Source organism: Gymnoscopelus microlampas (assembly GCF_963454915.1).
Source record: "Gymnoscopelus microlampas genome assembly, chromosome: 11".
NCBI lineage: Eukaryota > Metazoa > Chordata > Actinopteri > Myctophiformes > Myctophidae > Gymnoscopelus > Gymnoscopelus microlampas.
Genome location: NC_139948.1, coordinates 44950855 through 45017571, shown reverse-complemented (window position 1 = coordinate 45017571; position 66717 = coordinate 44950855). Strand labels below are relative to the sequence as shown.

Genomic DNA, 66717 nt, shown 5'->3' with positions numbered 1-66717 from the left:
GGTCTGCTCTTATTTGAAACCTCTGAAAAAGGAGATATCAACTCACAGAGGTGGTACCTCTGTGTGTTGGTATATCTGTGAGTTGGTATATCTGTGAGGTGGTATCTCTGTGTGTTGGGATCTGTATGAGTTGTACCTCTGTGAGTTTGAGTGGTTTGATAAAGTAACAAGAGGACATATTACAGTAGTATGTGTTACCTCGTCGCGACTAAAACAAGTACTCCCTTCTCGATCATACTGGTTTGGTTTACATCTCATCTTTTCAGGTAGTTGTGCTCTCAACTGTTGTCTTTCTCCATAGTTCAGGATTCTTTGAAAGACTTCTTCTTCAAGACAGTGTTTATTCGCTTTCAGTCCAGCTAACAGAAACACACGTCATTCTCCCTTTTTGTTGAAATGTCTTGTTCATTTTATGGACACAGCCTTACAGGCAGAGGAAGAGAGCAATGACATCACGTTGTAATGTTGTTGGCTGAAGGCACAGCCTCACTGGTTTCACCCTTTAGCCACTTTCAACCTCCTGGCATCCCTATATTTTGGGCATGTCATTATATCGTTGCTGTCGGGCAGAAACCTCTTATCTCCATTTTCTACTTTTTGTGTTTTTTCATAAACTAATGCCCTACTTGGTCATACTGCACACAAAGCATCTAAAGTAGCAGATCCACAAGCCCGAAACGCGACGCAAAGCGACGCGTTTAGAGCTTGTTGATCTGCTACTTTTGCTATTTTTGAATTTGAATCCTGAAAAGTTACATTTTTGGACATATTGTATGTGGTTTCCACCCGACAACGACGATAGGGAAATTTCTCCCAGAATAAAAATAACTCACAACGCCTCCTGATATAATGGGGCTACTTTCACTATTTTGTATTGTATGATGAATATAGGCCTAGGGCTTAAAGTGGTTACCGTGAGCTGTTTCACTCGCTTGCTTTGATGTTGAAAAGCACTTCAACTGTACATGTGTGGCTGTGTGGTTTCTGTCCCAAGTAATGGGATATTAAATGTGTACTTACAAATTGTTAAGCGTGCACTAACAAATTGTATTGAGTTAATATTGATTTCCGGAAGCCACTGGTCGAGGTTAATGACCAGGATGGTTTAAAAAGTAACAAAATTAAGGCGCCACAGAGACTGAAGGCCACACCAGAAAGAGAGAGAAATGGAATTCATTGACTGATTAAATGGAATACAAGAACACTCGCCCGGGTCAAATCCGGCAACCTCGGAGCGGTCGCCACCAGGTATTCCTAAACGTAACCTCAGTAAACTATGCCTAAACCTAACCGTATTGCTAAACTAAACCTCAGTAAAACTATGCCTAAATCTAACCTTATTCCTAAACTTAACCTCTGTGAAAGTATGCCTCAACCTAAGCTTATTCCTAACCTTAACCTCAGTAAAACGAATACAAGAATACAAGAACCACTGGGGGTGAACGGTTCACAGGGAAAGTGGGGGAGTGTGTTTTGTTGAATGGACCTGTAGTTAGCACTTTGACTGAATTGTATAGCCTAGATGTTTGTGTGTTTGTGTGCCACAGAATGAGATTACAATTGTCAAGTATCCTTACAAATTACAAATTATTTCTTTCTTGTTGCTTTTGTTTCAAGGACAAGGGGTGGTGTTTGAAGGTGATGTGATGTGATGTGATGTGTTTAAAAGGTTTTGAGGTGATGTGTTTGAACCATCTTTGAACCCTCTACCACAGTGGTTCCCCAAACGTTTTGGCTCAAGACCCAAAAGACACATTTTATCTCTCCCCAGCACCCACTCGTGAAAATAGCCGATCTGCAAGCTCACAACACGTCACATTGTGACGAGTTGTGAGCTTGAGATCTGCTATTTTCAATTCTTCTTTAAGGTTTTATTTCATTTTGTCACAATCACCTTAACAAATCACCAACAATAGTTGTACAGTATATATATATATATATATATATATATATATATATATATATATATATATATATATATATATATATATATATATATATATATATATATTTTTTTTTTTTTTTTTTTTTATTTTTTTTTTAATTATTAATATTGACTATTAGATTTTTTTTTAAATTTGTATTTTCATAGTCAGATTTTGGGGGTATTTTGTCTTTCTGAAAGACAATTTAATTTCAATTTGACATTAAGATTTACTTGGACATCATTGTACTGTGATTTCAACGTGAACACTAGCCGCAGGTTCAAAGTTCATTCACTAGCGCAGAGAAGGCAGGTTTTCCGAAGCCAGTGTTAAATATTCTTTTGAGCGCATTTTCAGACGCACAACTGGTAGAGGTTAGAACAATGAATTAAAGCTCATTTGGGCGGGAAAAAAGGTCTTTGTGTATAAACTAAAACACAGTGTCACACTGTGGGACGGAGTTGGTCATGTTCACTAATACATTCCAGGCTGTTTTGGGCCACAGCGATTTATACTCTAGACGGTGTTGTTGTGGGACAGAAACCCCTTTTCTGCTACATATGCAAACGTTTTGTGTTTTTTTTGCAAATGAATGTCGAACTTGATCATACTACAGCGTCACACAAAAGTATCAAAAGTAGCTGATCTGCAAAGCTACGCGTTTTGAGCTTGTAGATCTGCTACTTTTGATACTTTTGGAATTTGAATCCTGAAAGAGACGATATACTGTAGTCCAAGTCATTCCATTTTTGTAGACATGTGTACGTTTTTTTTATTAGGAAAATACAGCAGAGAGACGCATGGAGCTGAGAGGGAATTAACCGAGCAGATCATTTGTGATAAGCCTGATTCCACGCCAGGGACCAGGGTTCAGCCGCCAGGGACAAAGGACAGCCCATAAATGTATGGTCTTTTTCCTTTGCCAAGTGTCAGCAGCATCCAGGGAACACAAGGCTGGCTCTGTGCCCGGTATCATTTCAGTATAAAATTAAGTCAAGTTGAACTGAATGCCAGTATAGAGAAAGAGAGACAGTGTTATCAAAACCCATTAAGACCTGGAACGCATCTGTGTCACTTTAGATTTCTTTAGCTATTCAAAAATAGCAGATATACAAGCTCATAGCGCGGCACCGAGTGCCGCACTACGAGCTTGTAGATCTGCTATTTTTGAAAGATCTTGAAAACTTTTTTTTTTTTTTTTTTTTTTCAAAAAACTGTTAGGATTTAGAAAACATTTTTAAGAATCGCCCCAGGACTTAATGGGTTAAAGCGACGCTCCCTAAACAGCGTGACATTCAGTGGATAGGTAGTTCTGAACAACACAGACCATTGCTGCACTTTGAAGACAGTTTGTCTGTTGTTTTGTTTGTTGTGTGGTACAGCGATGCTTTGCTTTGGGTTGCAGGTTAGAGTGTTACTATATGAGACTAAATAAATGGTTATTGTTCACATGGAGGAGTCTTGTATTTTGTCTATATATCAACAGGTATTGTGTTAAGTGGGGTGGGGTCAAAGCAGGTCTCTCCACTCCCATTTCGTCACCTTCTTAAAATAATGGCCTGTGCCATTTCTTTTTTTACCTTTTTCAGAAAACAGAAAAAACTGAACCAGAACAAACTATATGATATTTCTTAATCATTTCACCTAAAACGTTATTAACAATATATGACTATTGACATACAAATAAAATAACACTGTCTGTCAGTTATGTAACATAAGAGGATTAAATGACTAAAGACAATTTCTGTTTTGACTAAAATGTAAACCTGACTTATGCCAAATTATTTGTGGAGTTACTGATTTACTCCAGACTAGGCCATTTTTTTTTTGCAAAATTGGCCCAAGTCACATTGTCTTTGACTTAAACAAAATAAAAGGGCCTAGGTCACACTCCTGACATAGGCCATTATACTACTGGGGCGAGAACAGCACGATCTTTTCAATAATGATATAGACGATTTTACCAGAGGTGGCCAGTGTCATGAGGAGCTGATTTAGGCAAAAATATAATTTGCCTCTAAAAATGACATAGGCCATTGACGATTTATATGACGATTTATATATATTTTTGTATAGATTTTGTTAATAATGGACTAAATCGATTAGTCTGACTAACCACTTAAACCCTATTTTATTCTATGAAGTCATCATCCATAACATTGGACTGTCATAAGCTGTGTGTGTGTGTGTGTGTGTGTGTGTGTGTGTGTGTGTGTGTGTGTGTGTGTGTGTGTGTGTGTGTGTGTGTGTGTGTGTGTGTGTGTGTGTGTGTGTGTGTGTGTGTGTGTGTGTGTGTGTGTGTGTGTGTGTGTGTGTGTGTGTGTGTGTGTGTGTGTGTGTGTGTGTGTGTGTGTGTGTGTGTGTGTGGGCAACAGTCACCTATGCTGGCTAACAGCTAGAGGTGTCAGTCCTCATGGATTTACACCAAAATCTAAAAGCGACAAAACACTGAACTGGACTGAAACTTCCGGGGAAAATGGCTTGTCTTCCCTTTACTGATCACTCTGTCTCACACTCATTCCTTAAGAACACTGCGCTCAATGAGGATCATCATCAAGCCAGACAAGTCTTTCCCACCAGACTCAACCTTTCCATCTGGTTCCACTCCACTCAGGAATTCTAACCTACATCTTCTGCTGGTTCAGCCAGTGAGCACTGTTACAAACCACATCTTGTGTGAAAACAAAAACTAAAAAGTAGCATCCTAGAAATCCAATTATAGATCACATTATGAAACCGCATGCACCTTTGGCACCAAAACGTTATTGACACACGTGTCTCTTTATGGTGTTTGTTTTTATTCTATTATTTAAACTTACAGATCGAATTCAGTTTGTACACGTTCATGATAAATCTATCTACCCCGCTATACACCAGAAATAGCAAATCACTAGCTGGACACTCACCACCTGCATACACTGGATGAGATGAGTTCACGGAAGAGTTCTGGGTGTCACATGGCACATTTATATCTACAAGATATGGGAAAAGGGGGTTATAGGCTAAAGGCTATTACGTAACCTGGGAGTTGTACTTTAACTTCCACATACAATACATTTAAAAAATGGGCCTTCTTTCACCTGCGTAATATAACAAAAGTTATGCACTTTCTGTTTGGGAAAAGAAACACACATTTGGATGAGGCTACCATAATCAGTCTCGATTTACTCTTCAGCTGGTCCAGAAGGCTGGAGGAATTAGAAAAATAGACCATATATCTGTCCTATATATATTGGCCTCTCTGCACTGGCTCCAGGTAAAATACTGAATAGAATTTAAAATGCTCCTCCTCACCTACAAAGCCCTCAATGGTCATGCAGGCACCAATGCACCATCAGAGTTGATTGTGCCCTTATGGGCCTGTTAGCTTAGCTAGAACACCAGTGCGCTCCCAGTATGTTGTAAATGTGCTTGTGGTTCCATGAATATCTAAGAGTAGAGCAGGAGGCAGAACATTTAAGTATCAAGCTCCTCAATTGTGGAAACTTCTCCCATTTTCTGTAATTTTGTATTTTATTTTATCCTGCGATTTTTGTAACCCATTTTTTTCACCCGGTGCCAATTTCCTAAGTGATCCTGGGTGCTACACCAGCCCTACACCAGCGCTACACCAGTCCCCCACAGCCTAGGGAGGCCAGGGCCGAGCTCATGCTTCCTTCAATGCATGAGCGCCAACTGACCTTATCACCTGACAGGGGGGAGTTTCCCCGGTAGGACGTAGCGCGTGGAAGGAACACGTTATTCCAACCAGTTCCCTTCCCCTCCATCAGGCGCCCCGGCTGTCATGGGGGAGGCGGTATAGCGACCAGGATTACTACATGTTTTTGTGAGGGTATTAACTACCCTAGGAGACACGGGGAGAACATGCAAACTCCACACAGTGGGCCCCAACTTCTCCCAGCCCCAACTTCTCCCAGTTTTGGTCCATGAGGCATACAAACACCCTCTCTATGTTTAACCCATTAACTTTTTCGTGCCAAGGACCCCCAAATTGATGTACGCTTTTGGAAACACCGACGCATTTGTGTATCCCAAAGGTCAAATTAGCCTTCGTGATTGTGGGGGATAAACAATTACCTCAAGAACAGATGTACAATTAGTGTAATATCACGTATATGCCGATATCTCATTTGGCTGACCATTTTTCAGTGATTTTTTTTTTCGTAGTTACTGCACTTTGGCTTGCCAGGGCAGTACAGGTCACACAATGAACAATTGATATGCATCTTGGCTGATTCCTATGTTAATTCATGCTGGTGTGACAACCGGCGGTCGGGAGCCTTTGTTAACTTTGTTCTCTGGCTCTTGGTGTTGTTCATGAGAGCATTCTCACAATGGTCATGTTTTGTGTCTACTGTGATGGATGTGATGGATGCTGCATGCAGGAAGCTGAGTGCTATGTCCAGTTGTAGGACCGTAATTGTACTGCAATGCCTTGTCTCTCAGCACCATCTAGTGGATAAAACCTGTCATTGCGGTTCTATGCGTTTCATTTTTGGACCATGGATGATATAGCCTGAAATGTGTGTAATGTCTGAGAACCACTGGATGCAAGAAAAGAGCAATGGGCCTCATTCAGCAATACATTCGTAAGTTGTCTTCTTAAATTTCTTCCTAAGTGAATTCCTAAGAGAAGTCGAGTCAGATTCATGAAATGTTCTTAGGCTCTGCCTGCAGTCACACCTGTGTGTGAATGTCGGGATATGGGGGTGGGGGTATGGGGGGGCGATGAGGGTGGGTTGGGTGGGGGGTTATGGGGTGGGTATGGGGCTTGGGCTTCAACTCAACCGGGTCTGTTTGGGTTAGATGCATTTGGCTGCAGACCCCCACCTGAAAATATTTTCTGCTAGGGAAATGTTTTCAAGATTTATCAAAATGTTTTGAAAATAGCCGATCTACAAGTTCAAAATTGCCAGTAATGGGACGCGTTGTGAGCTTGTAGATCAGCTATTTTCAAACAAAGTATAAAATAGGGTTAAAGTGATTAAACTGTTCCTCGTTTGCTGTGGACCCCCTGGAACAGCTTCAAGGACCCCTGGGGGTCCCCAGACCACACCTTTGAGAACCTTTTTTGCTCTAAAGATATGATAAAAAATATTATTGTAATTTAAATCCTATATTATACAACTGTAGAATTGAAGAAACTTCGAGAATTAATTATTTTTGCACAAACATATCACACTTAAGAACTCAAAGGCCACCCTAAGAGTGCTCTCTAGTATGCGTAGATTTCTTCTTAACTTAAGAACAAATCACAGCTAAGAAAACATTTGTGAATGCCAAAATCTCTTAAAAAACTTCTTAAGTGGGTCTAAGAACAAATGTGTTCGTAAGTACGGTTCATGAATCGGGCCCAATGCTCTCATCAACCTAATTCATACAGTCATGCTCATTTCAGCAAGCGCTGAAATGAGCATGGAATGGCTTATCTGATGGAATGGCTTTTTTGTTTATCTATATCTTTACGTTGTTGATCAACAATCCCATGTTTATTTACAGGCAGTTCTGGGGCATAAATATATATATTTGGGGGAAATGCGTCACGGCAATACATGGAATATTTAATTAAAATGTTTTAGGTATTCCACAGTGACGCAACAGGGCAACAATCTTATTTCTTATCTTATTTCTAATAAGACGTAATGGACAGCACAACAGCACAACTATTAACAGTAGGTTTGATAGAGACTTCCGGGTCACAGAATGGAGTAGTCGCACTTTTGCCTCGCCGGCACTCCCGCAATTTATCATTATACTTTTAAAGCCTCTTTTGCTACGTTCAGTTGAGATAAACAGTAGGTTAACTTAATATATATTAACATAGCACATAAATATGAAACACCCAACTGTGTTTATTTATAATTTATTTACACAAAATACACAAATACAGTGGCATTACAAATGAAGTCTTTACGGTAAAATGTGGGGTGGAGGAGGGAGACAACATTTAATCCAAGAGTCCACAGTGAAGAAGAGATGCATTGTGGGAGTCGTGACCGTCTCCACTGCACGGATAAAATGCAAAAAAATGAAATAAAATAAAAATAATCACTTAAACCCCAGCATCCGTATTGTGGGGAAAGCTTTGGCCGAAAATAGCAGACGATCGGCTATTTTCAGCGAAAGCTTTTCCCCACAAGTAACAGAAAACAGAAGAGACACTATTATAGAGCCCTGAGGTACCCCGGAGGCCAACCATATGGGGGTTTAAGTGGTTAAAGAACAGTGTGACGCAGACGTGTGAGTCACTGAACCCAGCAGACTTCATCATGAGAGAAAGATAAAGAGAAATAAGTTAAGCTTTTTTTTTTTTTTCCTTTTCTATACATACAAGGGGGGGAAAAAAAGGGAAGAACTACAATGAAGTAAAGCATTCACGACCCTCTCCGTACATGATCGTCATGAAATCATCAGGAGGATAACATGATCATTATGAAATCGTACTACACACACAGCCAAGAAGATAAAATGCAACATTTTGGCCAAAAGGAGGCACCTCGTATGTACACAAGAAGTGAAAAGTAAAAATAAAAAAAGAGAAATCACCACTACAACCCTTTGTTCCCCACACCCCCCCCCCCCCCCCCTTTCTACAGAACCAGGCCTACAGTACATGTACAGTATAAAACAAACCGTTCTACCACACTGAGTGACACGCCTAAGCAAATATTTACGTCCTGAAATCTCCGCTCGGGAGGAAGCGCGATGCCTCTGTAAAAGTCCTTTTTTTTCCCTTCTCTCTCTTCTTTTTCTTTTTGGTGACAGGTGGTACAGACAGTGCTGTCCCAGTTCCAATGACTGGCGGACAAAGTGTCTGGTGGTGATATATAAAAAAAGGAGGACAGGGGGGGGGGGGCTGTGCTGCGTCCTGTGCGTTGCTGCCCCGTAGCACCAGTTATTAAATCCGTCAGGTTCTGTTGTGTGTGAACCACCCAACCCCAACTCTGCCCTCATCGATGACTCCTTTTCAATGTTTAAACACCTTTAAGACCTGGAACGCACATCTGTGTCACTTCAAGATTTCTTTGGCTATTCAAAAATAGCAGATATACAAGCTCATAGCGCGGCACCGAGTGCCGCGCTATGAGCTTGTAGATCTGCTATTTTTGAAAAATCATGAAAAAAATATTTTTCGATTTTTTTTTTCAAAAACTGTTTTTTTTTTTTTAAAGAATCACCTCAGGTCTTAATGGGTGAAACACCTACGTTATGTGTCCGTGCATATACAAAAGAAACGGACAAAAGACAATCCAAAATGCCATCTAGACTCCAAACAGGCTGCAGGATGGCCTTTTATAGTGGTTAGAGACAGTCCTGTACCCGGGGAGGCCGCAGGTTTCAAACCTCCAAAAAGAGAGGTTCCTGTCGAAAAGCATCAATTCACTGTTGGCTACCAATGTTAACCGGATGCGGGGGAAAAATCGTTCTGAACAGCCGTGCAGAGAGAGAGTCCGACGGGGTTTAAAGTGTGGTCAGGGGAGGCAGGAGAGGGAGTTTCTCAACAACTGATAATAAAATTCAAAAGGTCCTCTGCTTCATGAGCTCCGTCTTTGTTTGTTTTTTCCTTCTTCTATACACTAAGGCAGACCTACAATGCCATTTTACACAGAAGACACACACACACACACACACACACACACACACACACACACAAAAATAATACTAAAAAACAGGCTAAACACCCCAAGTCCTATAATTCGTACAATGTGACAAATCTACGCTCCAGGATTTTAAACCCATTAAGACCTGGAACGCATCTGTGTCACTTTAGATTTCCTTGGCTATTCAAAAATAGCAGATATACAAGCTCATAGCGCGGCACCTTGTAGATCTGCTATTTTGGGGAAAATCGTGAAAATAAATTTGTAATATTTTTTTCCGAAAAACTGTTAGGATTTAGAAAATGTTTAGAAGTTAAAATATGGAGATAAGAGGTTTCCACCCGACGGCAACGATATTTTTCAGAAAACGGTTATGATGTTTTTTTTTTTTTAACCTGCCTCAAGTCTTAAGGGGTTAATTCACAGATCGCCCCTGTCGGCACACGGTGACCTGAAGAGAGAGAGACGACGCAACTACGGCTACTGTGTTTCCATTCAACGGTCGAAGACTAAAAATAACTAAAAAAAGGAAATTTTGCGTGCTAGACAAACATTTAAAATAAGATGCTCCTACGGGTGTGTCCAGTCCACCAATACACATTGACACACACCGTGGCAATCGTTTATGTGTAGGCGGGCTATCGGAGGTCTCCAGAGCCACACAACACATTGGTATGTGTCATGTCAGATTCTCATTATCTCCTTAAAAATACGACGATAGGATTCAGGTTAAAAAACAAAATCAGCAAAATTGCCTTTTAATTACAAAAAAAAGTAGAGCAAATTAAAATGAAAAGAAATATCAAAGCGTTTAGCAGAGATTTGCTGTTCTCATCTTGTCCCTCTTCTTCTGACTCAGTACTTTACAAATTCACATAAAACATAGGGAAACATAGTTAATGCAGTGGGGAAAAAGCACAGTCCAAGCCTTGCTCACGGGCCAGACACCCGAGGCAAAGCCCTCTACCTGACAAATGTTTTAAAAACACACAATATCCCACTTAAAAAACACCAGGAACCGTCCTCCTTGTAAACACAAAGCATAAACGCACCTTTTCTCAAAGAAAAAAGGAAAACTCAAACCCATCTTTTTTTTCTTCAAAACAGCCAATAGGCTCTATGCACAGCAGCCATATTGGAAAGAAATTGGGCCTCTTCTTACTTCCTTCACAGGTTTTGCCAATGATACTAATGAAGGCTTTTACGGTGGTTCTCAAACTTTTAATTTCAAGGACCCCCATAACTCTGAGAGTGTACACACCTTTTAAAATGCACAATATCAGCACCCTGACTCTGTTTGACCAGAATGGAACAGAGCCTTCATTAGTATCATTGGTAACACCTGTGAAGGAAGTAAGAAGAGGCCCAATTTCTCTCCAAAATGGCTGCTGTGCATAGAGCCTATTGGGCAATTGGTGGAGTGTAGGTTTTCTCCAGTTGCACCGTCTTGGCTCTTAAGTCTGCGCATCTCCTCGTAGTTCTCTTTAAAAAACGATTATGACAAAATCAATCCCACTCGTGCTTACTAGCTTTCAAAGACAATAGAAGTGACATTCTCCATTTAGAAAGAAAAAGTCAACAAACATCAAGTAAAGTCAAGAGAATGCGGGGAGGAGGTTCAGACGGGGTGTTAAGTTGTCGAAATCACAAAAATATAACAAGACCGAAACAACCCCCCCCCCCCCCCCCCAGAAAAACTAAACAAATTAAGACATGAGAGAGAAGGAGAACAGGAATTAATGGCTTTTTTTTTGCCGACCGACGCCGTTCAACGTTTATCTTTCTGGTTTACTGTCGGGCAGGCGGCGGGGTGGGGGTGGGGGGGGGGGGGGAGGGGTGGGGGTGGGGGGGGGGGGGGAATAGGGGATGGGGGGGCAGTGTGTGCTGGTGGTGGTTGAGTCAACCGAACTCGAACCCCCCCTTCCGCCTCTTTCCTTCCCCATCACGAGACCCGCTCTTCCTCTATCAAAGGGAACAAGGGGGCGTGGACAAACTCTTGTGCAGGAGTGAGTGTGTGTGTGTGTGTGTGTGCATGCATGCGTGTGTGCATGCGCGCGCGTGTGTGTGTGTGTGTGTGTGTGTGCCCACCGTTACGACGTCGAGCCTTTTGGCTCAAGCTGACGGCAGCGGGGTTTGCGCCAACGCTTTCCAATTAAAATGATTAGCCGGGCACCAGTGTGGATGCTTGTGCAGTTGGTGGTGCTTTCAGAGGTCCTGTGTGTATGTGTGTGTGTGTGTGTGTGTGTGTGTGTGTGTGTGTGTGTGTGTGTGTGTGTGTGTGTGTGTGTGTGTGTGGTGTGGTGCGGGCTGTGGTGTGTGGAGCCCCTCTGTTGTTGTTGTTGTTGGGAGAGGAGCCGCTCATCGTGGGGCTGCAGACTGGAGGCCGCTGGGCGTGACGCGAGACAACCCCTGAAAGACAAGACGGTGACAAACGGATAAGAAGAATTAAATGGATTGGTTCTAAAAAAAAAAAGGGGGGGGGGGGGAGAAGCCATGCTACATGAATACACTCACACATGTTTCTGTCATCTCTTGGGGGAGTCGTTCCTAATTTAACTCCCATTAAGACCTGGAACGCATCTTGTGTGACTTTAGTAGTTCTTTGGCTATTCAAAAATAGCAGATATACAAGCTCTGCTATTTTTGAAAAATATTGAAAAAAATATTTTTTGATTTTTTTTTTCAAAAAAATGCTTTTTAGAAAACATTTTTAAGGATGGCCTCAGGTCTTAATGGGTTAACAGCCAACGAATAGTGAAAAGCTCTAAATGGGGGACGCCAGCGTGAAAGTGGTTAAGGACGCTGTACAAAATACAAGAGGGACTGGGGTGGGAGGGGTCGACGACGCTCAATGCTCAACAATATACCAAATCAACTCCCTTCCTGGAATTCATTCATTCACGGGTTATAGCCACAGCTACAACGCACAGACAGATGGAGACCCACCCCCGTCATAATAACATTCACCACAGGGGGGTTCAATTCCACATTTGCAGCTCATTTTCCCCTGGTCTGTCTGTCTGTAGTGGCATGGCTGGGTTATGCAAAGCAGATCTTAATTATTCAAACATTATTCATGAGCCGAGCCCTCGTCAGGCCGCAGACAAAGACCTCGAATCGTTTGTGTGTGGAGTCAATCAGAGCCTCAGGTGAGATCAGGATGCAATGGCACCACAAGAGAGAAAATATCACCCCCCTCTATTAATCACACGAACACTACCATTACTGTTCTTGGGCGTGTCGTTAAAGGTGAACATTCGTCCCAAAATTGCAGATCTACAAGCTCAGAGTGCGTCGCATTGTGAGCTTGTAGAGGCGGCGAAGAGATTTGGTGTAGAGGGAAGGAGGAGGGGATGGAGTATAGGCCCTTGGGGGGGACCCTGGTCAACGAAGTATATAGGGTACACATTAATATGTTTGTGTATTTCTACCACTTCATCTAAAAGCTTCCAGTTGCGTTCTTTCTATGTATCATGTTTAGATATTGATTTGTCACTTCCAGCATACCTGATACAGTATACTGTATATAGATATAAACGTGGGGCGTATTTTGTACACTCGCTACAAAACATTCAAATAGTCTTTCTGGCAGCCTGGGGGCTTTACTCCAGATATTAAAATGTGCTCTGCTTTCCAAATAATGGGACATTAACAACCCATTAAGACCTGGAACTGTGTCATTTTTAGATTTGAGCTAAAAAGCATTATTTTACACTTTGGGCTATTCAAAAATAGCATATATACAAGCACCGAGTGCCGCGCTTGTAGATCTGCTATTTTTGAAAAATCGTGAAAATGTGTGAAAATCTTTGAATATATATATATTTTAAAGCGAACATTTTTAACTCAGATCTTCGCTTCTGGGGGTCCCTGGAACAACATATTTTGATGGGGGTCCGCAGCCAAAAACATATAATTTTGGGGGTCCTTGACATGAAAAAGATTGAGCACCACTGATATAGAAACATACATTTTTCAGAAAACTGTTGAGATTTAGGAGACATGTAGAATCGGCTTCAGGTCTCAATGGGTTAATGTATTTTTTTCTTTCTTCTTTTTTTGTCATTTAATGCCCTCAGAGAGAGGCGAGGTGAAATAGGTGAAAATAGCCAATAGACAATCGCAACGCATCGTGAGCTTGTAGATCTGCTATTTTCACCATTTCAGAAAAAACGTCCTTCCATCCTGACAAATGGACACCCAAGGTTTCCACCTTGACGGCGATGTGTGTTCAGTAGGGCCTTGTGGCCGTCGGTGGCTACACCAAAACGCAAGCTGCGTGCAGTGACGTCAACTCTAGCCTGGTCACCTTCCAAATCTGTTGAATAGAGAATTCTGTACATGCTCTACAGCATTGGTTCTCAAAGTGGGGACCCCCAGGGGTACTTGAGGGAGTTCCAGGGGGTCCCCAGCTAAATGATAGATTAGGCACCAAATGGACCCTTATGGGTCTGTAACTCTGAGAGTGTACAAATGGAACCAAATGGGAGTTAAATTGACATAGATTTTACAATATAAATTGCGGTCCAAGTGATAGAAATGCCATTAAATGGGGGTCTGTAGCCCTAATGCATGTCAAACTGGGGGTGCTTGAAATTAAAATGGTCGAGAATCACTGCTAGAGCCGTAAAAAAAATCTTCTCTTATGGGGGTCCCTGGCATATCTTTTGAAATGGGGGTCCGCAGGCTAATAAGTGTCAATTTGGGGGTCCTTGGCACGAAAAAGTTTGAGAACCACTGCTCTACAGTTCAGGCTACGGGTGTAGCATGGGGCAATTGACCAATCGAGTACCACCGAATCAACAAAATGAGTAAAATACCACTTAGCAATTTGCTATTTGATTTGGCTTCGTCCGAGATGGGGAAGGGACAAAAAGAGCAGGTACAACACCAGTCCATGAGGTGGCACTGTTTCCATATTGTATGCTAGTACCTTCCCTGGGCTCTGTCTGTAGCACAATGGCCATATCTGCCTATTTTAAACACAAGTAAGACGCGCAAACGCTGGAAGCGAACGCAGCTCGAAATTATTGTGTATTTACGGACTGTGTGTGTGTGTGTGTGTGTTTTGACTGTAGCTGCACTCTGGCGCACTCTGTTGGCCGCACCCAGGCAGTGCACTGCACACAGACAGACAGACAGACAGACACACAAGCCGAGCAGACTTTCATAGTAAGCTCCACTTGCTTCCGCGTTCGCAACAATGAAAAAGAAGATCATGTCGTGTCCAAACGTTCTGTCAGACAAAGATGATTTACAGTTGAAAATATGTCACTTTTGATCAAGGATCAAGTTTAAGGACCGCGCAATCAGGTTTTATGGGCCCGATATACTGATCAATCGGTGGGCGATCAATTATCGGAGCATCCATAATGACGTTTGGACAGACGCCATGTCATCATCCACTGATACACATGATGACACAAGCAGCAGTAGAGTCTACTACTTAACTACTTCAGCCATTAAGATATTTTGGAAAAAAAACGAATCCTCAATTTCTAAAATATCATCCCTGTCGGGCGGGACACCTCTGACCGACTGTTACTTTTCAGGATTCAAATTCAAAAACCTTAAGAAGTAGCAGATCTACATGCTCAAAGCGCGTCGCGAGAGCTGGTGCTTTTGATTCTTTTGTGCGACCCTGCAGTATGATTGAGTATTAACCCATTGAGACCTGAAGCCGGTTCTACATGTCTCCTAAATCTCAACAGTATTCTGAAAAAAACGTATGTTTCTATATCAGTGGTTCTCAATCTTTTTCATGTCAAGGACCCCCAAAAAATGTATTTGGCCGCCGACCCCCATCAAAATATTTTGTTCCAGGGACCCCCCAGAGGCAACGATTTGAGTTAAAAATGTTCGCTTTGAAAATATATATATATATATTCAAAGATTTGCACACATTTTCACGATTTTTCAAAAATAGCAGATCTACAAGCTCGTAGCGCGGCACTCGGTGCCGCGCTACAAGCTTGTAGATCTGCTATTTTTGAATAGCCCAAAGTGTAAAATAATGCTTTTTTAGCTCAAATCTGAAAATGACAGTTCCAGGTCTTAATGGGTTAAATAACGAAAAAACACAAATAGCGGTTTCTGCCCCGACAGAAAGGCTATATAATGCTACTTTCGTACAACAGCCAGATTCAATCTCCTGCTACTGGCATACAAAAAGAGGTTTCTAACCGCCCCACAGCACAGGCTTTCACTCTGCCTGGAATAGACCTGGGTTCTAAGAATAGAACATACGTGAATGAGAAATCATATATGGGCAAGTTCTCATAGCTCTGCAGCTACTACCACCGCATTTCATGACACAGCTCAAGGGCCAGAGGTTCTCAGAAGTGGGGTCCGACCACGGACCCCCCTGGGGGTCCTCCTTGAAGGGGGGTTTCCAGGGGATCCCCCAGCAAAATGTGTTAATACTAGTCCATACCCGGGCGGGAATGTACGCACTTAAAAGTTATTTGCAGACTTTGGGTTATGCGCTGTATTAGCCTTGATACAAGACTGTCATATTTGATATATCATTACTATGACAGATGACCGTCTTGATTCAAGGCTAGTGCTGTATAACAGTGGTTTTCAACCTTTTTCATGCCAGGGACCCCTAAATTGATATACATTTTGGCCTGCGGACCACCATCTGAAAATGTTTTGTGCCAGGGACTCCCAGAAGCAAAGATTTGAGTTAAAAATGTTCTTTGAAAAAATTAACCCTAACCCTAACCCTAACCCAGTTCTCGTTTTTGCAACTATACCTAACCTTAACCCTAACCTCAGTAAAACTATGCCTAAACCTAACCCTAACCCTGACCTCAGTAAGACTATGCCTGCCAGGGAGCCAATCAGACAGGTAAGGCGGGTCTATATCCTGGAGCGTTGGTGGGATCCATAATCAGGCATCAATGTCGGGTAAACAACACGCTAACGCTGTTAGCACCAAGAGCTGACAGCCCGTAGCCCCGTAGCTAAGTCTAACCCGGGGACTGCCCCACTGGTTGGGACCGTGACAACAACATAGTACATCCCATAACCCTGGGGGAGCGTAACCGTGACAACAGACCCCGTGTTGGCCGTGCATGCTCAGTAAACCTCCAAACTCCGCAGAATTCACAAAAAAAACGTCTTTTAAACTGCTTACATTTGGGTGAAAAATGGCGTTCGTGAGTGTCTTCACATGGTAATGATCATATTCCCGTGTGTTCAGATCAATTGCTGAACCCACTGAGGAGAAAAACGTATAGCATCAAAATCTGTTTTAAGCACTTTAACCCCAATATACATATCGGCTATTAGAAATAAATGAATATTGCCATACGGTGGGCTCCCTAGCCCAAAATATTTTCAGATGGGTATCCACGGCCAAATACATAATATGAATTTTAGGATCCTTGACATGAAGCGTTTTTAGAACCGCTGCTTAAGGCCGCAGCATGTCGGGAAGTATCTGTGACAAAAAAAAAAAGAATCTCACTTCCTGTTTAGGGGAACAATGGGGAGAAGTGAGATTGACTGAGCACACAGGAACCATCGTTTAGCTGTTAAAACACAACATCTGTCGATTTGTAATAAGATAGAAAATGATAAATGAAGTAAACTTTGAGCATGAGGCTTTCGGTGCTAGGTACTGACTGTACGGCATTGTTCTCAAACCTTTTCATGTCAAGGACCCCCAAATTTGATATGCATTTGGCTGCGGACCTCCCATCTCAATAATATTTTGTGCCAGGGACCCCCAGAAGCAAAAAAATTGTGTTGAAAATGTTTGAATATATATATACATATTTTAAGCAAAGATTTGCAAAAAGTTCAAGATTCTTCAAAAAACAGCAGATCTACAAGCTCATAGCTATGACACGAAGTGACCCGCTATGAGCTTGTATATCTGCCATTTTTGAATAGCCAAAGTATAAAATATGGTTAAAGTGGTTAAAATGGTTGTGATGCTATATTAACTAATTATACTGGGGACCCCCCTCCTTTGTACATAATAGTGTTTTGCATTTGTTGATGACATGTATTATTGTGTTGATTTTTTTGTTGCTATGTTGATGAATTGAATACATAAAAGACCACAATGGAAAACAAGTCCCCAGGACCTTATTACGTCCTCCTTTTAGCCTTAATGTCTGACTGTGCCACATGCCGTTTACATTTCTGACTAATAAAGTATTCAATCAATGCATTGTTCAAGTATTCAATCAATCCCCCCTATAAAGACGGTGCCGTTGCGTTACCTGGGACGTGGACATGCGCGAGTCCTGCCGTCCCGTCAGGTCTGACGAGGAGATGTTGACGGGAGCGCCGCGATGCAGACGCATGGCCACCTTCCTCTGCTCTCTCTCCAGACCTGGTGGATGGAAATAAAGACGGTGCACAAGTTGGTGCACAAGGAAAAGAAGAAGAGAAAGATGTTAAAAGATGTACACCTATCCACCTGTTTCCTAAGGTTGTGTGTTTTCCACTTCCTGTCGATTTGAGCCAATGAAATCCAATGAAACTGGTCAGATGACCAATGATATCCAATGAAATCGACAGGAAGTGGACAACACACAGCCTAGGAAACAGGTGAATATATATCTATGTCTAATGGTTTTTGGGTGGACATTATCAGCCACTTTATCATGAACATTTTACAGTCCATCTACACATTATGTCGGATAAGACGGAACAGAATAGAATAGGATTTTTAATTGTTTTACCATCAGGACACAGTACATGAATCCATTAAAACCGGGAAAGCATCCTTGTAATTTTAGATTTTTGCGTTGACTATTAAAAAATAGCAGATAGACAAGCTCAGAGCGCATCACAAAGCAAGCTTGTATATCTGCAATTTTGAACTACTGATTTAGAGGGCATTTGTAGATTCGGCCTCATGTGAAGGGCCGTTCACACTGAGCACTATAACTGTAAGAATATAGTTTTAAAAATCGTCAAGTGGATGGCAGAGTTCTCACCAACTATAAAAAAAATAAAAATACAATGGTGAACTTTATAGTTATAGTGCGCTGGTGGACAAACACAATGTTGTATTGTATTAAGTTGTTACTGTCCGTTTTGTGATGCGTGTGTGTGTGTGTATGCATACTGTATGTGTGTGTACGTGTGTTCTCTGTACCGGTGTGTGAGGCGGGGTTGAGCGGCGACGGGGCCGCTGCATCCTGAGCCGCTCTGGGTCGTCCCGAGGCTGCGGGCGCGGCGAGGCCCCTGCTGGCCCCCGCCGCGGGGGTCCTACCGTGCCTCAGCCTCTCCTCTCGCTCCCTCCTCTCTGCATCCTCGACCGCCCGGGTGGCGCCCTGTGCACCCTGCGCGCGCGCGCACACACACACACACACACACACACACACACACACACACACACAGTAGATCCACGTTTTAGCTTTTGATGCCAAAGATATTTTTGCCACCACATTCTGATTATATATCATAATCTAGATTTTTGGTTGTTTCAGCATTTCATCTAATTCCATAAAAAAATATCCAGATTTATATGATTTTCCAAAAATAGATCCACAAGCTCACTTTCGCTATTTGTCGTACAACAAAGTATATATATATATATAAAAGTATATATATATATATATATATATTCAAAAATAGCAGATATACAAGCTCATAGCGCGGCACTCAGTGCCACGCTATGAGCTTGTATATCTGCTATTTTTGAATAGCCAAAGCTAAGCGGTTAAAATGATTGTGACGCTCTGTTAACTTAATTTCGCTGGGGACCCCCTGGTACTCCCTCAAGGACCACCGGTTGAAAACCACTGCTGTAAATGCAAGGTAACGCAAGGTAAACCAAGGTTTTGAAACTGAAAATCGTATCTCAAAACCAACAGCAAAAAAAAACCACGACAGAGCTGCAAAAACAAAACAATAAGTCCCCTTTTCGGGACTTTTAACTCACAAACTTGAGCATGTTCCAGTCAAAGACGTAGTCGTACGAGAAGCCCTGTCTGTGGAACAGATTCCTGAACAGCTGTCGCAGGTACGAGTAGTCTGGCTTGTCGTCGAACCGCAGAGAGCGGCAGAAGTTCAGGTACGTGGCGAACTCCGCTGTAGTGGGGAGAGAGAGAGAGAGAGAGAGAGACGGAGAGAGAGAGAGAGAGGTTGCCGTGTCATGTGGGTGTGGTGTTAACGCACTGGTTCTCAACCTATTGCATGTCAAGGGCCCCCAAAAATTGGCACATATCAAGCCCACAGACCCCCCATTTGAAAAGATATGCCAAGGACCCCCATAAGAGAAGATTTCTTTACGGCTAGAGCAGTGATTCTTACAACTAAAGCAGTGATTCTCCTCTACCATTTTAATTTCAAGGACCCCCGGTTTCATAGGCATTAGGCCAGGGACCCCCATTTGATACCATTTTGATCTCTGGGGAACACCCCCAAACATTGTAGCTATACACCATCATCAGCGTTAATTTAACTCTTGAGAGCGTACAAATGCTAGCGTTCCATTTGTATGCTCTCTGAGTTACAGACGCATAAGGGTCCATTTGGTTCCTATAACTATGAATCATTTGACTAGGGACCCCCGGGAACCCCCGAGGCTCCTCGGACCCCACTTTGAGAACCCCTGTGTTAACCCATTAAGACCTGAGGCCGATTCAAAAACAATTCTAAATCCTAACAGTTTTTTGAAAATAATGTGAAAAATATTTTTTCACAGTTTTTCAAAAATAGCAGATCTACAAGCTCACAAGCTTGTAGATCTGCTATTTTTGAATAGCTAAAGAATTCTAAAATTACACAGATGCGTTCCAGGTCTCAATGGGTTAACCTGTGTATAGAATTACACTGAATCCAACGGCAACAGCGACAACATTTGAATGTTTTGTTGAATTGTTGAGCAAGCAGCAACATACATGGGTATCCCTTGCAGAGCACTTCGATGGGCGTGGACATTTTCTTCTCGCTGATGCGCTCGTACTTCTGCCTCTTGGTGGCGGCCTTGAGGCCCTGCCAGGGCAGAGAGCCCAGGTTGAAGTACATGAGGACGTAGCCCAGGGACTCCAGGTCGTCTCGTCTGGACTGCTCTGTGGACACACACAAGACACGGACACGTATTTAAGTGGAAGAATGATGAGGGTCGACTCCTTTGTTTGTGTTCTCTGCATTTAGATGCGTTTAGAACAGTGGTTTTCAACCAGTGGTCCTTGGGGGACCACCAGTGGTCCTTGGCGGGCTACCAGGGGGTCCCCAGCTAAATTAGTTAACATAGCCTCAGAATCGTTTTAACCACTTGGCTTTGGCTATTCAAAAATAGCAGATCTACAAGCTCATAGCGCGGCACCGAGTGCCGCGCTATGAGCTCGTAGATCTGCTATTTTGGAAAAATCTTGAAAAATGTGTGCAAATCTTGCACAATACATTTTCAGATGGTGGTCCGTGGCCAAATGTATATCAATATAGGGGTCCCCTGGCATGAAAAAGGTTGAAAACCACTGGTTTAGAATAGTGATTTCCAACATTCATTTGAAGACATTGCAAGGCATAGTTACACGGCACGCTAGCTAGCTAGCTAGCTGGATACATCCATAAACAGACTATTCTATTTCATATCACACAGTTCTATGAGGAATGGGAGACGCACTGGATTTCCACTCCATCCGAATGTGACTCCCCCAAGCCACCCCCGGAGGTGCATCTGAGATGCATTTACACCTCCATCTATAACACCCTTTAGCTTTTAGCTTCCCGATCCCATGAGGTAGACAGACGCATGTTAACACCAGGTGGAAAAGAGGCTCGCGGTCAGGGTTGCCATGTCCGCTTATTATAAGCGACTTTGGGCTTGTTTTTCCTGCAGAGTTGCTTGTAAATATTGGTAGTTGTGAGTTGCGTCTTTTTGGGCTGGTTTCTAAAGTGTAGTTGCTTATTTGGGCTTACCTTCCTAAATGTTGTTTAAACCAGTGGTCCAAGGACCCTCAAATTAACATGTATTTGTCTGCGGACCCCCTATTTTCAAATAGCCGATGTATGTATACGCTTAAAGTGCTCATGTGGCCTATTGTCGCTTCTTTTGGGCTCGTTTTCAAAGACCTGGTTGCTTATTTATCTTGCAAAAATCTGGCAACACTGGTCACGGTGTGCGCGTGTGCAGTGTTGCCAGATTCTGTGAGAGAAACAAGCAACCGGGTCTAGGAAAACCAGCCCAAAAAGAAGCGACTATGGGCCAACATGAGCACTTTAAACATATACATCAGCCATTTGAAAATAGCAGATCTACAAGCTCACAACGCGTCGCATCGCGACGCGTTGTGAGCTTGTAGATCGGCTATTTTCAAAATAAAATCTTGCGGGGGAAAATTATAATAAGCAGATCTGGCAACCCTGTGAGTGAGTGAGTGTGAGTGTGAGTGTGAGTGTGTGTGTGTGTGTGTGTGTGTGTGTGTGTGTGTGTGTGTGTGTGTGTGTGTGTGTGTGAGTGAGTGAGTGAGCGTGTGTGTGTGTGTGTGTGTGTGTGTGTTACCTATGCCCAGGTGTGTGTTGATGGAGGCGTAGCGGGCGGTTCCCGTGAGGTTCTTGTTCTCGCGGTAGGGGATGTGCTGGTGCGTGCGCGCGTCGCGGTACTTCTTGGCCAGGCCGAAGTCGATGATGTAGACCAGGTTGCCCTTCTTGCCCAGGCCCATCAGGAAGTTGTCCGGCTTCACGTCTCGATGGATGAAGTTCTTGGAGTGGATGTACTCGATGCGGCTGATCTGGAGGACGGGGTGGAGGAAACGGTGGAGAGGAGCACGACTGAGATCAATGCCATTTAAATCTATTAAATCAGTGGTTGGGGACCACCAGTGGTCCTTGGGGAGCTACCAGGGGGTCCCCAACTAAATTAGTTAACATAGCCTCCGAATCGTTTTAACCACTTAGCTTTGGCTATTCAAAAATAGCAGATATACAAGCTCATAGCGCGGCACCAAGTGCAGTGCTATGAGCTTGTAGATCTGCTATTTTTGAAAAATCTTGAAAATGTCTGCATATCTTTGAATATATTAATTTTTCAAAGAGAACATTTTTAACTAAAATCTTTGCTTCTGGGGGTCCCTGGCACAATACATTTTCAGATGGTGGTCCGCGGCCAAATGTATATCAATTAAGGGGTCCCTGGTATGAAAAAGGTTGTAAACCACTGTATTAAATGTTTCATAGGCCTAAGAATACCAACTCCACAGGTGATCCTTCATTATTTTATTTTTTTTCTTGGAAACTGAAAATAATAACGATAATAAATTAAAATGAAATAAATGGAAAACATTATTGAGAAAACATGGCCCCAACACGTACAAGGTTCAGTCACCAGCACCAAGGACGGGTGTTTTCGATGAATCAATCATGGTTCAAATTAGAGTTTGAAGTTACATTGGGTTTGTATAAGAAGGGGGCGTGTCTGGAAAAAATGAATATCAAATCTCTAAATACTGAATCAAGCAAATTAAAAACTGTCTGGGATGCCCACAAAAGCCTGATTAGGTGTTAAAATGACCCCACACATGTTCGAAAGTGAAATATCCCTTTAAACCCGATGATAGAATTTGACCATTTTCATTTTGAAGAAAAAAAACTAAAATGGGTGGGAAGGACATTAAAAAAAAAAACGTGTCCTAGTCCACTGTGATGAAAGAGGTGATAGTTTAGACCAGCACAAAGCCCTCGAGTTAGGAAGTCCAAAGGCAGTTGGCCCGCCCCCACGCTAGACCCCGTTTTGTTGCCACCATCGCAAGAATGCTTGCTCAGGGGGTGGGACAATGTGGGGTCTGTGTTCTGTATGTAAAGTGTGTTGAGACAACTTGGTTGTGATTTGGCACTATTAATAAAAAACTGAGTTGAATTGCTTTACAACTAGAGTTGCTCCGATACCGATACCAGTATCGGAAAAGCTGGTTATCTGTATCGGTGAGTATGCCAGTCTATGCCAATCCGATACCACATCATTTTGTCACATGATGATATCTCATTTACGGTGAATGCTTCTGTTTACGTTGCACTGCCGTTTTATACTCTATATCTATTTTATACTTTATACTCTTACTGTACTATTTACATTATCATTTTACTAACTTGTAGCTGCACTTTAACCCATTAAGACTTGAGGTGATTCTTAAAAAAAATCGAAATCCTAACAGTTTTTGGAAAAAAACACAAAACTTTTTTTTCAAGATTTTTCAAAAATAGCAGATCTACAAGCTCATCATCATATTGTATATCTGCTATTTTTGAATAGCCAAAGAAATCTAAAGTGACACAAACGTTCCAGGTCTTAATGGGTTAACAATTGTTAATGGCATTTTTATTTATTCCTAAATCAGTGGTTCAGAAAACATTTTACATTTCAAAGACCCCCATAACTCTGAGAGTAACTCTCAGAGTTACAGACTCTCTGTAAGGGTCCATTTTGAACCCCCTCAAGGAACCCTGAGGGTCCCTGGACCCCACTTTTGTGTGTTTAAATTACACACTGGTATCGGATCGGTACTTGGTATCGACCGATAACGCAAGTTATGGGTATCGGAATCGGGAAGGAAAAAAATGGTATCGTTACATCTCTATTTACAACAGAGTTAAGTCTTGAAGGAGAACCCCCCCCCCCCCCCCCCCCCCCACCGCCCACCAGCGTTTCTCCCTGTGGGTTTTTTTACCATCTGGTCGGCCAGCAGCAGGACCGTCTTGAGGCTGAACTTGCGGGAGCAGAAGTTGAACAGGTCCTCCAGACTGGGCCCCAGCAGCTCCATCACCATGACGTTGTAGTCGCCTTCGGCTCCACACCACTTGATGGTCGGAATGCCCACTGTGGAAGAGAAGGAGCATTGTGGGAAGAGGAGTGATTCACTGTCAACTTTGTGGACGTTTTAGTCAATAAAAATGTGAGTCACCAACACACAAAGTGCGTTGACCGACGATGGAGGAACACCGTACGGACAGACAATCTGGGGGGTGCTTTCCATCTCCTGCTACAGGGATGTATAGAGAACTTGGATGGACTTTATCTCCATGTACTGATCATTACTCCAACTGATAGGAACTGAGATAAGTGTCCCTTTAACCACTTGAGTCCTATATACTTCAACATACGCCGACTATAGAATATGTAGTAGAGTTCTCAACGGGCCTGAAAATTAAGGCCTGGCCCTAACTGGGCCCGACTGGGCCGGCCCGAGGCTCGGCCCGAACCCGAGTATTACCGTCATGTTAGGCCCGAAAGCCCGAAAAACCCCGAGGGGAGAAAAAAAAGGAAAAAATAAAATAAAATGTATTTTTTATTTTTTTAATATTTTTTTAAAATTATTATTCTGTTCTGAATGTGTATTTATCTATTATGATGGCGCTGAAGGCGCTGACATTAACTTACACTGTGCTTATTTAAATTAAGTTAAATACTTGTATTTACGCTGGAGTGTCTCTGCGGGTTGTGAACGCTCCGCCAACCCCAACTGATACGTTCAAGATCTGACGACGTAAACATTGACACATGTGTAGTGTACTGCGTGTATGCACGTTCTCGCGCGTGGCTATATGGATTATGGAAAGCTCGCTCCTGCGTTCTTCAATTGATTTCTGAACAAACCTGACCACTGAATGTACCGCTATTGTTGAAGGCTGGTGTAGACCGACTTTATTTGCCGTGGGTTTTTGTACTGGAGTAGTCGAAGAAATCACTTTCACTTTCTGTTTCTTTTTCCTCGGTAGGTTTCACTGTTTTAAAATACTTGTGCACACTTTGCAGCTGTTGCACAGATATCTCTTGTATCCTCTCATTATGTTTGTGAGCTCCTAATTATTTTGTTTCCCCAAATTCGACTTGTAAACAAGCGGTGAATGAAATCACAAAACGCTCGTCCCAAAACACACTCGCCCCAGGTCTAATCCGGCGGCCTCTGTCCGCGAAATGAATGGGGGCAAGTGTGCTTTGGGGCGAGCGTTCCGGTTACCATCGGAACACTCGCCCAGAATCGTTTTTTTTTACTCTCTCTCGCTCTGCTGCCTGAGCCCTCCCTGAGCAGCACAGTGCAAGTTAACGCCAGCCAGTCAGCGCCATCTTCATAATAGATAAATACACATTCAGACAGAACAGAATTAAAACATATATTATTAAAAAAAAGAAAAAAAAAACATTTTTTTTTTTTTTCATTGAGCCCGACCGAGGCTCGGCCCGGCCCGACCAATTAGCATACTTTTGAGGCCCGGCTCGGCCCGAAAACGTCGGGTCGGGCCGGTTCGGGTTCGGGTAGCATTTGAGAACTCTAATATGTAGCCAAACTACAAACTCACAATGTGTCGCCTCGCCATGCGTTGTGAGCTTATAGATTGGCCGTTGTTGAACAATTTGAAAACACATTTTGAAAGCTTTAGATAATCTGCCCAAAATAAGAGACGCCAGCGTTAATGTGGTTAAATCCACCAACGTCTGTTGAATGCTATTCCCTGGTACTGCGTTTCTCTCTACGTCACCAAATTAGAATAGAGCATCATGAAACAAACTTTTTTCTTGTGTGCTTTTTCTTTTACCAAATGTAGTCGTTTTTGCCAATGAATTCCTCCCCACACACATTTCTGTGTCGTCACTGCTGTTGTATCCTTGTATCCCACTGACTCAACTGCCAGTGAGGACTTAGGAATACATGCAGTGATATCACCCCCCCCCCACCCCCGGCTTTCCTCCCCCAATTGCGTTCGCGTAGACCAGGGGTATTCAACTAGATTAGGCAGGGGGCCACAACTGTAAAATAATTTGGAGTTGGGGGCCACGTGCGAAATTTTTCGGGTCTAATTCGGGTCTAATTCAGTCTAATTCGGGTCTAATTCGGTTCTATTTGACCAATATAAATCAACCTTTTTTCGGGTCTAATTCGGTTCTATTTAAGGTTCTAAGTTAAGTTCCAATGAAAGATGGCCTTTCAAGAACTAATGAAGGATAAATAATTTGTACTGTTTTAACTTTGATAACATAAAAACGAACATATATTTACATAAATAATAATTATGAAAATTAAAAAAAAAAAAAAAATATATATTTTTATTTTTTTTTGAATATGGCCAGGGGCCACAAGGAAGCTCCTGGCGGGCCGCACGTGGCCCGCGGGCCGCGGGCCGCCAGTTGAATATCTATGGCGTAGACGCTCGACAAAGGCGGATGCACCTTGGTGGACTCAAACCCACAACCTCCGCGGTGGTGTGGAGGTGGGCAGGCACTTTACCACCGCGGCCACCCCGAGCGCCATCATCATGACACAAACCTGAATGAAAACGCTTCAATCATACAGATGGGACGCTGCACACAGAAGGCCAGCCAGCAGACAGACAGTTGTTTCAGTAACACCTGTGGTAGTGCTGTGCTGCTGATTATTACACGGACGGAGGCACATCTGGCGTTTCCTTCTCTACGGGCAACACACACCATTGTGTGTGCTGCTGTGCACTCACTGCTGTGTGTGTGTGTGTGTGTGTGTGTGTGTGTGTGTGTGTGTGTGTGTGTGTGTGTGTGTGTGTGTGTGTGTGTGTGTGTGTGTGTGTGTGTGTGTGTGTGTGTGTGTGTGTGAACGAACGGAAAACGCACAGCCAAATATATCTCCCAATTAGCATGGTTCAGTCTGCACGCTCCGGCTAATCCTGCCCTGTTGCCACACACACACACACACAAATAACCCATTAAGACCTGAGGCCATTCTTAAAAATGTTTTCTAAATCCTAACAGTTTTTTGGAGAAAAAAAATCGAAAACTATTTTTTTCAAGATTTTTCAAAAATAGCAGATCTACAAGCTCATAGCGCGGAGTGCCGCGCTATGAGCTTGTATATCTGCTATTTTTGAATAGCCAAAAGAAATCTAAAAGTGACACAGATGGGTTCCAGGTCTTAATGGGATAATACACACGGTTTGTGCACGGGTAATTATGCCCACACGCACATGCATTCACACTATCGCTGCTGGCTCTTGCACAAATACTCCGAAATAGACAAATTGTCCGCTCGGCGTATCGAGATGAGAAATTGTATTTATTTTTAGGGTCTGTGGGTCCGTGTGGAGTCTGTCTGTGGGCCAAATACGGCTGCTGCAACTAAATGTGATCACAAGCGGGCAAGGTGGCAGCTGCTCTGTGCTATTTAAAGGCTGCAAAAAAAACATATTTTTATTTGTATTCTTTTTTTTTGCACGATCACTCTCTGTTGTGCATGACCAGAGTTTCCCCATACATACATCAACTGTACTCGGAGAGTCGCTGACCTCGTATTACTGTATTTAACCACGGAAGACCTATTTTATACTTCAGCTAATGGAATGTAGCCAAATTAATCTCCTATTTTTGAAGGTTTTTGAAAAAAGAATAGGGAAAAAATTAAGTTTTAGGAAATGTAAAAAATATGTTTCCTATAATGCTCAAAATATGGATGCCAGGTTGTGGCTGATTGAACTACTTGCGTTGAGAGGAATTCAAGAGAACGTGGGACCTGTTTGGTGGGAAACACTGAAGACCACAGGGAATGGCCGGAATTTGGCAACATGTGTCATCACAGTTTTTACGGACAGCAAATTAACAGCAAATGTCTCCATATTGCCACGTTTTCGCTAAACTTTTAGTATCATACTTTTCTTTATCTTTATTATTGTGAACACAGGATAATAAAGTAAAATAATAATATTTTCAATATCATCAATGACATTGAATTCTTCATATTCCTCACATTTAAAAGACATCTATCCTAATAGAGAGGTTTTCATAAAACTTTGTTTAGAAAGCTACCTAGTACCTATCCATTTACCAAACCCAACATACGACAATTTAGAATGACAAAAATGACATTACCAGTAATCATTACTGCGATTCTGACAATTGTGCGATTCATCGCGCGGCCCCAAAGCTATGCTAACACGGTAGAAAACAGCTGCGGGCCCTGCGACTGTTAAGGCCATGATATCAAGCTAAACCGCGTATGCACAAAGTGTACACAGTACACACACACACACACACACACACACACACACACACACACACACGTCTAATCTATGAATAAACACTGAATATTCATAGTGTGGTGAGAGAGAGGAAAGATGGATGGATGGATGAGCCCCTGAAGCCCCCCTCCCCATAACCTTAGTCACTCAACACACACCGGGGGGGGGGGGGGGGGGTGAGAGAGAGAGAGAGAGGGAGAGGGAGAGAGAGAGAGAGAGAGGAGATGGAGGTAGGGCTGTCGCAACCGTGACATTTTATTTGAAGATTAATTGTCATACAAATAATTAATCATTAATTAATTAATTAATTATGTTTTTGCCATCGAGCATTGGAACATATCAATTAATGTTCCACTTCCAAGTCCTTCAGCGGGTGCTGTAATCCGGACAGGCCAGGGTCCACTAGGTTAACTCTGCAGTGGATGGACATTGGACACGTTGCCAAGGATTTGAACCTGTGACCTTTTAGTTACATGGTGGAATCACCGAGCGGCCGCCTTTGTGGTGGCCCCGCCCCCGTTGACACGCTTTATTTTATGTGTGTGCGTTTTATTGATCCACTCACACAGCAAAGAGGCCATTCTTTAATTAGCTGAGTAATAGGACACACACACACACACACACACACACACACACACACACACACACACACACACACACACACACACACACACACACACACACACACACCCCTGAGGCAATTATTAAAAATGTTTTCTAAATCCTAACAGTTTTTTGAAAGAAAATCGAAACATATTTTTTTCAAGATTTCTCAAAAATAGCAGATATACAAGCTCATAGCGCGGCACTCTGTGCCGCGCTATGAGCTTGTATATCTGCTATTTTTGAATAGCCAAAGAGATTTAAAGTGACACAGATGCGTTCCAGGTCTTGATGGGGTAACCGTAACCCTAAAAGCCTGAGTTATACTTAGTTGTAGTTATACCTAAAGTAGCCAATCTACAAGCTCACAAGGCGCCGCGCAACTCACGCTGTGAGCTTGGAAATCTGCTATTTTCGTATTAATCAGGCATAATAACTCCCAAACCAAAACGCCTAAACCTGACCTCAAAAGGCATCCTAGCCCAAACCCCTACCTCAATCCTTTCTTTACTCTATAGCAGTGGTTTTCAACCTTTTTTTTTCATCAAGGACCCCCAAATTGACGCATATTGGCCCACGGACCCCCATTTGAAAAGATATGCCAGGGGACTCAACCATTTTGATTTCTTGGGGGGTCTTAATCTACACTGTATTATCATCATTAGTGTTCGTTTAACTCTGAGAGTGTACAAATGTTTGTACATTTGTACACTCTCAGAGTTACAGACACATAAGGGTCAAATTGGTTTCTATAACTATTCATTTGGCTGGGGACCCCCTGGAACCCCTTCAAGGACCACTGGTGGTCCCCGGACCACTGGTTGAGAACCACTGCTCTATAGGGCTTGTAATCTGGCTCACGAGTGTCGCCGCTTCCTCTGAACTTTTCTCACCTGCAATGTCTAATGAAAAGTATTACATACCGGTAAGATAAAGTGCGGAGAAATTGAGACTACAGTGGAAACGAGGCAAAGTTATGAGTGAGTGAGAGTATGCAATGTATAAAAATAATTGATTTGAGCCTGAGGTGTTATAACCATTTTTCACGCAGTTATCAATTTGTCTTCTTCTGTCATTTGTTCTCTTTATTTTCACGTTAAAATTTGCAAAAACAATTCATGGTATTGTGTGGTGTGGTGGGGGATTTGAATAAATCAAATGTTAATCTTTCAAAGATTTGGCCCTACACGAAGAAAGATTTTTCCATCAGTTCACCATATTGAGTGTTCCACTTTTGATAGTTTTTTTTTTTGTCAGCCAGCGGCTGCGCAGTGCACTTATACAGTAGTACCACACGCCTAAACACAGGCAACACGATAACTAGAAAGGCACTCACATGGGGGTTAAAAATATGACCCATATATAAGAACAGTGCTAAATGTTGACCTGGCACTGTGACCTTGACCCTTTCCATCGATTTGAAATGAAACGCTGCACCACGATTGGACACAATGTGGCGTCAGTAAAAGAGAAGTAAATGCTGGAACGGCGACCACTTGCAATAAGGGAGGGAGTGACCTACATATCACACTTCCCAGACCCATCTCAAACAATGGCTGAAGACAAAGCAGAACTGTGGTCATTTATTACCTGACAAAAAATGCCTTTTGTTTACCACTTGAACCCCCAAGCATCCCTATTCTGGGGGGGAAGGTTTGCCAAAAAATAGCCGATCTACAAGCTCACAATGCGTTGCGTTGCAACGCGTTGTGAGCTTGTAGATCGGCTATTTTCGGCGAATCGATTTGTGTAGAGTGAAATAAGAGCGTACCAAATCGCTCTTTACAGGTGCGTTTTATCAAGTATAGAGGGTTTAAGACAAGCGGTACTGAATTTGCAGCTCAACAAAAGCCAATTCATCCTAGTGTATGACGGAGGACAATTTCACGATAAATTAAAATCTCCATAACGATTATTATAGTGGGTTTTTTTCCACGATAAACGATAATAAAGATGACCGTCCCATTCCTAAAAAGGGGCTGTGTCACCTGACCTCAGAAATCACATTAGATTTCCAGTCTTGGAAAAAAAAAGGCAGATTTTCAAATCAAATTTGATTATCATTATATTTTTCACCGAGAATAATGCACCTACTACTGCAGACTGTACGGTATGTAACACAGACCTGCCAACCTGTTATGTATTTTGACATCAAAGTACACTGGTGGGGACATTTATCCCTCCAACGTACGCAAAACGCTGCCAACGCCTTGTGAATATGACGTGCAGTACTCCACTGTCTACACACTGAGCAGAGAGTGCAGAGTCTCTGCCAGGATGCATGTTCTAATAATAATCTCTGACAACGTTAACATCAAACAAAACTGCGTTCTCTCTCCGTGTACGTCTCTATCCCTCTTTCTCTCCGTATCTCTCTCTCGCTCTGTGGCTCAGTCTGTCCATTTCTGTGCATGTCAATACTTTGGCTATTCAAAAATAGCAGATCTACAAGCTCGTAGCGCGCCACTTGGTGCCGCGCTATGAGCTTGTAGATCTGCTATTTTTGAAAAATCATGAAAATGTGTGCAAAATGAACAAATCTTTGAATAGATATTTTTTAAAGCGAACATTTGTTAACTCAAATCTTTGCTTCTGGGGGGGGTCCCTGGAACAAAGTATTTCACAAATGTTCGCTTTAAAGAAATATATATATATACAAAGATTTGCACATATTCTCACGATTTTTTCAAAAATAGCAGATCTGCAAGCTATGAGCTGCCTTGTATATCTGCTATTTTTCAATAGCCAAAGCAGTCTAAAATGACACGCATTCCCGGATTGAATGGGTTAAAACATGGAGTGGTAGCCACACATACTAATGTGCAAAATGTTTTCACAAACGATTGTATATTTTTAGCCCCAAAGTTGACGATTATTCAAAGGACGATTATTGGTTTGCCAGCCCCTAACCCTGTGTATTTGTACAACTTGTGATGTTTCTGTTTGAGTTATCGGCCAATAGCGACTACAGATGTCAATTGGCATTCTTGCCAAAAAGCCGGCATGTGTATATAATACACGTCTTCGAATTTGTCATACTGATGTTCATTAATGTGCTCTGTTGCTCGCTATCAAATAAATAAAAAAAAAATCTATCAATCAATAACATTGCAATGAACAGGGCATCAGTGTTGATTTTGACAGCAAATTTAGATGTAGTTTTAGTTATAGTCTTTTGAATAAAATTCCATTTAATTGTAGTCATATTTTAGTCATCTTGGTTTTTGTCTAGTTTTAGTCGACTAAATATCATAAGTAAATCATAAATAAATCATAAATAAATCTACAGTTGATTTAGTCGACTAAAATGTATTTTGGCGGTGCCTTGATGGCGTCCTAACGGCTGATTTTACACTTGGTTGCATGCTGAAAATAGCCGATCTACAAGCTCAGAACGCGTTGCGCTGCGACGCGTTGTGAGCTTGTAGATCTGCTATTTTCAGCCGAGCGCAACCAAACTTAAAATGACTTGTCTTTTAGTTCTACTGGATCTCTTCTCCACTAGTCCCTCACTAACATTTTAGTCTAGTTTTTATTTGTTGACGAAATTGTAATTGTCCATACATTTAGTCTTAATGTTAGTCATCATAGCTTAGTTTTTAAAGAGTTTTTATTTAGTTTTCATCTGTGAAAAAAGGTAGTCGACGAACATTTTTTGTCATAGTTTTAGTCGACGAAATCAACACTGCAGGGCATTATACTTTTGGCCAGGAAGAGACGTCGACGGTTTTCACAATCTACGTCCCCTATCGTGCACAGATTGCACACAGCCTTGTTTACAGAAACGGAGACTGCAAAAGCAGTTCATCACAATAATGAATCAGGTACAAGCAACAGTACGCCTCTGTGACTGGATGGAGATCTATTACTTCTTCTGGATATGAACTATATCCCGGTGTCGGCTAGATGGACCAAACGTGTTAGTTATTAGGGAGGGAGGAATACATTGTAGGTTTGGTGGATTTTTGTAGGTTATGTGTCAATGCAAAAAAAAAAAAGAAGAAGAAAAAAGCAAATGATGCCGGCCGTATCCTCATACCTCCACCTTGCATCATCTTGTAGATTTTGCTCTCGATGTGGAGCTGTGGGTGCTTCGTCTTCACACATTCCAACTTGATGGCCACCTCCTCTCCCACCGAGATATCAGTACCTACCAAATAAAGTGAGACATAAACATTAGACATCGATACGTTACTCACAGAAGCACGACTACGGTGAGGGCAGGACAAACATTAGCTTGTGGACATTTTGCAGTAAACCTGGGAATGTGAACATGAGACGTTTTTATTTATAACTTCATTTAAAACAAGTCTCAAATGAACAGCACACACCGCCTTTTGGCAAGATCATCCACAGATGTTCGGGAGGGTTGGCATGCTCAGAGACACACACATGCTCGCGCACACAGGTTCGCTTCATCAACCTATACAGTGGCTAATCTACAATTAGCAGGGCCTTTTACCATATAAATAAAATTAGTATGAATAGGGAGGAACACCCTGTCAGTCAGTGGGTTGCGCCTAGGGCGGTCACAATCATGACATTTTAGTTGACGATTACTTGCCAGCCATAAAAATTATTGGGATTAACCCATGAAGACCTGAAGCCGATTCTATAAATGTCTTCTAAATCCCAACTGTATTCTGGAAAAAAATATGGTTCTAAATCAGTGGTGCTCAATCTTTTTCATGTGAAGGACCCCCAAAATGATATGTATTTGGCCACGGACCCCCATCTCAAATATTTTGTTCCAGGGATCCACAGAAAGCAAAGATTTTTTCAAAAAACTGTTAGGATTTAGAAAACATTTTTAAGAAATCGCCTCAGGTCTTAATGTATTAAATAAAGAATATTGTGACAAGAGGCCTATAGTTCCGACAAAGAAAAGGGTCACTACAGGAACACGGGCCAGGCAACGGTGAGTCCAGCTGTGTTGCTGGTGATAACGGCGTGGATCACCACTGCCAGTCAACCTCTCGCTGGATGCTGCTGAGGTGATCTTTGTCATCCTTCTTTCCTGAATACAATACTAATCCTATTCCAAAATCAGGTGTTCAGAGAACAGCATAGCCAATTCTCTCCCCATCTCTGGCCTCACTACAAAATAATCCTGTAAATTGCCACCAAAAAACATGTTGATATTATACACTGTGTGTGTCATATTTGCTTATGGCCTGTACGGTATAGAAGCATGGTAGCACAGTCATCTTAAAGACAGAAATGCAACAAGTAGCCCAGTAAATGAAAATAAATCACACCCAGTGTGAAGAGAGTGGTGCCTTTGATAGTGTAACTGGTTGCATCCTTGTGTTGCAATCAGCAACAATATGTTGTCACGTGACACGTGACAACATATTGTCACGTGTCACGTGAAGCTTGACCAATCATACGGACGGACATACGGACGGACGGACGGACGGACGGACATACGGACACAGTCAAATGTAGGAGTGGTTGGCACCACTCAAAAACAAGGAGTTCTGAATAGGCTACACACACACACACACACACACACACACAAAGGAATTGTAGGGGAGACACTACTGCACAACACACTAATTATGGCCATCAGACAAGTATGACTATGGTCGCTGTCAGGCAGAAATGCATCTCCAAATCGTTTTTTTTATATAAATCAATGCCCCAGTTTATACTAGCACACTAGCAATAGTGTCAGACTAGTAGCACAAAAAGCCAATCTTGTACATCAGCTATTTAGGCTATTTTCTTAACTTCTTGTTTTTCTTTTTTTTGCTAAAAAATAGGGATGCCAGGTTCACATTGGTTAAATACGTCAAGTATTAATAAGAAGGTTGTGACTAAATAAACACAGATAGGCAGAGACTATATGTACTGCAATCAACTCGACATCAACACAGCTGATAAACACACTGTGATAGAAAACCAATAGTAATCTCTCAAAGCCTGGCGTTGGTTGTCCTGTATCAGTGTGTCCCAACTGTCCATCTGGACTCTCTCTGGCTTACACTGGGCTCAAACTTAACTGGACAATCACGGTTGCCCAAGTCTGTTCCTGGTAAAAAAGAAAATGTCCAACCTCAGCACTTTTGAGCCCATAGCAGCCCGTAAAGGCAGACTGCTGTCCATTGTTCTGCTATAATGGACAATGTGGTGATTGTTCCATTTTCACCACAATTTTCAGTAATGCCACGGCCATAATATCCCATTAAGACCTGGAACGCATCTGTGTCACTTAAGATTTCTTTGGCTATTCAAAAATAGCAGATATACAAGCTCATAACGCGGCACCGAGTGCCGCGTTATGAGCTTGTAGATCTGCTATTTTTGAAAAATCTTGAAAACATGTTTTGTAGGATTTAGAAAACATTTCCTGAAAACCCACCTCTTCAGGAAACACTACCCTTCCTCTTTGCCTGGCCTACTTGTTGTTAACTAGTTGTACGAACTCTTGTTTTATTTTTGTATTGTTTTATTGGATCTTGTTTAGTCGATACACTTATTTGTTTGAGCTCGTGCTCATTTGATTTTGCTATTTTGTCTCATCTGTTTAAGAAAGTAGGTAACTGATATATTGCACTTTTACCTTAGCGCTAGGTATACTCTTGGTTGCTTGTTTTAGCAGGAAATGCACTTAAGACTTCTGGTGATCAGTAGTTTCGTTCCCTACCTATGTTGAATGCACTTATTGTAAGTCGCTTTGGATAAAAGCGTCTGCTAAATGACTCTAATGTAATAATGTAATTTTTAAGAATCACCTCAGGTTTTAATGGGTTATTCACATTCTTCTTGACTTCATTTCCTGATCACCAGTAGTTCGTCTCATACCTATCGGCTCTTGCCATCAAATACTGCGCCATGCCACAGATTTCTTGTTATGGATGGGAGGCTATCTATCTCGGCTACATTGAAAATGAGGGCCTGCCCCTCAACTGTACTCCGAGCTGAAATAAAGGTTATGATGATGATGATGATGAGGCCTTTTTGCAAACTTATATTCAAATTGGAAAGCTTTACATGAAGGGAATAATAACACCGCTCTAGGACAAACCTCTACCAAGCTGTGTGGAGCATAGAATTTCATTGGGGGTTATAAAGGGTTAAAACCTATAGGCTAAAAAGCACATCATTGATTTCTCCATGTGTAACCTTTAACTCACAGCCGTGGCTCTCACTACAGATCATTGATTCTTGTGTGTCCAACTAATAAATGCTCCCCCCCCCCAGCCCCATCCATGGCATTATCTAACCATCATTCACAGCCAAAGGGAGGGGCCAGGCCCTGGAGCATAGAAACACTATTTTCACGCTTCCAATTTGTAAGCTGTCATCATAGTACTACTATACAGCGGGCTAGGCTGGCTACCCAGGTATGTAGGTCACTGTACTGCATCTCAAGTTAAATGATGTGAGATCTTCCTTACACACACACTCACTCACGCACACACACACGCATTGATTTATTGATATACAGTTTATATTTTTCATTATAAAAACAAACAAGCTAGTCAATTATTCAATTAATCGGAAAAGTAATCAACTGAATAATTTCTGAGAGCATAATCAATACTTGCAGCCCTAATTCTGTTCCTTAATTCAGTGGTTCTCAAACTTTTTCATGTCGAGGACCCCCAAATTGACACTTATTAGCCCGTGGACCCCCATTTGAAAAGATATGCCAATAAGATCCCCATAGGAGAAGATTTTTACAGCTCTAGCAGTAAAAATTTCAACCATTTCAATTTTAAGGACCCCCAGTTTGACATGCATTTTAGGCTATACGGACCCCCATTTAATGGCATTTCTATCTCCGGGACACCGATTTATATTGTAAAATCAATGTTAATTTAACTCTCAGAGTTACAGACCCATAAGGGTCCATTTGGTTCCTACCTAAATTTAGCTGGGGACCCCCTGGAACTCCCTCAAGGCCCCCTGGGGGTCCCCGGACCCCACTTTGAGAAACAATGCCTTAATTCACAGAACATTGATATGCTGCGCCTTGCCCTGGTGCCTGGTCTCCTCAACTCCGTCCTAACTCCAGCCATAATGGTGGAGCCCTGGTCTGGAGCGGCTTGATTTACCCCAGCATTCATAAACACGTTTTTGTGAGCAAGCCAAAAACTGCAGGTTTGTACTGTAGCCAACGTGGGAAAGGTCAAGTAAAACGATGTTGAAATAAAACTGTAACGACCATGTATTTTTTACAGCCAAACTACAGGACATGTTTTTCAGGGGAGGCATCTCTGTTAGTTTTTGGCCTCAGAACAGTGTTGTGTGGTAGCTTGAAAGTAGAGAGTGTATGTATGCACACTTCTTGAGGGGAGGCGTTAGTGTTGTGTGTGTGTGTGTATTCTCTTTGTAGCATGGCTGGCTAGACATGCTCAGACAGATAGCTCTCTCACATCTATAACGTCTAACCAGGAAGCTGTTAAACCGCAGTAAGTACGCAAATATTTTTGCATCGCTGCATGCATGCACACACAAACACACACACACACACACACAGCATTGTGCAAGTGTACAGAGAGTCCAACAGTCTGAACCCACTGACGGAAATTAGAGCCCGACAGTAAGACTTACTGGGGATATACCGGACATTATTAGATTTTTTTTTTAATATCGGTATCGCCAATTATTCAGCCCATGTGTCCAGATTTTTAACCACTTTTTTTTTCCTGGCATCCCTATTTTTGCATGTCATTTTATGAGTTTTCAAAAATAGACGATATACAAGTTCACAAGTTTCTAATATGTCGTCTACTTTTGAAAAATTATGAATAGGGCTAAGTGTTTAATAGAAGATTTTTGGGTTTTTGGAAAAAAAAAAAAAAAAAAAAGGCTAGATTTTTCTAAAATAGCAGATCTACAAGCTCATAGCGCGGCACTCGGTGCCGCGCTATGAGCTTGTATATCTGCTATTTTTGAATAGCCAAAGAAATCTAAAGTGACACAGATGCGTTCCAGGTCTTAATGGGTTAAAGGTATATTTGTATTTATCAAAAAGTTGTGTTTATTTTTCAATTATTTGTTTCCTTATAAACTAAGACTCAGTCTGGCTGTAATGACAATTATCAGTTCCTTCATAACTTTCATAAATGTTTATTTCACGGTACAGAAAGACAGGAAATAGGAGATATAGAGAGTCATGCGTGACTGGGCCCAACCCAGGATATCAATGATTCAGAAGAGTGCAAGTTCTGTCCATCCAACTTCCACAAAACTGAACCAACAACAACAAGGCCTAAGTGAGCCCCCTACACATTGTCATGTGACAGTGTTTACTTTGTTTTCAGTCTCCCTCATAGGCCACAGACAGAGAGATCCAAGTAGGGACCTGTTGGGAGTTATGCAACATCAGAGAGACACTGCTAAAAAACAAAACTGCTCCCTTAAGCCGTCCGCAAAAATAAAACAACAGTTCCCTGGGTTCCCTTTTTTGGAAACCGTGGCTATGATCTGGTTGAAGGCTGCCGTTCCTCTTCTGCCTTTTAGCTAAGGTTCTTAAAAAGGAGTAGTTCACGCAAAAAAAAATACTTATTTTCTATCAATTGCACACCCCATGAAGCCTTGAATCCATGGATTTATATGTGTTTTTGTCGCATTCCTAAGCTAATAATTTGATTCCTGTCTCCTACCGGCTAATGTATCCGGTAGGAGACACAAAGTAGATTCTTTGTGTCTCCTACCGGAAATACACCCGGGCATCAAATTATTGGCTTAGGAATGCGACAAAAAAACAAAATAAATCCATGTATTGAAGGCTTCATGGGGTGTGCAATTGATAGAAAATAAATCATGTTTTGGGTGAACTCCTCCTTTAAAACAAAAAAGAATCCAGCACACCGCCTGGAGCTTGCAAGTTTAACTACTTTTTATTTATATTAAGACAACGTTTTTATCTCCTCTGGATCTTCCATCACATAAGTGCAGTGCAGAATGAATAACTCTTGCTATCATTCTCCTATATAGGCTATGGTCCGATCATGGTGTCCTTCTCTCCCCCTGTTAAAGGGTCTACACCATGAATTTAAAAAATAATAATAATATTCAATATCATATCGTTTATGTCCCTCAAACGTTTTTCAAAAGTTTTGAGCCTAAATCAAGCCTCAGATATACTCATTCCAACTAACTTCTCTCTAGCTTATAAAGCACTTTCACCTGCATTACCACATTGTCCTGTTTGGCACGGGGCGCTATTGAGCCAGTTTGTATGCATGTTATCTCCTGGTTCTGTGTGGAAAAGTAAAACAAAAAAAATGAAAAAAAAGAAGAAAAAAAAATATATATATATTTATTTATTTTTTGGAACTGAAAAACGGGAGGAATTGCTCCCTGACGTGACGTAGGCAGGGGGAACAAATCTGACGGACTGTTTTCAGACCAATTTACATAAAAAACACAGATAGCCTATGAAAGCCTGCATGCTCGAACTTAAGTCGGGTATTTCTTTGAACAGAAGAAAGGTGGGGGAGACCAAAAACACACAAAAATGAAGAAAAAGTTAAAATTCATGGTGTAGAGTAGACCCTTTAAGGAGGGCCCTCCTTGCTGGGGGATTGTTTGGACGACTGAGTGTAATCATCTCCTCCAGAAGTTGAAGGAGCATGGTTCTGCTCACAGAGTGCATAGCAAGTCGCCAGGTTATGTAATCAGGATGGGAGACTGGGTGAGAGAGAGGCTCATAAGTTTCAGCAACTAAACCACTTAAACCAGGGGTCTTCAACGTTTTCAGGCCAAGGAGCCCCTAGCTGAGAGAGAGATGAAGCAGGGACCCCCCACTCTATATTGTATAAAATTGTGTTTCAGATTAAAACATTTTTTTTACTTTGTCTGTTCTTTTTTCCCTCTACACCTATACCTCTTAGCCAAAAATAGCCGATCTACAAGCTACTAAATACTATCACACAAAGATTTGGCGGACCCCCTTTAGTAGGCCTGAGGACCCCCTAGGGGTCCCGGACCCCCTGTTGAAGACCCCTGACTTAAACCCTGTATACTTTATTGACTGGTGTACCCCCACGGGTCTAGAATACTAGTTCCCCTACCTTTGTCCCCTCACCAAATCTATTCGCAGCAATAATAGCCAATCTACAAGCTCACAATGTGTGTCTTTTATATCTCTTGATTATTGGTAAAATGTTTTCTGCAAACAATCACATGCCCAGAATAAGGGATGCTAGGGTTCACGTGGTTAAACACACACTCTTCAGCCACATGGCAATCTATGCACACAAAACATTACGAATTTAGTCCTTTAGTTTTGATATTAAGACCTGGAACGCATCTGTGTCACTTTAGATTTCTTTGGCTATTCAAAAATAGCAGATATACAAGCTCATAGCACGGCACCGAGTGCCGTGCTATGAGCTTGTAGATCTGCTATTTTTGAAAATACTTGAAAAAATATTTTTTAGATTTTTTTCCAAAAACGGTTAGGGTTTAGATTTTCTCTTAAGAATCGCCTTAGGTATTAATGGGTTAAGAATAAGCATAGGCTACTTTCGCGAACCATACACCAAACAATATTCAATAATTTGATGAGGTTTTACTGACGGTGGCAATTTTGTAATTCAAGTTATTAGGACATTTTACCTGGAGTGGTACACATACTCATTACCAACATGTACTGACATTCTCACGAACACAAATCAGACCAGTTGTAAAATCCTTCAGTTGGATTATGCTGAAATAAAATGATTAGTCTTTAGTGAATTAGTTCTAGGTTGTGTTATGTTGCTGATCTTACAGGGAACAGAACAGGCGGCTAATCACGCAGGCCTACTGTGATGCCATGTGACTCCCCATCGCTGCAAAGCCATATGCAAATAGATAAAAAGGTGATTAACCCATTAAGACCTGAAGCCGATTCTACAAAATAATGTCTTCTAAATCCCAACAGTATTCTGAAAAAGACGTATGTTTCTATATCAGTGGTTCTAAAAAAAATCATGTCAAGGACCCCCGGAATTATATGTATTTAGCCGTCGACCCCCATCTCAAAATATTTTGTTGTTCCAGGGACCCCCCAGAAGCAAAGATTTGACTTCAAAATGTAAAAAAACGTTTAAAACAATACATTCAAAGATGTGCACACATTTTCACGATTTTTCAAAAATAGCAGATCTACAAGCTCATGGCGCGGCACTCGGTGCCGCGCCATGAGCTTGTATATCTGCTATTTTTGAATAGCCAAAGTGTAAAATAATGCTTTTTAGCTCAAATCAAAAAGAGACACAGATGCATTAATAAGAATTAAATGTTGAGTGTTGAGTGAAGACTTTAGGAATAGAAAGGTTTTGTAATTATGGAAGGCATTAGGGTGCTGCATTGCATCACTATGGAGAGACTCAGCAGGCTGGAACAAGAACATGTGCTGATGAAATGTAGTTCCCAGTTTGGGCCTCATGTTACCGTTCTCACATCTCCCCCCCCCCCCCCCCCCCCCCTTCTCCAATGTAGGGTCTAATGAAGCGGCCATGTATGTCTTTAACCACATGTACCCCTGGCGTCCCCATTCTGGGGGTGAACATTCGGCAAAAAAACAGCAGATCTACAGACTCACTCACAATGCTGGTAGAGCTTGTTGTAGATTGGCTACTTTCAGCGAAGAGATTTGGTAGAGGGCAAAAAATCGTAACGTCATCTATCGATTACCATTTCAAATGAATCGAATAATCGATTCGGGTAGTTTATTGTCTCCGCCAGGCCGAAGGCATGGTCGAGAGTATGTTTTTGTTTGATTTCCTTTGGTTCCACCAAGCTAACATTGGTCAAGCTTCACATGACACGTGACAATATGTTGAAAGGGTGTGCTTTGATTGGCTAGCGAAATGCATGACGAAATACATACCTATAAATAGGTGAGTCACTTCGAAACATTGCATTGCATGTTTCGAAGTGACATCAGTGCCATCAGCCAAGCTAACATTTAGTCAGGAGATATTAGCAGAAAAAGTTCCAATCTTGGAATAAATTCCTTACCAAAAATTCTCACCAATGTGGGTCTGCTGGCGGAGACTTGTGCTCCGAGGAGCACATTTTCTAGTTTTATTTCTTATTATATTTTATATATTGAAGGTAACAAACTGACAAAGAAAGAAACAACAATTAGTTATAATCAACAATCGATTAGTCTATCAACCAATCAACGGTTGATTAGTCTATCAACCATTTAAGCCCTATTCGTATTTTAACACTTCATTGTACAACGGTTTTGGACGAAAACAGCGTCAATAGCTGACCTACAAGCTCACAACGCATCATGATGTGAGCGTGACGCATTGTGAGCTTGCAGATCTGCCAATTGAATTCCCGTTATTTAAAAAAAATCTATCGTTGCATTCAAATTGATAATAATCGATTGAATCAATGATTGCTAATCAATCAACAGTTAATCAAGGGTGAATCAGTTGATTAACTGTTGTACCCCAATATAAAGGGTTTAAGTGGTTAAGATGAGATCCTACGGTAGTGGAAAGAGGGAAGTGAGAACAGAAGCTGAGGAGCACGGGCCAAACCACAAAATGCTAGCAAGCAAATCCCCTGCTGAGACGCCAACACTGAAGAAGGTGGCAGGTAGCAAGCAGGCAAGCAGATGCATTCCATTCCAGAGAGGCGCTTGTTGTCAGAGCTCTGGTACTAATGCCTCTCTCTCTCTCTCAGCAAGGCAGCCCTGTGGTGCAGGCCAGCTGGTCACCTTATTGGCACACACACACACACACACACGTGGGCCAGGCTGAGCCGTTCCAGGATGCCAAGTCAAATAGAATGAGGCGAGGGCCATCGTGTACTAGCCATGAATGATGTGGTGTTCATCATTACAGGATCCTGTGTGCTTCTCTGTTCTCACCATTTGGGCAAGACCGCAGAATATGCGCTTCCTTCCCTTACTGGTAAATGCCATTTCACGTCAGACATGACACAACTTGCAAACGCAACGCACTTGGTCATGTAATGCATTGGTTCTCAAAGTGGGGTCCGGGGACCCCCAGGGGTACTTGAGGGGATATCAGGGGGTCCCCAGCTAAATGATTTATAGGACCCAAATGGGCCCTTATGGGTCTGTAACTCTGAGAGTGTACAAATGGAACCAAATGGACCCGTTAGGGTCCATTTGGTTCCATTTGTACACTCTCAGAGTTAAGATAACATTGATTTTACAATATGAATTGGGGTCCCAGAGATAGAAATTCCATTAAATGGGGGTCCGTAGCCCTAATGCATGTCAAACTGGGGGTGCTTAAAATGTATCTTTTCAAATGGGGGTCCGCGGGCTAATAAGTGTCCATTTGGGGGTCCTTGACATGAAAAGGTTTGAGAACCACTGATGTAATGGATCTGGATTCCGCACTCTCAGAAATGTGCCATTATCAAAGTACAAGGTGTACAGAAAAAAAATCAATGAAATTATTAATTCTAATAATCACAATTTCATGTGTTGATATAGGATATATCCATCCTGTTGTAAAGCCTTGAGTTGAATTAACCCTTTAAGACCTGAAGCCGAATCTACAAAATAATGTCTTCTAAAATCCCAACAGTTTTCCGAAAAACGTACGTTTCTATATCAGTGGTTCTCAAACTTTTTCACGTCAAGGACCCCCAAAATGATATGTATTTGGCCCGCCAACCCCCATCTCAAAATATGTTGTTCCAGGGACCCCCAGAATCAAAGATTTGAGTTACAAATGTTCGCTTTAAAACAATATATTAAAAGATTTGCATACATTTTCATGATTTTTCAAAAATAGCCAAAGTGTAAAATAATTCTTTTTAGCTCAAATCCCCAAAAGGACACAGATGCGTTCCAGGTCTTAATGGGGTTAATACACATTCTAGCCTGGACTTCAAAGAGATGGTGCTAGGCTGCTATACCATGCAAACCCCCTAGTAAGCAAGTCTTACACATAGACTGTATAAAGAGAAGGTCTTACACAGTAGAGTACATACATACAGCACCAATTGCACTATTGGTACTGCTTTTGGCCTCAAACACAAGGCATACAAAAAAAAATATCACTCAGTGGTCTCAAATCAAATGATTAGTAAATGGTCATTTGAACAGCAGCCCCAATTTACAAACAGAATTCAATCCACTCATCTCCAAAATGCAATAGAGGGTACCTGCCCATGCGTGGATACATGATAGTCATACATATATCATTGCATAATATCAGAACCCACAGACATAGAGAAGCTGGGCCTGAGCCAAAGTATGTTGCTGGACTGCTTTAAAAATACAACTTTACTCAGTGTTCTTCTAAAGCATAACACGTGTTTAGCTCGAAGCTTACCTAAGCCTTAGTCTACTTAACCCATTAAGACCTGGAACTGTGTCATTTTTAGATTTGAGCTAAAAAGCATTATTTTACACTTTCGACTATTCAAAAATAGCAGATATACAAGCTCACAGCGCTGCTCCGAGTGCCGCGCTACGAGCTTGTAGATCTGCTATTTTTGAAAATTCGTGAAAATGTGTGCAAATCTTTGAATATATATATATTTTTAAAGCGAACATTTTTAACTCAAATCTTTGCTTCTGGGGGGTCCCTGAAACAAAATCAACAGAAAACTGTTGAGATTTAGGAGACATGTAGAATCGGCTTCAGGTCTCAATGGGTTAAATTCACATTTCAAGCACCTCTAAAAGGTGCAGAGCTTCTTCAGCGCTGTGCACTGTCTCAGTAACGGTAGTATCTAATAAAGCAAGCATCAATGGTTCTCTTCAGACACTTGTCACATTCGTTTCAACAGCTTTAGATTTGTTTTTGCCTGACCACAAATGTTAAGAATGTTATTTAGATGGCACGTTGTCGTTTAGACAGATGCCAGGGTTTGATGTTTACCTGGTATCGTAGATCCATTCAAGTGCTGCATTGCTTTCTTTTCACTCTACTACTATTTACCCTGTTGTGTTTGTTGACTGGGGGTTCGGCATTTACGCACTGTAAGACATTGCTCTCCGGATAAGATAGTCTGCTAAATCCCTGAATTGTAATTTACCTACACTAATAAAAATCGTATTTCCCGGCACATCATTGAAAATGTAACCAGTACCACATTCAAATCTGAGCATATATACAGTGATTAAACCCTGTTACTTTAGTTCTCATGACAACAACACCAGTATACATGGGGGGAATAGAGTATCCAGGCAAATAAGGCCTACTAGGGACAAGCGTAGGAAATGACACATTGCTAGTTGTAACACTAAAATTGAAGACCCTGGTCCAGTGTGAGGCCAGTCCAAGCAATGACCTCAGCACCTTCTGTTACCAGTAACCAATAAACAGCGTGCAGTGCAGACTCGGTACACGTCTCAATTCTGACACATCCTAGATGCTTACGATCATTCTTGTTTAATATTAAGACCTGGAACTGTGTCATTTTTTGATTTGAGCTAAAAAGCTTTATTTTACACTTTGGGCTATTCAAAAATAGCAGATATACAAGCTCGTAGCGCGGCACCGAGTGCCGCGCTACGAGCTTGTAGATCTGCTATTTTTGAAAAATCGTGAAAATGTGTGCAAATCTTTGAATATATATATTTTTAAAGCGAACATTTTTTACTCAAATCTTTGCTTCTGGGGGGGTCCCTGGAACAAAATATTTTGATGGGGGTCTGCGGCCAAATACATATAATTTTGGGGGTCCTTGACATGAAAAAGTTTGAGCACCACTGATATAGAAACATACGTTTTTCAGAAAACTGTCGAGATTTAGGAGACATGTAGAATCGGCTTCAGGTATCAACGGGTTAACGGGTGGGTAATTATAACACACCGGGTTGTGCTAGTGTTACCGTTTGCCTACCCATCACCCATTCCCCTTCACAGATCACTCAAGGCAGTGGGGGAGGGGGGCAGCAAAGGAAGGACAGTGTTAAGAATAATGTGGTGATTGATCATTATTATTGATCATACCATTTTGGGAGTGGGGAAACCCCACCCCGTCAGGTGTACTATTATTGATTTAATCACTTGAAAGCTAGTGTCCTTCTGGCCATGTACGCAAAACATTCTGCTAAGATAGCAGATGTACACAAGCTCACAACAGCTACACGTGGTGAGCTTTGCTTGTTGCTACACGTGGGTGAGCTTGTAGATCTGCTCTCTTCTGCAAAGATATTTAACCCTTTAAGACCTGGAACGCATCTGTGTGTCATTTTTCAATCACTTTTGGCTATTCAAAAATATCAGATATACAAGCTCATGAGCTTGAAAAAACGTGAAAATGTGTGCAAAAACAGTTTTTGGAAAAAAAGACGTATGTTGCTATAATGCGTGGTTCTCCAGGTTTTTGCATGTCAAGGACCCCCAAAATTATATGTATTTGGCCGTGGACCCCCCATCTCAAAATATGTTGTTCCAGGGACCCCCAGAAGCAAAGATTTGAGTTAAAAAAATCACTTTAACGTATATATTTTCAACGTATTTCACGATTTTTCAAAAATAGCAGATCTACAAGCTCGTAGCGCGGCACTCGGTGCCGCGCTACGAGCTTGTATATCTGCTTTTTTTCAATAGCCAAAGTGTAAAATAATGCTTTTTAGCTCAAATCTAAAAATGACACAGATGTGTTCCAGGTCTTAAAGGGTTAAAAAAGGAAAGAGGGGAAAGTTAGGAAGGGGCCATGGAAAGGTTAGACCCCTGGGGGACCCTGTTCTGCATGTTGCTACATGTGGTGAGCTTGTAGATCGGGTATTTTCTCTGCAAAGAGACTTGAGAGGGAAAGTTAAGATGGGGTCAAGGACAGAGCCCTGGGGGACCCCGTTCAGCAAAGTATATAGGGCTTAAGTGGTTAAGAACAAAATGGCCACTGTGTGTGATTAATATGGTTAACTACTTATGGAGCAGGAGGGAGTGTTCTGGAAGGTAACAGAACCCTGTGCCCCGGAGTCGCTGAGCAACAGCCAATAATGACATCACACATCAATCCCACTCAAACAAAGGGGGAAGGGGGGGGGGGGGGGGGGGGGGGAGGTGCAAGAACACAATAAAACGCTTACATAAGCAAATCTCAACTCAACCAAGGGGGACGGTTGTAAAAGCTACTCGTGGGTTTGAAAACTTGGGCACGAGGCCAAGTACTGTACACACACACACACACACACACACACACACGGGAAGACACAGAACATCTGAATGTCAGCCCTCCAGATTCAACATATGGGACCAGTGTGTCTCCTCTGAACAGAATACCCACACACACACACACACACACACACACACACACACACACACACACACTACTGTTGCAAAGCCCAGAAAGAGCCAGAGAAGCAAACTTACCGGGGGTAGGTTTGCTTCTCTCTTACTAATCACCCCCCCCCCCCCCAACAAGTTACTGCAGTAGGCCTCATAGATTCTAAAATGTCACTGATACTTACAAAATGACAAGATTTAAGCTTGTTAACCCATTAAGACCTGAGCTGAGGCGATTCTTAAAAATGGTTTCTAAATCTTAACAGTTTTTTGAAAAAAAAAAAAAATCTAAAAGAAATGTTTTCAAGATTTTTCAAAAATAGCGGATCTACAAGCTCATAGCGCGGCACTCGGTGCCGCGCTATGAGCTTGTATATCTGCTATTTTTGAATAGCCAAATAAATCAATGGGTTAAGTAAAGCTTCTGTATGCATTGGTGGTCACGGGGAAAGTGAAACGCTAACTAACACCTCATTTAATGTTTGCCGGTTTCATAGCAGTATGGGTCATAAAGCAGGTTTGTGGGCAGGTTTTCTTACAGTACCGGTGAGGGAAAACACATTTGACTATGACATTACTCTCAGGGTTTATACATGTATTCTTCTAGCCTCTAGCCTAATAACAGAAATGATTCCACTGGGTGTTGCTCCATCTGGAAGCGTGCTGGAGGGCAGAAAACTAATGTTTTCAAACACCACAGTGTCAAAAATTTAAAAAAAAGTATATCGAACCCAACTTCCATCCGTTAACTCCGTCTGTACCTTGAGACAGAATGATTCAAATATGCAAATGTCACTTTTAACCCAATGAGACCTGAAGCCGATTCTACATGTCTCCTAAATCCCAACAGTTTTCTGATATCGTATATATCGGTGGTGCTCAAACCTTTTCATGTCAAGGACCCCCACAATGTATATGTATTTGGCCGCGGACCCCCATCAAAATATTTTGTTCCAGGGACCCCAAGAAGCAAAGATTTGAGTTAAAAATGTTCGCTTTAAAAATATATATAAATATAAATATATATATATTTCAAAAATAGCAGATCTACAAGCTCGTAGCGCGGCACTCGGTGCCACGCTATGAGCTTGTATATCTGCTATTTTTGAATAGCCCAAAGTGTAAAATAATGCTTTTAGCTCAAATCTAAAAATGACACAGTTCCAAGTCTTAATGGGTTAATAGCCAATCTATTTCAGTCGTGAACAGGTGTTTCAAGTAGGACAACAAATGTGATATGTGACACATATTAGTGTCCTACTTGGTAACAATACAAGCGTGTCATCATAGAGGAGTCTACTGCCCTCCAAGGCTAAGCGCACTAACCAGGCTGCCAGGCCAGTTTATCAGATGCCAACCTGGCGTACAATATATTATCGACGATTCAATACTGTATAGTACAGTATATTCAATGGCTTAAAGTATCTTAACCCCTTAAGACCTGAGACCGGTTATACAAATGTCTTCTCAATCCTACAACAGTTTTCTGAAAAACTTATGTCACTATATCAGTGGTACTCAAGCTTTTTCATGTCAAGGAGCCCCAAAATTATATGCATTTAGTCGCAGATCTCAAAATATTCCCGGTTTTAATGGAATAATTATACTTGATACACTTTATACAACTGCTTAAAAAAAAGTAGTTGTGTCTGTTAGCCTTTTAGATCCCATGTTAAGGCAAACAGTGTTTGGGAGAATTTTAACACAAGTTTGCAGTAAGGAATAGAGGTAGCTGGTGGTTGGTCAACGCCATCCATTATCCTCCCACGAAGAGAAAGGCCCGTCCCGTAATCAGACCTGTGACAAAGGATTCCCCTGTTCACCTCCAACACTGGCCGGAGCACAATGGGTTTACAAGACAAGCCAATCAATCATGGCAAATTCCCAATTGATCATGTGGCACTAGCCCTGGGGCAGTTTGTTGTTGGAACCAAATGGATGTATGTATGGGTAAAATGTCCTTGCAAGGCCTGTATGAGGAAAATGTATTAACACCTTTGTATGGAACAAGTTATGACGTTTTATTAAAACATCAGGGGTCAAGGCAGGACGTGGACATTTCCTGCTCATGTTGAGAGGAAATGAAGAGGTGGCTGACCAGCATTGGGGATGTTATGTTTTACAGTCCTATGACTCATGGGGACACAGCCAGTCAGCCATGGAGCCTGAGAACAACGATCCTTTAGCAGACGTGTTAATATCTTCTACAAAACTTGATACCAACTACACTACAGGTCCACACATGAACACTGGAGATATCAACTCCCATCCTTTGTTATAGAGTTATGCTGGAGCTTCCTTGGAGAGAGAGAGAGATCATTTTAGTCAATTCCAGCCAGATAGAGATTACCACAACCAGGCACCAGTTTTGGAAAATGACAAATAAGAGTATCAATGTCTTGAATCAAGTGATCAAACCCCAAGTCATCCATTTCCGCTGTTCTACTACACCTCATTGCCAATGCATAAAAAGGGACAAAGCACCTAAATGTGTCTGATATCTAAAAATGTCCCTACTCCAAGTGCAGTTACTCCAAATAGTAACTGCAGATTACTTTACTGCATATTACCTTATTTAACAACATTTCTGGGGGTACTCAGGGGTTAGAAAATAAATACATTGAATAGTAATTTCCACATAATGGCCCACCTTATTGTGTTGTCAATTTTACAAAACAGCCAATGACTTCAGACAGAACGGCTAAGTGCTGTCCATGTCCTAGTCAACTAACTAGACACTGACAGACAATAACTAGTATTGTTAAACCTCCACACACACACAGACATGTTGTGGCATGTTTTTCAGCACGATAATGGGTCATCTCACATCAAGTTTAACTGGCTGCCCTAAATAAAAGTCCAATGCAAACTAACAGCAGACTTTTATTGTCTATCTGAACATTTGTCTTGGGACACATACAGCATCTGCTATTAATACAAATACATACAAAATGATGACACAGTGAGTGCATACATAAACAAAACAGACAGACACACACATATACAGTACACACACACACACACACACACACACACACACACACACACACACACACACACACACACACACAGAGCCTGGTTAATGTTTAAGATGATGAGACTGCTATTACAAGATTATAGGCACAAACTTGCTAGCTAGCTAACGTTGCTAACAGTAGAGACACAGTGAACAGCTGACTGACTGTCAGCTTGTCTTATGGACCAACAGACAGCAAATGCAGCTAAGGTAGTTAGCATGCTAGCATTAGAGACCTTTATAGTTACACTCTTTGTGTGTGTTGTTTTGCACGACAGTATAACTCACCTAGGTAAATATCTCCAAACGAACCACTTCCAATCTTCCTGCCCAGTCTATATCGGTTTCCCACTCGCAATTCCATGGTTAAGAAGACAATTTATTGGTTTTAGCTAGCAAATAAAAGCTGGCTAGCTCCAGAAAATGCAGATGGGAAAAAATATATAATACAAAAATTGCTTCAAATGTGTGAATAACAACGAGTCACACTTTTCAAGTCTCTGAAAATGCTGTGTTCTATTCCTTTATGTCGGTCTTGGGTGCGATCATCAGCACCCCCACCCGCCCCCCGGTCGGCTCCGAATCCAGTCGATTTCGCAAATCTTTCACCACTCGTTTTAAAACCTTCCGAAAGTGGTAATAACACAATACCGAGCTTGTTGTGGAGGTGGAAGTGTCTATTTTATGCTCCTGTTGTTTTCAAAAACATTGCTGGTAAATTTCCCGACGGATGAAGATGGATTTCAGAGGTTAACTCCTGTTGTGTTTTTGGTAGATGGAACAGCCTTCCTTGTTCTCTCTCTAGGTACTGCTGCTGTATCGAACGACTACCCCAGTCTGTGTTCAGTGTTGCCAGATTTGTGTGAGTGAAATAAGCAACTAGGTCTATGAAAACAAGGCCAAAAAAAGCCCTTCTCGCCCTTTAAACATAGCTACATTGGCTATTTGACGCGTTGAGAGCTTGTAGATCTGCTATTTTCAACAAAAAAAATCTTGTCAGAACATTTAAGAAAAAATTGGGATATTTTTGAAACATTTTAACAACCCAAACCTTGTATGGGGGTCCCTGGCATGGCATTAGTGGCATAACATATTTTCAGATCAGGGTCCGCAAGACATGTTAATTTGGGGTCCTTGACGTGAAAATGTTTGAGAACCACTGGTTTAAACAACATTAGTAAGCAAGTCCAAAATAAACAACTACACTTTAGAAACAACCACAAAAAAAATGCAACCCGCAAATAAAAATATTTTCAAGCAACATTACAGAAAAAAAAGCACAAAGTTGCTTATAATAAGCGGACATGGCAACGCTGACTATGTTGCGTGTTGCCAACGTCACACCTTGGAAATGACCAATGGTAGACTCGGTGACGAGGAGAGTGGGCGGGGTTATAGCTGTGATGAGCTTGTAGATCGGATATTTGGACATACATTTAGCCATTATTCTCCTAAAAGACCCTTTAAATTAAGACCTGAGGCGGTGACGCCGACTCTAGAAATCCCTTCTAAACCAGTAGTTCTCACACTTTCAAGATGTTTCAATGTTTTTTAATAGCAGATGTACAAGCTCAGTGAGCTTGTATATATCTGGTATGTTTGAATAGCCAATGCAAAAATCTAAAATGATTTGAAAAAATCTAATCCTCTTTGTTCCAACTGCCAAGTGGGAACATAAAGGCATCGGACGGAGATCTATTCTACCTCCACTGGGACCTTTGCTTTCTTGTGCTGCAGAGCCGGCCGCTGGCAAAGCCTGGCATAAGGGTCTTCAACAGGGGGTCCGGGACCCCTAGGGGGTCCTCAGAGTTACTACAGGGGGTCCGCCAAATCTTTGTGTGATATGTTTTTTTTTTTAAATACCTTATCCACTTATAACCCTAGCATCCCTTTTCTGAGGAGAACTTTAGCCAAAAAATATCAGATCTACAAGCTCACAACGCCTCGCGCTGTAGATCGGCTATTTTTGGCAAAGAGGTAGGCCTATAGGTGTAGAGGGGAAAAAAGTAAACAAAAAAAGTTGAATCTGAAACACAATTTTATACAATATGGGGGCATCTCTCTCTCAGCTAGGGGGTCCCTGCTTCATCTCTCTCTGAGCTAGGGGGTCCTTGCTTCATCTCTCACTCAGCTAGGGGGTCCCTGCTTCATCCCTAGGGGGTCCCTGCTTCATCTCTCTCTCAGCTAGGGGGTCCCTGCTTCATCTCTCTCTCAGCTAGCGGGCCCTTGGCCTGAAAACGTTGAAGACCCCTGGTCTATGCGGTTGCTTAGGGCCACAACCACTAGGGGTTCCGCCGGGGGGCTGCTGGGCGTGTCATAGTCACAGACATTGAGAAAACCTGTTAACATTGGCACCTCAGAAGTTGTCAGAAGAGATCACACTTTTTGAGAAAGCTGGGCCTTTCTTTCTACCCGTGACGTCTGCTCCTGTTCAGTCATTTCTGGTGATGGCAGATCAGCTTTATTATTTTCCATTGAATATTAGCACCTTCCTGGCACTAGACAGAGGGAACTAGCCCAAGCAGGGTTGAGGAGGTGACTAATATAGAGAAGTAAATGGGGCATCAAACTCTGTGACGATGTGGTCGAGAAGAGGAGTAGCCATGTTTCATCTGATGTACTACTATGGTTTCTGTAGGAGCAGGAAGAAAGGCCAACCTTGCAGGCAATCAAAAAGTGTGATCCTATTTTCTACCTGAATGTTCACAATATTCTTAATTAGCCTGAACCCGTTACTGTGACTGTGACAGACTGTGACAGGTATCTCAAATGACAGGTGAGCATTAATCAGCCTGGTGAAATTATTCACACTTGCAGTGTTGGACAGTCACAGTAAGTAGAAGTACACTTTTGGAGTATCAACAGCTGATACTACAGTATACTTCATTTCTAATAACGCCTTTTGTTACGTTTCATTCAATTTCTAATTAGAACATAATTAAGGGATAATAGTGGAAAATAAGGGTATAACAACGTTTGTTTCTTTCTAATAAAAAAACATTATTGCTAATAAGAAACACATTATTTGTAATAACGGCTTATTATGTCAAATTAGTGTACCGTAAATTGTGCTGCGACCCTTGAAAGTAATGACAAGCGCCTTATAAATGTAGTGGAGTCAAAAGTATAATATTTGTCTTAGAAATGTGTAAAAGAAAAATAGCAAAAAAGTAAAGTGGGCAAGTATATTTACAGCACATATATGGCCAATGAATCGAATAATCACTTGATAATTCGTTTTTCCATTATAGATGGATATTCAATTAAAATGTGAAGAAAACAGTGAGGTTCCGGTAAAATGATGTTACCGGAGTGTTGCCCACAACAACCCAATATTAAATAAACTAGTATAATGTTATCAGCATAATAAAACATTTCCAATGCACTGTATGCATTAAGCCCAATTTAAGCACCCCTAAAGGTCTGACCCTAAAAATGCCCCTGATATTTACCTGAACAAAAACACAAGCTTTAACTATTCTTTTTGACATACTTATTATTCTATGCCGATGTGTGCGTGCGTGCGTGCGTGCGTGCGTGCGTGCGTGCGTGCGTGTGCGTGTGCGTGTACGTGTGTGTGATTTGGAGGTTGTGCTGGGAGTGTTTTGAGGCCACAAACAAGCTTGCTTAGGGCCGGCCCTGTTGTGCTGCCTGCTGTGCCTGTCTCCATGTAAGGTTCCTCTCCTTTAGCTCAGCTGTCACGGTTTGTCGCCAGGTTGTTGTGGGCCGATTGATGAGCCCAGTGGTTCTCCAGTCCAGGGACCGCCATGCAGGGGTCCTTGAGGGGGTCCCCAGCTAAATAAGGAACAGTTTAACCACTTCGGCCCAGCCCTATTTCACCGCTATAGGGAAGTATATGATCTGCTATCATATATGAACCGAAATAGGGACGCCAGGTTGAACGTGATCATGCAGTGGCAGTGGCACACTTATTGAGCTAGAAGGTAATCCAATGAGAGAAAAATACTGTGTAAGAATGACTATTCAGATCATAGGGTTCTCTATATGGTGGTACCTGGCACACAATCTTTTCAAATGGGGGGTCCGTTGCTTAATATGTATCAATATGGTGTCCTTGACATGAAAATGGTTGAGAATCCGGACTGTGAGCCTCACAGGTCTGAGAAACCCTGTGTGTAAGACATGCTTCTCCTGAGTTCATCATTACATGTTTACCAGTTTCCAGTTACCAAAGGTTGCCGTGGTGCACCCCACCCAACCAACCACTGATCCATCAACACCTCACCCCATATTCGACAACCCATCCCCACTCCTCAGCAGTGGTGGAAAAAGTACTCAAATGTTTTACTGAAGTAAAAGTATCAATACTGCAATGTAGAAGTACTCCGTTACATGTAAAAGTCAGAAATTAAAAATGTACTTGAATAAAAGTACAAAAGCATTGGTATCAAAATGTATTTAAAGTACCAAAAGTAAAAGTACTAACATGTTTGAAAATAGCAGATCTACAAGGTCACAACGCGTCGCGATGTGACGCGTTGTGAGCTTGTAGATCGGCTATTTTCAAATAGCCTAGGTATAAAATAGGGCTAAAGTGGTTAATGTATGTTTTATAATGTAATCATTTATATCTCTGCAAAGTAACTAGTAACTAAAGTTTTCAAATAATTGTAGTGGAGTAAAAGTACATTATTTGCCTCTGAGATGTAGTGGAGTAGAAGTAAAAGTATTGGAAATTGGAAACACTCAAGTAAAGTACAAATACCTCAAAATTGTACCTAAGTACAGTACTTAATCTATCTATCTATCTGTCTGTCTGTCTGTCTGTCTGTCTATCTGTCTGTCTGTCTGTCTGTCTGTCTGTCTGTGCAACAGTGGGTGGGAAACAGGGGGGTGTCAGAGACTGAGGTGTGGATTGGGATGACAGGTGGCTGAGAAAGGGAACCCAGGGAACTCTCCTGCTGAGCTGTCAGGGGCGGGGTTTGAAAACCTCCATAATATCTATAATCAAATTACACATGTTCTGTAGTAGCAGTAGTGGTCGTAGTTGTTGTAGTAGTAGTAGTGATGTAAAAAACGTAATGTTAAGTCCTTCTCATCCTCACACACACTGGGGACGCATGAGTGTTCTATCTATGTTGCCAATGAGAGGACGGTTTGGAATTGAAGTCACACCCGGGGCAAACCTGTGGAACACAAAGTGCACGCAACTGTCCAGTGTCCAAATGACCATCAGTTAGTTACGCAAGGGCTCAGATTACTCACTAGTATCAATTAACATGATACCTCTGTTCCACTGAGTGACCATCAGCTGTTTGCTACAACAAAGCCAGCCTTTGCTGATGTCAGCCTCTGAATGTAATCCTAGTACCGTTGGAGTTAGGTAAGGTTACATGATTGTACGTTGAGGTACAGAAGAAAGCCTTCTTGTATGGACGACTACTTTGCATTTGTCGGCACCCTCGTTTACAAGCCAAGGTCACAGGAAACACACTTAGGTGACCAAACTGGAGGCATACCAAAATCAAACTGGTCATTTGGTTTAAGCAGCCTAAGTGCTTGCATTTGTATAAGAATAAAATGTCTTTTGGAGTGAACGTTTCATGCTGCTCTAAACTGATTTCATAGAGCAAGAAAGGAACTGTACAATGCTAAAATATGGCAATGTGTCTCTTCCACTGAGGAATTCCACCAATTATGGAAGCAGACAAAACGCAGAATTTATATGGGAAAGCCGGTGGGGAGAGTTACAGTAGGAACATTTTTGGTACATTCCTGTGGGTAACTTTGTGACTGACGACAAAAATGTTAGTATTTGAATGGATTCTGAATGGTGTTTTGACACTGTGTTTCACTAGCAGTGGAAATTGCAGATTGGCATCCTGCTAAATGTTTATTCGTTGGTTGTCCCCACCTACGTATTTGTTCCCTGGAAGACATTGACAGCCCTGTATGTCAATATTGCATTACACCAATCCTGTTCAGCCTGTTTTGGGTTGTAAACAGTCTGGGCCAGTGTTTAGCAGAGACTTGTCTGCAAGCCCCAAGCCGAGGAATATTGTGTTATCTGTCATTTTGCGTCCTGGCATTTGCCACTGTCTATTGTGAGCCGCTGAACCCCTAACTGCTCCTGATGAGCAGGTGTGACGGTGTCGGTGAAATGAAATATGAGGCCTGCCTACATTGTAAAGCGCTTCACAAAAATGCTACAGTATATATGAACGCAGACCATGGCATATACCATCTGTCACTGTCACTGGGTTGCAAACAGAGATTTAAAGTAGGCTGTGTTCTTCTCCTCTTCATCAGCTTATGACGCCCCTCCCTCAAGAGCAACATTGTAACTTCACCACTTAAACTCTAAATACAGTACTTCTTAAACCAGTGTCCCCCAGGGGTCTGTACTTTGCCCCCTCCTTTTTGTTTCCCTCTAGAGAAAATCCCTTCAACAAAAATAGACAATCTACCAGCTCACGGAACTAGTAGAATCTTCTATTTTCGGCAATTGTTTATCTATTTTTGATGATTTGCATATTATGACATAGGAAGGAACATATGACATACAGGAATGCTAGGGTTCATGTAGTTGTCAGTCATGCTGACAGATGAGCTGCTGAGTTTTCCATTTTCTTAACATTATAATACCATTATATTATCAATACCACTCGGGAGAGACAGGAAAGAAAGAGAAGATTACGTGCAACAGAGGTCTTGAGCCAAACTGTAAATGAGGACATCTATGGATAGCTGCTGGATTTGAACCTCTGATGTTCTGGTTACGTGACAAATCAGCTTGTAAAAAACACCTCGCCTACTATTTTCTCTGCTGCGATGCATGTCGGGGCATGCAATCATGACGTTGGGATGATGCAGAGAGAGGGAAAGTATTCTGCTGCAGGCCCTCCGGGCGCCGTTCTGATATACTCTGATGGGCATGGGTAGAGCTCACATGAAAGATGGAATTCACCTCAGCATGTGTGACGTCACACTGAGTCAGGTTTGTGTCGTGAATCCTGGGTGCGATGTGTCATGGAAGAACATGGAAGCCAGTGGTGGAAAAAGTACTCAAATGTTTTACTTGAGTAAAAGCATTAATACTGCAATGTAGAAGTACTCCGTTACAAGTCAAAGTCCGGAATTCAAAATGTACTTGAGTAAAAGTAAAAAAGTATTGGTATCAAAATGTACTTAAAGTACCAAAAGTAAAAGTACTATAATGTTTGAAAATAGCCGATCCACAAGCTCACAACGTGATGCGACGCGTTGTGAGCTTGTAGATCTGCTATTTTCAAATAGCCTATGTATGAAATAGGACTAAATGGGTTAATGTATGTTTTATAATGTAATAGTGTATATCTGCAAAGTAACTTGTAACTAAAGTTTTCAAATAATTGTAGTGGAGTAAAAGTACAACATTTGCCTCTGAGATGTAGTGGAGTAGAAGTAAAAGTACTGACAATTGGAAATACTCCAGTGAAGTAAAAAATACCTCAACATTTTACTTAAGTACAGTACTAAAGTAAATGTACTTAGTTACTTTACACCACTGATGGAAGCATTCGGGTAATCTCTAAAGAGATAAGGTGGTAGAGTGCCCTGATCTGATCTGTGTGTGTGTGTGTGTGTGTGTGTGTGTGTGTGTGTGTGTGTGTGTGTGTGTGTGTGTGTGTGTGTGTGTGCGTGCGTGCGTGCGTGCGTGCGTGCGTGCGTGCGTGCGTGCGTGCGTGTGTGTGTGTGAGTGAGTCATGTTCACATGGGGCACTGTGTCAATGGTTCCTATTGAAACAAACACAAGAAAACAAAGGCACACTAGCTGCTCTCATTTGTGTCTTCTTTAGCGATAGAACCTCTGCGCCCAGAGGAGTATAGGAAGACGGTCAACACTACAGGATCTTCAAGGATCCCAATCACTCCAGCAATGGTCTGTTATTATCGTATGGAAAGTGTTACCGGAGGAGCATCAGGTCCTGATCCAGCTCTGGTCCATAGCGTTAGAAGGAGTTCTCCTCTATCGCTATGGACCGTCCAGAGCTACTCCTGATCCAGCTTGCTCAGGGACAGTTTCTATCATCAGGCCAAAAGGTCTTTGAACTCAAAACAGTCTCACAGTTTTAACAGAATCGTAGTCTGTACAGAGGCTAATTTGAGTTTATTTATATTTTACATTTTTTTTTGCTTCTGTTGAACTCGTAACTCTGACTCCTATTCCCCCCCCCCCCCCCCCCCCACACACACACACACACACACACACACACACACACACACACACACACACACACCTTGCACCTTACACTGTACTGCTCACTTTTGCGCCACTCTTCCCCTGCAGCCATTTACTGTGTGTGAGTGTATGCTATTTATATATATAGTTCAGTGCTGTATATATATATAGCTATATGCAGCACTGTATATACATACATGTATATGTGTATACATTATTTATACTCTAGAGGATTACAATGTAACAGATTGACAGTCTGTATACTGTAGATGCAAATGTGTTTTTCTTCCTATCTTTCTTCTGACTTTATTCTATTTGCAATTTCTTTTTTTTCTATTTACCCACACAGTTGAGGAAGCTCAAAAAGTACACAGATTTAACTGCCTGCGATGTTATTAGCAGCTGTATTGTTAGTGACAATAAACCATAAGCCTTGAGCCGGGCATATTTCTTTTCCATGTGAATATCAAAAATATCAGAAAAAGCAGGTTTGGAACTTAAGATGTACAAGTTTCCTAGTGTGAGCATGTAAACTTTGCTGTTTTGTACTTTTTTCACTATTTTGTACTATAATACCCTGTTTGTATCTTGTTAATTGTGTGTATTTTGTGTTCCATTGTACAGCACTTTGTAACACTGTTTCGAAAGGTGCTTTATAAATAAAATGTACTTACTTACTTACTTACAAAACCAGTTATTTTTGCTCTTTATTTTAGTAGTTTAAATGCTGACAACAAATGCTTGGTATGTGCACTGTACTTGGGCAAATAAATGAAACCAAACCAATAATAGTCTACTGTACTCTGACAAGGCCTTCTGTTGGTTTAATTAAATTGCGGCTATCCTGGTGGCGCAGCCAGTTGCCACATGCCACATAGACAAAGACCTAACTGTGGGGTTTCTGAGTATAAATTGGGTTCATGACCTGCTGCATCACATGTCATCCTGCCTCTCCACCCTCTCTTTCTATTGTAACGATAATTAACAATTATCATTTGAAAGAGAATGATTGTGTGTCGACTTGTTGATGGCTTAATCCTCCAACCAAACATCAGCAACAGACTCAACCTCAACGCAGAGAGCCTTGGGAATGGTGAATGAAAACACTGATTGCTCGATATAACTTCAGACATATACTGAATGCTTTGTGAGGGTAAAACATTCGGTATTGTGTAGGATTTAATCAATGTTTAATTAACCAATTAAGCCCTACTGCACTGTATGTTCTTTGTCTTATGGCAAAAGCAAAAATAGCCGATCTACAAGCTCACAATGTTTGAAGATGTGCTGTTTGTTATGATCATATAATTAATGTTTTGTGAGGGTAAACCAGTTCGTATTGTGCAGGTTTAATTAATGTTTAATTGACTCCATATACCCTTAGGGTTTTTATAGGAAAACGGCTTAAATAGCTGATCTACAAGCTTGCGTGTTGTGTTGTGAACTGCTATTTTCGCTATACCGAATGCTTTGCGAGGGTAAAACATTATTGTGTAGGTTAAATTAACATTTAATTAACCACCCTATATAATTTGTCATACGACAATAGCGAAAATAGCTAATGTACAAGCTCACAAGCGTTGCATGGCAGCACGTTGTGATGACTATTTACACTTTTTTGTTGTTGAACACACACAACACACACACACACGCACGCGCACGCACACACACACACACACACACACACACACACACACACACACACACACACACACACACACACACACACACACACACACACACACACACACACACACACACACACACACACACACACACACACACACACACTTCAGCCATTCAGCTATTTGAAAATAGCAGATCTACAAGCTCACAACGCCAAGCATTGAGCTTGTAGATCGGCTATTTTCAAAAGATTTCTTATATGTTTTGTAAAGCTGTGAAATGCAACATTCTGCATAATGAGTACTTCTACTTTTGGTACTTTAAGTATATTTTGATGCCAATAATTTACTCGAGTACCTTTTTAATACCGGACTTTTACTTGTAACAGAAATATTTCTACATTATGGCATTAATACTTTTACTTAAGTAAAACATGTGAGACCTCCTTCCACCACTGCACACACACACACACACACACACACACACACACACACACACATACACGCACACACACACAAACACACGCACGCACGCACACACGCACGCACGCACGCACACACACGCGCACACGCGCACACACACACACACACACACACACACACACACACACACACACACACACACACACACACACACACACACACACACACACACACACACACACACACACACTAACACACACACACACACACGCACTGATCCATGTGACTTTATGATCTGTACACTCAGATAGTCAGCATGAAATCCGATCACCTTGGTTACGGCTCCCTCAGCCCACAGCCCAGCACTGTGTGCTTGGTATTGGTGGATCCACGGAGATCACGTGGCAGCAGGGCTTTAATAACACTGTCTGCCCTGCGGCAGTGGTGTAAAGTAACTAAGTACATTTACTCAAATACTGTACTTAAGCACAATTTTGAGGTATTTTTTTTTTTTACTTTACTGGAGTATTTCCAATTTCCAGTACTTTTACCTCTACTCCACTAACATCTCAGAGGCAAATGTTGTACTTTTACTCCACTACAATTATTTTGAGAACTTTAGTTACTAGTTACTTTGCAGATATAAATTATTACATTATAAGACATACATTAACCACTTCAGCCCTATTTTATACATAGGCTATTTGAAAATAGCCGATCTACAAGCTCACAACGCGTCGCATCGCGACGCGTTGTGAGCTTGTAGATCTGCTATTTTCAAACACTTTAGTACTTTTACTTTTGGTACTTTAAGTACAGTTTGATACCTATACTTTTGTGATTTTAGTCAATTTTGAATTCCGGACTTTTACTTGTAACAGAGTATACTTCTACATTGCAGTGTTGATACTTTTAGTAAAACATTTGAGTACTTTTCCCACCACTGCCCTGCAGGCACTTGGACTGAATGCAGCGGACATGGTTCTCTGAAGTGGAGCTGAACAGGGCCTCAGTGTATATAGAGCAGTGGTGGTTCTCAACCAGTGGTCTGGGGACCACCAGTGGTCCTTGAGGGAGTACCAGGGGGGTCCCCAGCGAAATTAGTTAACATAGCTTCACAATCATTTTAACCCGCTTAGCTTTGGCTATTCAAAAATAGCAGATATACAAGCGCTATGAGCTTGTAGATCTGCTATTTTTGAAAAAAAACTTGAAAAAGTCTGCATATCTTTGAATTTTTGTTTTGTTTTTAAGCGGAAATTAACTGATATCTTTGCTTCTGGGGGGTCCCTGGCACAAAACATTTCAAATGGTGGTCCGCGGCCAAATGTATAACAATTTAGGGGTCCTTGGCATGAAAAAGGTTTAAAACCACTGCTCAAACCTTTGCATGCCAAGGACCCCCAAACTGATATGCATTTTTTTCATTTAGTCAGGGATCCCCAGAAGAGAAGATTTATGTAATTTTTTAAAAATTATCCTAAATATTCAACATTTTTCAAACATTTTCAATATTTTTCTTTAAAACAATGCAAACAAAAGCTGATCTCCAAGCTCAAAGTGACACGCTGTGAGCTTGTAGATCTGCTATTTTTGAATATCCAACGTATAAATGGATATATATGGTTAAGATGATTGAGATGCTATGTTAATAGCCATGGTTCACATGACGCCTGTATGTTTCAGGGCTACTATGTTAAGTACTTTTGCTGGGGACCCCCTGAAACCCTTAAGGTCCCCGGACCCCACCTTGAGAACCAATGGTATAGAGTTATAGAGTTTATTATTAGAAACATATTAATTGAGGGTCCACACTACAGTGTGATTGTATAAAGCAAGCATGACTTAAAGGACCACTTCACTTCATTTTCAACCTATCTTCTTCATATAGGCCTATTGGTCCTCACTAATGCTGCTTATCATAATATGGCACCATGTCTGTCTACTCGCCCTGTCTCAAAGGAGGGCTGTGGACAGCTCAGAAACCTGCCAGTGACGTCATAGGTAGGTAGGGAGGTTTGGTCATTCCAAACAACATATAATTAATGAAAGAACAATGGCTTCTATTTCATCACACTCACTTTCCAGGAAGAGAAAGGCTGTAGTTTCCATTGCTTGGAGTCCCCATCGATGATGCCGCATTGGAAGGCAGGTTTCTGAGTACATAGCCCACCAGAGAGTGAGTAGAGATGGATTGTGCCATATCATAATGAGCATTAAGTGAAGACCAATTATATGAAGATAAGGTTGTCTAATGGGTGAAGCGCTCCTTTAATTCTTTCCCCCCCCTCCTTTTTTAATTTTTTTTTTTTAAAACTTACTGACACTTGCCAATTAAATATTCTTGACACGTCAGAAAATAGAAACTCGATATGCAGGTGAAAGATAGAAGGAGCTATTACACATTCCAATGTGTTTATTGTTCAATTCTGTGTAAAATACAAATACATTGGACTAATAACTCGAATTACCAACTCTCTTGACCTTTCATATTGAAGAAGCAGTGATCTCAGAAATGCAGATTTTAGACCAAACCCGAAATAAAAAGTGCACAAATGATTGATTGATGTATTCATTAATTATCTATCTAGGAGCAAACCAGTATGGGGAACACCTTGGGGATACACATCATGACAGATATCATAAAATGTCATATTAGCAAGTAAATACTAGGCCACTCAATAATTCAATAGGAAGAAAAGGTTGTGCGTTATTGAATTATTTAGCTGTATTTTATTTGCTTAAGTAGCGTGCGCCATCTCCTGTCAAAAGTGTGCAATTTCTCCCCAGTGCTGAAATGAACCATGGACACACACGCACACGCACACGCGCGCGCACACACACACACACACACACACACACACACACACACACACACACACACACACACACACACACACACACACACACACACACACACACACACACACACACACACACACACACACACACACACACACACACACACACACACACACACACACACACACACACACACACAGGGTAGGCTCCTGTAACAGCTGGAACCACCCCCAACACTCCCAACGTGATCATGCATCTCGACCTACCATTGGTTGAATTCTACCCAAATGGGCGTAACAACAATTCTGCAGCCAATCAGGGTAAAGGATGAAGTGCCACACTGTGACAAACGTGGATGTGGTGACAAACAGGAAGAGTTGAGTGTAGTTCATGTTACATTCATAGCATTTGTTGTAACACTGTTGTAACATTGTTGTAACAACAATGGAGCGAGGGGACACTTCACCAACAGCAGGGTCTGCAGGAGAGACAAGCAGGTAAATATTACTGCACTATAAATACTCAGGCTTCTTTGTATTCGCATGATGCATGCAGGAGTGCAGCAGATCAGGCTATGATCTAAGCTGCTAACATAGTTAAACATTTATTCTGGTACACTGAAATCCTCATTGTTCATTTAAAGGTGGTGCAAATGGTATTTCTTCGTTGAAATGCGTGTTGGATAGATCTATATTCCCAGTAGTAATAATAATAGTAATAATAATTTCTATAGAATGTTCAGTAACAGGCGTTTCCCTCTCTCACCAGCTCTTTAGAAAACTTTGATCCAGAGAATCCATGTAACAGGATAAACAAGTGCAATTGGAAATGATGGAAACATAATCAACAACAACAATAATAATAATAATAATAATAATAATAATAATAATAATAATAATAATAATAATAATAATGATAATGATAATAATAAGTTAATAAGTAAATAACAAAAAAAACAAAACAAAAATCACTAACAGAGTGTACAAATGGAACCAACTGGAACCATCAGTGTCCATTTGGTTCCACTGGTACACTCTCAGAGTTACGAATGGATACATGAACACTGAGGATTTTACTATTATAGGAAAAATCCTCATAAGCTATTTTCAAATAGCCTATGTATAAAATAGGGCTAAAGTGGTTAATGTATGTATTATATTGAGCAACATCTTTTCCATGCAGTCGTTTACATGTAGATACAAACTGTATGTTTTTATTCCCAGGTTGGAGTCTTGTTTGGATCAGCCTATGGATTCCAGCAGTGTTCATGAAGTCATCAAGTTCACACCATCATCTCTGCCAGGTTAGGTTGACTTTATGACCACTATATTACATGACAAATACATTAATACAGGGGTCTTCAACAGGGGGTCCGGGACCCCTAGGGGGTCCTCAGAGTTACTACAGGGGGGGCCGCCAAATGTTTGTGTGATATGATTTTGTTTTTACCTTAACCACTTGAACCCTAGCATCCCTTTTCTGAGGAGAACTGTAGCCAAAAATAGCAGATCTACAAGCTCACAACGCCTCGCGCTGCGAGGCGTTGTGAGCTTGCAGATCGGCTATTTTTGGGAAAGAGCTATCAGTGTAGAGGGCAAAAAGAGTAGACCACGTAAACAAAAAAAGTTGAATCTGAAACACAATTGTATACAATATAGAGGGGGTCCCTGCTTCATCTCTCTCTCAGCAAGGGGGTCCTTGTGCTGAAAACCTTGAAGACCCCTGCATTAATATATAATGCAGTGTGGTTTAGTACACTCACTCTCATACGGTTTTATGTATACATTATACATTATTTGTTGATATACCCCAACAACAATGTTCTAGTACTTTATTAGCTGCCTTTTAATTCACTATGTCACTATGTAATTACACTCTTATCCTGCTATTGAATACTTATGTTTCCAGTTTATACTGTAATGCCTGAATAGCTATGAAGCCGTCACTTAATAGTACTGATACAGCCACTTAAAACCCTATATGTACTTATTCAACCCATTAGAACCGGGAAAGCATCTGTGTCATTTTAGATTTCAGCGTTGGCTTTTCAAACATAGCAGATACTGTATACAAGCTCACAGCGTGTCACTTCGCTGCCGCGCTGCGAGCTTGCACATCTGCTATTTTTGAACATTTAAAAAAAAAAGTGTTTGTCCACAATCAAATACATATCATCCAGGGGGTCCTTGGCACAAAAATGTTTCAGAACTACTGATTTAGAAGGCATTTAAAGGTAGGTAAAGTGATATTTTTGGGTTAAAACATAAAGTATTTTAAAAAAAGGTTAAAGCACTATATTCTGATAGTAATCATTTCTATAGAGTGTTTGTTCAGTAACAGGAGTCTCCCCGTCTCTCCAGCTCTTTAATAAACAGAAAATACTTTTTCTGGTAGGTGTCAAAATCTCAGCCAATCAGGAGAAAGTACAATTTTTAAGCTTCATTTTTATAGTGTTCCAGTTCTAATTTTGCCTGCTCATTTCTTAGTGTCATCACTTCCAATTTCACTTGTTTAATCAATATCCTGATTGAGTTCTCTATCCTGATTGGATAAAATTGGAAATGAAACTGAAACTGAAACGAAAATGCATTTTCTGTTTTATAAAGAGCTGGAGAGACATGGAGACTCCTTATATGGACAGGACACTCTATAGTAACGAGCACTATCAGAACATAGACCCATTTTGCAATTATTTGAATAATTGCAAATCACTTACCCTACCTTTAATTAGAAGGCATTTTCACAATCGGCCTCGGGTCTTAATGGGTTAACCAGTGTCCCCGCAGGGCTCTATACCGGGCCCCTTCCTGTTTTTGCTCTGCCCTACATAGATACACTAAAGGTTCACCCCAGCCTAGGGACACGAGGGTTCGTGTGGTCAATGCAATAGTTAATTTTTTTACACACAGTATAGTGGTGTATTGAGGTTAACCTGGAACGCATCTGTGTAATTTTTTGATTTGAGCTAAAAAAGGATTATTTTACAGTTTGGCTATTCAAAAATAGCAGATCTACAAGCTCGTAGCGCGGCACAGAGTGCCGCGCTACGAGCTTGTAGATCTGCTATTTTTGAAGAATTGTGAAAATGTGTGCAAATCTTTGAATATATGTATTATTTTAAAAGCAAACATTTTTAACTCAAATCTTTGCCTCTGGCTGGTCCCTGGAACAAAATTTTGGTGGGGGGTCCGCGGCCAAATACATATAATTTTGGGGGTCCTTGACAATTATGAAAAAGTTTGAGAACCACTGATATAGAAACGCTTTTTAGAAAACTGTTTGGGATTTAGAAGACATTTGTAGAATCGGCTTCAGGTCTTATTGGGTTAAGACAGTCGCATGACATCAAATCACACAGTGAGACCATCTTATGCAGCCGGTACATTCTGCATAACTAACTG

General features: G+C 41.5%; 2 protein-coding genes across 5 annotated transcripts in view; one reads left to right on the top strand and one right to left on the bottom strand.

Annotated features, from left to right (window-relative positions):
* Positions 1-7772: 7772 nt before the first annotated feature.
* Positions 7773-51082, bottom strand: csnk1da (casein kinase 1, delta a). Of its 3 annotated transcripts, none has more exons than XR_014601870.1 (10): positions 50573-51082; positions 33120-33230; positions 24166-24314; positions 22005-22233; positions 20398-20568; positions 19437-19585; positions 18648-18834; positions 17764-17876; positions 16668-16750; positions 7773-11935 (listed from the first exon to the last, which is right to left on the bottom strand). XR_014601870.1 is itself a non-coding variant. In XM_084072905.1 (9 exons), the coding sequence occupies exons 1-9, from the start codon at positions 50646-50648 to the stop codon at positions 11885-11887; spliced, it is 1236 nt and encodes a 411-aa protein (XP_083929031.1). In that variant the 5' UTR covers positions 50649-51082; the 3' UTR covers positions 7773-11884. The 3 variants fall into 3 exon arrangements, 1 of the variants encoding a protein (XP_083929031.1); XR_014601871.1 differs by lacking the exon at positions 16668-16750 and having other exon boundaries at positions 7773-8907; positions 9662-11935; XM_084072905.1 differs by lacking the exon at positions 16668-16750.
* A 12594-nt stretch (positions 51083-63676) lies between these two features.
* engase (endo-beta-N-acetylglucosaminidase) overlaps positions 63677-66717 on the top strand; it is a 24853-nt gene continuing 21812 nt past the window's right edge. For both annotated transcript variants that reach the window (XM_084072889.1, XM_084072888.1), the window contains exons 1-2: positions 63677-63813; positions 64540-64619. In XM_084072889.1, the coding sequence (XP_083929015.1) occupies positions 63761-63813; positions 64540-64619 (133 nt within the window). In that variant the 5' untranslated portion in view covers positions 63677-63760. The remainder of the gene's footprint in view (positions 63814-64539; positions 64620-66717) is intronic.

Excerpts from the sequence above, each read along its gene's own strand:
- csnk1da (XM_084072905.1), bottom strand. The coding sequence starts at position 50,648 with ATGGAATTGCGAGTGGGAAACCGATATAGACTGGGCAGGAAGATTGGA. Across the intron at positions 22,234-24,165 it reads TGCTGCTGGCCGACCAGATG|ATCAGCCGCATCGAGTACAT; the intron begins GTAAAAAAACCC and ends CCCGTCCTCCAG. Across the intron at positions 19,586-20,397 it reads GCTCTGCAAGGGATACCCAT|CGGAGTTCGCCACGTACCTG; the intron begins GTATGTTGCTGC and ends TCCCCACTACAG.